This window comes from Nelumbo nucifera, chromosome 4, assembly GCF_055504915.1.
Source record: "Nelumbo nucifera cultivar China Antique chromosome 4, China Antique-T2T, whole genome shotgun sequence".
In the NCBI taxonomy this organism is placed as follows: Eukaryota; Viridiplantae; Streptophyta; class Magnoliopsida; order Proteales; family Nelumbonaceae; genus Nelumbo; species Nelumbo nucifera.
The window spans coordinates 38,291,350-38,361,261 of NC_142652.1; the positions used below are offsets into that span (position 1 = coordinate 38,291,350).

General features: G+C 36.0%; 2 protein-coding genes across 3 annotated transcripts; one reads left to right on the plus strand and one right to left on the minus strand.

Annotated features, from left to right (window-relative positions):
* The first annotated feature begins 21,594 nt into the window (after positions 1-21,594).
* LOC104607269 (putative xyloglucan endotransglucosylase/hydrolase protein 27) lies at positions 21,595-23,954 on the plus strand. Its single transcript, XM_088886549.1, has 5 exons — positions 21,595-21,727; positions 21,817-22,026; positions 22,173-22,273; positions 22,366-22,574; positions 23,088-23,954. The coding sequence occupies exons 2-5, from the start codon at positions 21,843-21,845 to the stop codon at positions 23,602-23,604; spliced, it is 1,011 nt and encodes a 336-aa protein (XP_088742675.1). The 5' UTR covers positions 21,595-21,727; positions 21,817-21,842; the 3' UTR covers positions 23,605-23,954.
* Positions 23,955-25,776: 1,822 nt separating this feature from the next.
* On the minus strand, positions 25,777-47,279 carry LOC104607268 (anthranilate synthase beta subunit 2, chloroplastic-like). 2 transcript variants are annotated; one of them, XM_010272873.3, is made up of 8 exons: positions 47,109-47,279; positions 46,821-46,987; positions 45,994-46,064; positions 45,785-45,822; positions 45,595-45,705; positions 45,277-45,376; positions 41,284-41,419; positions 25,777-25,988 (listed from the first exon to the last, which is right to left on the minus strand). In XM_010272873.3, the coding sequence occupies exons 1-8, from the start codon at positions 47,236-47,238 to the stop codon at positions 25,866-25,868; spliced, it is 876 nt and encodes a 291-aa protein (XP_010271175.1). In that variant the 5' UTR covers positions 47,239-47,279; the 3' UTR covers positions 25,777-25,865. The 2 variants fall into 2 exon arrangements, with proteins under 2 accessions (XP_010271175.1, XP_010271174.1); XM_010272872.3 differs by having other exon boundaries at positions 47,094-47,279.
* Between the last annotated feature and the right edge of the window lie 22,633 nt (positions 47,280-69,912).

Here is a 69,912-nt window from a genome sequence, read left to right on the forward strand (position 1 = left end):
TTGCCCGTCCAACCCACCATGTCATATAATTGGGACCCAGAAAGGTCACGTTTTCCTAGTTTTCGTGATCCAACAATCTGGTCTGGGGTCAAGTCTTAAAATACTGGTGCAAACAGACTGAATATAAATTCTCAGTTTATTTTTGCTTCAAATTTGACTTTGTCTCGTTTGTTTGTGAGAAGTAGGGTAGTCCCCATTTTATATAAAAGAAAATTGAAGGTAGGTGGAATGTTATTTCTTTAGGAGCTGAGGTGGGAAGCAAGACGCGGTTCCACTTTATATGAGAGAGAATTGAAGTAAGAAGAAAGCGATGTAAATTTTGCATTGCAAGTGAGTGCAAACGAGACAAACTCATGGTACCAAACAAACAAATGCAAAACTAAACCAAGTGCTAAATTTGTATCTGGTTAAGATTTGCACTGCAAACAAGCAGAACCCTAAGGCTTAGTTTGTAAACTAACTCATGAATTAATGCAAAATCCACAGGCTGTGTTTGGTTGCAATGCAAAAAATTTGCATTGATGCAAAACCATGGCATTACAAATGATTTGAATGTAAATTCCGACCTATTTTTGTTTCAAATTTTAGCTTATTTTGTTTGATTACGGTGCAAATGAAGTAAATTAAAACTATAACAAAATTAAACAAGAATTCATATTTTTTACATTTATACTAGTGCAAATAAAACTGCACTGCAACCAAGCACAGCAATAATGTTAAACTCCATGCTGCAAAATGATGATGATGATTTATGATTTTGATGTTAACAGTTTAGGTTCAGTTTGGAAGGAGCACAAATACAAATATATGGAGTGAAAAACCTTATATTTTATATTATTTTGTATGTATGTATGTATTTATATTGTATATATTTGTATTTGTACTCTTGAAAAGAGTGCAAACACAAATATATAAAATGCAAAACCTTTTATTTGTATGTATTTGCATAGTACCTATTTGTATTTGTACTTTTTCCTAAACTGCGCGTTAGGCTGCATTTGAATGCAGTATAAATAATTAAATACCGAACCAGAGGAATTCTGTACCATGTAGTTCTGCACTCATTGGTTTAAAAAAGTGGTGATTATCAATGAAAAGATTTACATCGATTTTATGAGAGATAAATATCCGATTATAATCTGATGTAAAACCCGACTTATTCGGTATTCACACCGCAAACAAACACATCCTTAGGAGCATCTCTAGTGTGCAAGCTAAAGTGTAAGTAATATCATCAGATAATAACCATGGTAAGTAGTTCTTCCGCGTTGATGACAGTTTTGTTTTCATGGACTCCGTGTCTTCTACAAACAAGATGTGCCTTAGGAGTAGGGAGTAGGGAGTAGGGAGTAGGGGCTACCAAACCCAATCAATGGTAAATACGTCAGTTGCTGGTTACATCAGATAACAGTATAAAAAGGAACAAGATTCTAGAATTTTACCCCCAAAAAACAGACAAGATTCTAGAATTTTATCCAAAAAAAACAAAATTTCAGAATGGGTTTTAATTTTCACGTAACCAGGTTGAAAAAAAAAAATCTATTTACAAGCCCATAAAATGACCAGATTGGCCAATACCACATAGGCCGTCAATGGTTTAAGTAGACCCAACCGAACCGAACCAAATTGACCCAGGATCTGTGTCTGTGTTACTTATCCCAAGTATGATTGGGTAGGTTCTGGCCTTTTGGGTTCCAACATTATGTGATACCCCAAAGTCTGATACTTAATCTTTTTTTCATGATAAACTTGTAATATTATCATGGCTACAAGGGCTAAGGGCAGACAAAAAAACATGGGTCGAAAGAATAAAAAATCATTTAAGCATTCATAATTTGATAAGGGATATTTGGTTGGGTTACATGATGATCATCATCATCATCATGATGACTTTTAGGCCATGTTTGAGAGTGCTTAATTTAAAAAAATAAGTGTTTATTGAATAAGTACTCAAAAACAAGTGTTTATTCAAATAAATACTTATTTGATTTGGCACCTAACTTTCAAGTGTTTATTTTTTAAAATAAGCATTTATTTTATATTGGGCATTTGGTAGTCTTTTTCTCTAATAAGCACTTAAATAAGCATTTGTGATTATTTTGTCCTTCATTTTCTTTTAAATTTTTAAAATATAACCCTCTTTTAAGAAATTACTTTTATGAAAGCATTTTTACAAAAACACTTTTATAAAAGTGCTTTCAGAAAAGTACTTACACAAAACACTGAAATTGGGCATTATCACTAATTTAAACCTATATATTAAGGTCAGGCCGGAATCAGATTATGTACCTAGAGGCTAAGCCTGGCCCCAGCCCAATATAATAGAAAAATCCGGGGTTCGGGGCCCAAGTCCATGCAAAAATGTGACTGGTTGATCCAAACACTAAATTGGGCCTGCCCAAATTGTACCTCTACTAATTATCACATGTGAGAACCCTTTCTTCTATTTCAAAACACCCTTATTTTCTCTTTTATGTTTTTGTACTCTTGTCAAAGAAGAGACGACAACAGTGGGAGAGAGTCTCTTTTTGTGTGCTGCAAGTTGGAAAGTAGAGCTGAGATGAGATGGCCCTCCAAAGCTACCTACATGCCTATTCAATCAAAAGGGGCTGTTTACAGTTGTGATTTCTCTTCTGTTTGACTAGAAGATGACAATAAATGAAAGTGTTCACACCAGACCAGAAGTTGGGGGAAGTGAAATCCCTCCCGTGATTGCTTTACCAATTCAATAGAAATTGTGACCCAGAAGGAACTCTCTCTCTCTCTCTCCTCCGAGTTGATTTATCAAAGCTTGTTTTTGCTGGAATTCAGAATTTTAGTGGTTCTTGATTTCAGCTCTCATCACTCACGGACTTCTCAAGCAGAAAATTAAAGTTGTCATATTCAGTATATATCCAACCAGAAAAATTAGAAAAATAAAATGGTCCACCAGAAAAAATTAATAAAAATGGTCCACCATTTGCCAAGTGGCAAATGCCAACCCAGCTTTTGGGCTGTACCCAGCATAAGTCCATGGATAACATTTTAGAGCTATAAAAAGATGGATTGGCTTAAAAAACTTCTTTTTGCCTTTTTTTATTTTATTATTTTTTGTATTACATATACAACATTACAGGGGAATGAGGGATGGGACAGAATAGGGTGCACGTGAGGTTTACTGACTTTACCATGGAGAGCTTGCAGTTACACGTAGAAGTGTCAATTGGACTGGATTTGGTCCAACCGGATCCAAGCCAATGTCAGTCCATTATAAATAGACCAGGTCCAATCCAATCTAATGAATGTTTTGGGCCAATTTGGACCGGTCTAATTCAATGTCTGTACCGTTCAATCTGTTCAAATTCATTTTGATTTAGATTGGTTTCAATCCAAACCTGGTTCATTGACACATATATTCTTATCTTATATCAATGGATCAGATATTGGCTTAATCCAACTCAATCCAATATAAATTTGTTACGGACGGACCAGGTCCAATCCAATTTAATAAATATTTTAGACCGGATTGGTCCAATCCAATATGTCTTATTGGTCCATCCAATCTGTGCAAATTGATTTTGGACTGGATGGGTCCAATCCAAAACCGGTCCATTAACACCCTTAATTACACGGATTTTGTTGCCGCGCCTCCATATTTGGAGGGACGCTGAATGACCATCTCAATTACTGGGTCATTGGCTAAAGCTTAAAATGCTTAGTGCAAAGTCATTTGTATTGATGCAAAGTATGGGAGTGCATATGACTTAAATGCAAATCTTGGTTTATTTCTGGTCCAGTTTTTGCTTTGACTTTATTCATCGTATTCCTGGTGAAGTAAAATAAAAAACAAGTTAAGATTCAACACAAAACTAAACCAAAAATTGCACTCTCTTCATCTGTGCGTTGGTTCCAAAGTGTTCGGAATTCAGGTCTTCCTACAAGAATTTCTTTATTTATTTTGGAACTTTCTTCATAGTATCATTCTTCTTGATGATGCTATTAAGAAAAGTGGTACTCTACTTGATTCTAAAATGTTGTTGCTGTGGTGATTATAGGGATGCAAACGAATTAGATTGGATTCAAATGAGGGTATATACGAAACTGGTATGATACTGTTTATGGCTGATCTGATCAGATCTGATAGGCAAGGATCTGAATTCAAATCTAATCGGGAAGTCAGATCTTCGGATCTGATTCGATCCGATTTGTTTTTTTTTAATTAATAAGATATTAAAAATAAATAAAATATACCAATTTAAATAAAAAATAGAAGTATTTTTTAATTATTTTCATCATATATATATATATATATGCATTTTTTATAAAAAAAATAAATAATATATTTATATAAATAAATAAATAAGGATCGGATAGGAGTGGTCCAAATTCAACCAAATGAGATTTCATGATCCGATCCATTTGCACCCCTAGGTGATCATAGTGTTGAAAGTTGTAATCATGTTTTTGCTAATGGGGCTCTAGCAAATAAATTGTGGGGCAATTATAGAATCTTAACATGTTATTAATAGAATTTATATGTGGTGAAAACTTGCTATAAGAGATTCTCAAATTCATCACCTTTACAAAAGTTTGCCTTACATTATGATATGCATGATTTGAAGAGAGAGATGCAGCCGTAAATTTGAAGGTAAAGGTGTCCCAGCTTCAACAATCATTAGAAAAAATAATAAATGGTTGGTAGAATTAATTTTGGTAGAGCAAATCCATCTTCCATTGGCAACTCCTTTATATTGGAAGTTTTTAACATCCATCCCCATTGAACAATTAAAGAGAACTACCATTCGTTGGGTCTATTGTTATTTCACTATTGAATTTCCTTGTAAGTTGAATGTTGAAGGGGTTTTTTGCCTAGGAAATCTAGGTAAAAGCGGAGGAGGTAATTTAATTGTGAGAAATAACATTGGAGTATGTTCCATTTGGGTTTCTACCATGGTTTTTGAACTATTATTGGCTTGGCTGGTTGGATCATTTGGACTAGGAACCATCCAGGCAACTGGTTTCATTTTACCCTAAATCCGGTCTTTGGCCTAAAACTGTTGAATCAGTCAATGATTTGTTGACCCAGGCAGTAAAACCATCAATGTGTTCAATGATTTTTATCCGTTTTTTATTTTAATTATATTTAATTTTTTTGTCAAAATGAATTATCCATTCGAACCAGATAATCGAATCGTCGACCCAAAAACCAGTGGTCACAACAATTTTGATTCTAGGTCATTTTTTAAAACATTGATTTCTACAACTATTATGGTAATGGCTATTCTATTGTTGTTAAATTCTTAGCTCTTTGTGATGGTCTCAAGCTTTGTATCAATCAAGAACAATGGCGGTTGAGGTGGAAACTGACAACAAATGTATAGTCGATATCTTTCTCGATAAAAACAATATTACATTGGAGTATCACTTTTATTTTGTGTGCGATTAAAGGAGGAGGTTCACTATGCATATTATATTCTCTCATGTTATTAGAGAAGGGAATAGATGCGCTAATTTCTTGGCCAATTAGGGCATTGATCAGAAAAAATTGCTCGTCTACAACTCGTCAAAAATGTTCTATGGACTTGTGAAGCTACTAAAGAAGATTATCAAAGACTTGTGGTTTTACGTATAGGCTGGTACTCTTTGCTCTTGGTTGAGAGGATGAGTTTGGCTTGGCAAGGGATGTCAATAGGTAGGGTTGGCATAAGTTTCACTCAAGCTGAACCCGACCCCCGCCATCTCAACAAGTCGAGATTGGCATGGAGCAACCTCAACTCAAACCCAACTAATGTTGACCCAACCCTAACACAACAGCCAACAGGTTTACCGCTTACCATTGATATCTTAGAAATAGAGGTACAATTTGTGAAAAACATGAATCTTGGGCAATTGCAAGGCAAAAATTACTTAAGTCTGAAGGGTTTGAAGAAATTTTGACCAACTAAAGTTGTATAAATTCCGCGATTTATACTTTTGAGAGTATGAAAGTACAAAGTAAAAATTATATTTCTGCTTTTGTACATTTACTTGAAATGTGTCTGAATGAAAATTTTTCGAAAGCATACTTTTTAAAGTAAAAAATAATACATGGTGTTCGAATACAATAAAATATTGCACACATGTTAATTTTATATGCATATGGCATTTATATATTTTAGGGATTATAGCAGATAAGGGCAACTTTTCGCCCTTAATATTAATAAAAGTAATATATTTAAAAAAATTTTAAAAATAGGTTAACTTTTTAAAAATAATATCATTTAAGGGCAAAAACACTATTCATCTTCTTCCTCTTGCAATCCATTCATCGGCGTTGCCGCCCTTTGCCCACCCTCCGAAAACGTTGCCAGAGGTGGGCGGAGGAAGAAGTGGTGGCGGCGGCACTGGTGGTCATTCCTTTGCCCAACGCCGCCACCTTCACCTCCACCTCCGGCAACGTTGCCGGAGGTGGTAGAGGTAGAGGCGGCAACAGCAGAGCTGGTGGCATTCCTCTACCCAACGCCGCCACCTCCGCCCACCAACACCGTCATCGCCTCTGCCTCCGCCCACCTTCGACAACATTGCCGAAGATGGAGGCAGAGGTGGGCAAAGGAATGACCATCAGCACCACCGCCTTTGCCTCCGCCCACCTCCGGCAATGTTGCCGGAGGCAAAGGCGGAGGTGACGGAGATAGGTGGAGGCATTGTCGGAGGCGGCGGCAGATGGCGATGCCAGTGAATGAATTGCAAGAGGAAGAAAATGAATAGTGTTTTTGCTCTTAGCTGATATTATTTTTAAAAAGTTAACCTATTTTTGAATTTTTTTTAAATATATTACTTTTATTGATAAGGGCCAAAAGTCGCCCTTATGTACTGTCATATGCTGTAACAAATAATTGAATAAATTTAGGGTGTGTTTGGTTTGTCGATAAGATCGGAATCAGAATCGGAATTACTTATTCCTAGCACCTGTTTGGTTCAATCAGGAATCGGAATCAGATTCTGATTGTTGTTGTTTGGTTCAACTAAAAGCTGGAACCGGAATGAGCCAAAATTTCCAATTCTGCCCCTGTTAAAAGAGCCTCAAAAGCAGCCCACTTATTATATATTTTCAACATATAAACATATTGACAACCTACTAACAAGTGCATATATGGAGAAAATAAAAAAAAAAATTAAAAAGAAAGACAATCAAACAAAAAAAATCATTCCCCACCATAAAAAATGAAAAGAAAAATACATAAACAAACAAAAATCTCTCGTACTAGTAGAAATATTAATAGAATCATCATATATATCCATGTGCATAAACACATTAGCAACCTTTGATGATATTATCTCTTATAGACCATTGAGATTTTATGTCATTCAATTCAGAGAACAGATTAATGTTTTTGTTACTAGATAAGCAATCAACTTTATTCAAAACACATTGTATGACTGTAAAGTAGAATGCATTTCTACTTGAGAAGAGAGCTCATTTTCCATTTAGTGGGTCTTCTCTAGTTTGCAGTCTGCACTCTTAAGTCTTAACCATCGGAATTGTATTATGTATGGTTCAAAGTGTTGTATATTCACTTTACAGGTGAGGGGATGAAATCATAAAGCATAGTCCTCCTTGGTTCAGCTATCCTGAACTGGACCCTTCAGCTTGAATATTGTTGGTTGGCACTTTCGGCTCTTTGCCTCTTTTGGTTGGGCTTGAATTTGAGTAATTTCAGATTTTTCAAAATTGATTAGACTCATCTGAAATCCAACATACTAAACCGGACCTTTAGGTTGTCTTTGGTGTAATAGAAAATTGAAGAAAAGGGAATCATAAAATACTTTTCCCCAATAACTTTCTGTTTCTCTATTATGTTCTATATCAAAACCAAATAGCCTTAGGTTTAACACCAAAGTTGGTCATCTTGGATCTTTGGATTAGGTAGGATTAACACCTAAACCAAGCTGGGAAAACATTGTGAAGAATTGACCTTGACCTATTGGTGTTTTCCCCACCTTTACTGAGCTAATTATCAAAGGCTAATTTGACTATCCCAAAGAAGCCCAACCAAATATTACTGTTATTTACAATGTTATAAGGATTAGACACTGGTTTGGTTTGGAATTCATCATCATGGGCTTGTTATGAAGTTGCACCCACATTGAATGTTCAGTATTGGTTTTGGTCCTCGATCACTAGAGTTTATTTCCTATGAATCTTAATAACGAGAAAATGATGCCTCACTAGTAGGGGTGGCAACGAACCAAGTTTTTCACAAGCTGCTCAAATTCGGCTTGTGAAAAGCTCGGCTCGGCTTGGTTTCAACCGAGCTCGAGTTTGAGCTCAAGCCTACTAGATCTCGGCTCGTGAGGCTCGTGAAATAGCTCGAACTCGAGCTCGAATTCGAGCCCGAACCTTATAAAATAGTCTCAAGCCAAGCTCAAGCCTCATACTATTCGGCTCGGCTCGGCTCGAATCCACCCCTACTCACTAGTCACCGGTTGTCAAAGTTATGGTGGAATTTGTTCTCTCCTATGAAAATGTTTTTTATGATAATATTGGTAAATTAAATAAGATGAATCTACTGTCCTTTTTAAGAGAGCACAAAAATGTCATAGAAGTACCTGGAAGCTCCCCTGTATCTAAAACATGGAAAACAGATTTCTGATTATGAAATGTACAGAGAAAAATTTTCCCCAATACCACAATAGGAAGAAGCACAGAACTGGACTAAAACTGTACACTTTGTGCATTATTTTGATAAAGTAGATTTTTGTGAACAAACCAGGTTTTATCTTCAAATTAAACATACCAAATAATCAGGAACTTCTGAAAATGTAAATAAATTAGGTGTAGAGAGAAACAAGCATGTAACTAGCTTGAAGCTAATATCAAAAAGTAAAATACACAAGGCTAATGGGTTAATTTATAAGCAGTAACAAATCAAACCAGACCCCAAGCTCCAACTTCAATTCACTCGAAATCTCGAATAGTGTCTGTTGGCCAGTATATCTTGCAAAGGCAGCACATAATTTCTATCCATGTCTAATACCATGACACACTAATGCTATTCCGGATATTTCTAGGATCATTAGAATCCTCAAATGGATATTCTCCAACCAACATGACATTAAGTATTATACCTTAGGACCAAACATGTGCAGTCGGAATGGCCTGCCATTCCAATTCCGATTCTAGGCTCCTATTATTCGAATCAAACAGATGCTAGGTATTACGTAACATCTATATCTGAATCGGATTCCAGGCTCTTATTACCTCGAATCGAACAGATCCTAAGTATTACATAGCATCCATATATGCTACCACATAGCACGTGTATCATTGATGCCATGTGGCTATATGGCACAGATATGTTACCACATTGTATTCACACATGATGCCATGTTACATGCACGTGTTATTAAGGCCGTGTTTGGTTGCAATGCAAATAAAGTTGCACTAATGCAAAGTCATGGCAGTGCTAATGATTTGAGTCTAAATTCTACCCATTTTTATTTCAAGTTTTAACTTATTTTGTTTGATTATAGTACAGTAAATTAAGACATAAAATCCAAAACAAAATTAAACAAAAATTTACATTTTTATGTATTTATATTAATACAAATAAAATTGTACTGCAACCAAACACAACCTAAATAAATTCTAGTACAATGTAATATCCATATATATAACCGCATAGTGAGACTTTAAATATCACACATGTAGTTGATTGCATACATCTTAACAAACATAAAGTAATTTAGGGATCGAAAAGTAAAAGTATGAAAAATACCAAATCATGCTTTTTGTACTTTTGTAAAAGTTTGTCCAAACAGCTTCCAACCGCTTAAACCAGCTAACAAGCGTGTTGCCTGGCTAATTTGTGCGGGCCAATCTACTCAGACCATGAATTGCAACAGCCATATTTATTATCTAAGCCCAATTCTCAGCAACTCAATTGAGACCGCTCAATTGGAAAGAGTATAAATGCAAACATGTACAGTATCAATACATATAAATATAAGGTTTTGTACTCTATATATTTACATTTGCATTCCTTCTAAACTGAGTCTAAGGCTCCGTTTGTTTGTAATTTAAACGTTGAATTGGGGTATTTATGTATTGCGATTCGTGTTTGTGAGCATTTATTTGATATGCAAGAAATTAATGATTATCAGATCAAAAATGTATTTTCTGACATTTTTGTACTTTGAAAAGAGAGTATTATTGTACCTATTTTTTGGATATAATTTTGTTTTATTTTGATAATCAACTTTTTAACCAAAGATAAGGCATTGGAGCATAAGGTAGTTAGAATATTTAATGATGGAGCCCACACTTAACACTGATTTCAAACAAATAAGATGAGTGCAAAAACAATTTAAAATCTGAACCATATTTACATTCATGAACCAAAACGAGGATAAATATGCATGTGCATTTGCATTTCAACCAAATACAACCTATAGTTCAAAATATCACAACACATTTGCAATACATAAATAAAGGTGATCGATATTTTAAATTCTAAGAATTAGATGATCTTATTTGTTTTAAATGTTAATAGATGATTTGATATATTCATTAACAAATTAGTAACAAAAAAGGATTAAAAAAATAGATTTAATGAAACTCTGTTTTCAAACTTTTTTTTTTGATCGACGAAATGATGTTTTCAGATTTGGATTAAATGTATAACTAGCGTTGTCAATGGGTTGATAGACCCAATGGATTCAAACCGATTGAACCAGTTCTAGTTCTAGGGTCTACTACCAACGGGTCGGTTTTAGTTTTTAATATATTGTCTTGATTATTATCGATTCAAAATCGGTTCTATCTAATTCGGAATTGATTTAGACCCGATTTACTATGTATGTTTATTAAATAAATTATATATGTTAAATAAATATATATTAATATACTAAATGTATAATATTTTTAATAGGTTCTGAGGCCCGATTGTCCTGGCAACCAATCAGTTTTGATTCTTGGTCTAAAATTAAAGGCCCTATAAAGTCCGGTTCAAATTTTTGTTGTCAGATTGGTTCAGGTTCTACCTAAACCCAACGCATACCCACCTATTGACAGCCCTATGTATAACCATTTTTGTCAATGGGTCAGTGACATGGGTCGATTAATTCCGTTGCACTCTGAGTTTTTGTCTTTTTGATGGTTTAACTGTTCGACCGGCTGATCTAAGTCTGATTAGCCCATTGTTAGTGAAAATGACCATTAATCCCTTAATTCAGGGCTCGTTTGGGGGAGGGTTTTGACCTTCAGCTTTGATTAAACTGCATTCAGTGAAGCATTTTGAAAAAGCTACTAAAACTAACAGCACCGAAAATTGACTTCCTGACCGAAGGAAAGCATATCGGGGCTTTCCAGTTTTATGGTAAACAGAACTTTTAAGCTTTCCGTGTGGGGCATATCATGGTTTTTAAAATCGATCCCGAGACCAAATCGGTCAGGGGTCTGGTTATGAGGTCGAATCGAATGGTTGGCCTATTCTGATAAAAAAAATCATTTTGATAAAAAATAAAAAATTTTAAAAAAATTAAAAAAAAAATGAAAACTGATCAAAACCGTTTGAACAATTAATCACCTAGGTCAGCAGTTTATTAACTAAAATCAATGATTTTTATGAAAAATTCGGTTTTGAGAATAACCAGAACTAATCACCTGACCAATTCCTAATTTTTTCGGTCTAACCATCCAATCCGATCCGGTTTTGGAAACCATGGGGGCATGCCATATCTTTCTTACAAAGCTATAAGCAGCTGAGTGAGAGCCCGCCAAAGTAGCACTGATTCAGCTTATGACCAACTCAATTGCAATTTGCAAAGCTACAAGGAGGCCAAATGACATAATAAGAAAAGAAGCCGTCTATTCCTCATCAAGATTTAGACTATTTTATTTAGATTTCAGAAAAGGGTGGTCCCCAGGTCCCTAGAAGGTTGGTTGATGAATCAGTTGGGAGTTTGCTAGTACAATGTACTGGGTTTCATCACATCATGACCTGAAGCTCCGAAAGTATGCCTAACTGACAAGCACTATATAACAGTTATGATGGTTTTCTTTTGTTAATTCCATAAAAGGCCATATGATGAGAAACACAATCAACCATATGATTACATAAATTAAAAATAAAATAAAATAAAAATAAATCAAATCCTGTGGGCTCCACTGTAGGGAAAAAGAGACAAGCACCTCTTAATGCTTTCACCAATGATAGCGAGCCCCCTTCTTTTTCTGTCTTCTTCCTTCAATTTCAACTCCTCAGACGGTCAGATCAACCCCAAATATTATTTGTTTTATTTGAAAAATAAATGGGAAATCAAATTATTTAGAAAAAAGAAAAATTATTAAAAAAATAAAGAGATTGTGTGGACTGGCATTGAAACATACTTGCAACGGTGTAATCATGAGCTGAGGTCAATACTCTGCACCAGCATTTTCCAATTCCCTCCACCCCAATTTTAATTTTCCTTTTTTATTTATTTTTTGTATTTTTATTTGGTTGCCTTCTGCGCACGGCTATCATCACATGTTTACGTGTGGTCCCCACACCCCACTATGCCACGAAGATTGGGTTTTCGGTGGGTGGGTTCCACCCACCTTGGTGACTCACCACCTGAGGTGTCCCTACACGCATCCACACGCCACAGCCCCTCTACAATATCTTCTCTTCCCCCTCATCCTCTCAAGCTTCAACTTTCTCCTCTCATGCTTCACCCCACATGGATCGGGCTAATTGGTGACCCGAAGTGCTCTATTTGGACGGGTTTGCCATGTATCTGGTCGGGTTAGGGTGATTGGACTATAGTAAGGCTGCAACTTAGGTCGGGTTGGCCCGAACTCAACCCTAACCCAATCCGAAAAAATTGGGTTGGGTTGGGTCGGGTTGATGTTCGAGTTAGGGTTAGGGTTGAAATTCATGAATTCGATTTTACTTCCAGTTGGATTAGGGTTGACCCCTTAGCCAATCCGATCCAACCCTAACCCAACCCGAAAAAAATTGGGTCGGGTGGGGGTTGGGTTGGGTTGATGTTCGGGTTAGGGTTATGATTGAAATTCATGAACCTGACTTTTTGGGTTGGGTTAGGGTTGACTCCTTAAGCCAACACGAACCAGACTCTATAGTACATGTCATATATAAATATATGTTATATGTAATATATAACATACATTGATTTGCTTTGTTTAGACGCATGATATTTGTATAGCCCCCACCACATAGTATCATGTATTTCTTTTAAAATAATCATTTCACTTAGTCCTAATCAGAAAGACTAAAACCTTAATAGTATTATTTTATGTTTTTTTTTTAATTTTATTCGTCATCTCCTCTATGTTGTTTGTCGCCTAAGAAAGATCTATCGTAAGCCATAACTCATAATAAACTATAGTTATTTCTAACACTTGTTTTTCTGAATTGTGTACCAAAAAAAAAAACATCAACAAACAAATACTAATGAAACATAGGATTAGTATATGTGGTGAAAGTTGAGTTAAGATCTAAAATCGATAAACTTATGAGGTTTTAAGGGATGGGATGAAGGTTGGGTTGGGTTAGGGTTGAAGGAATTTAGTTAGGGCTAGGGTTAGGGTTGGGTTGGTCGGGTTGGGTTAGGGTTAGGGTTAGGGTTGGAGTGTAGAACATAGGGTTGGCCTCAACCCGACCTAACCCAGCCCGACTTGCAGCCCTAGACTATAGTGTACGCAATTATCATATCGACATGTAATGAAGACTTCAAAGTGTTCCTTTTTTTTTTCTACTGAATCAATTTGTTTGCTACACACTTATTTGGTAACTTCAGTAAGTAACTTCAGGTTATATGTATATTTTATACTTTAAGCTGCATTTGGAAACGTTGCAAATAAGTGTGAATGCAAATATGTAGGGTGTAAAATGGTCCATATGAATTGTAAAGTTGGGTTAGTTTTGCATTGACAAATTTATCTTCTTACCAAACATACTTTTAACTATAATGGATGAAAATACAAATTCCAATGAAGCATATGCCTTTTTTTATTAATGTAGTTTTACATCTTATTATCAATGTAAATATGCATTGGTCTGTCATTTGTCAATGCATAATTGTAATGTTGCCAAACACAAGCAAAAGTGAACTAGAGTGCAAATTTACCCTAAACCAGGATTTACACTCTATTTGCATTGTTTCTAAACACAGCCTTAGTCACCATTACACATCATATCTATACTACTTTAAAAGGCACCAATAGTCAGTCTCACTAATATTTCTGGAATTTTTTAGGATAAAATTTGCCCTTCCATATTTAAATTTATTGATAAAAAATGAGGGCAAAAGGGTAATCAATTATTAATATTGAATGAGTTGAAAAGAGACAACTATAAGATATTCAATGCATTCAATTTCCTTTCATTAAATCCAACACTTAAGGCATTAATTTGCATTCAACTTCATTGAATCATATATTTAAGCCATCTTTATTTCTTCTCACCATTAAATTCTATTAATTAAATCCATACATAATAAATCAATAATTCCAATAACATAAAAATATATTTTTAAAATCTACCTGAAAAAAAATAGTGTTTTCAACTAAACAGTGGTAAGAAATTAAACCATTTTGGGTCAAATAGGTCAATCCATGTTGTCACAATTAAATAATAAAATTAAAAAATAGTTAAAATGCAAAAAATATAGAAATTAAAAAATTGGGAACATTTTTAACATCATATATTCGTCATATTAAAAAATAATAAGTATGATAAATAAGAAATGTTTTTATTAATGATGGAAATGGAATGTAAAATTTAAAACCAATTAGAAATAAAACTATTTTCCTATTATCTCCCATTAAATCTCATATTAAGGTATATTCGCTCATTAAATCCACAAAATTAATTTTTATATTATAAAAATAAATATTTTGAAAAAATAATTTGAAATGAACACTATTTTCTTCCCTCCCAATGGTGGGTAAACAATTCAACCATTTTCGGTCAAATGGGTTAATAAATAATATCATATTTAATAATAAAAAATAAATATATCATACAAAAAATAAAAAAAATTGGACATATCACTAATATTGCATATTCATTATACTAAATAAAATACATATGAAATGTAAAGTAATTTTATTAATGATGAAAATGGAATGCCAAAGTTAAAATCAACTTATAAATGAAGTGTTGTCATAGTTAAATAATAAAATTTTTATAAATAGAAATTATAAATAATAACAAAAACAGAAAAAATTTGGGCACATATCTAATGTTACATATTCATAAAAATAAATATTGGGTACATCTCTAATATTATATATTCATTATCAATGATGGAAATGTATATATAAAATTTAGTGTCAACCTAAAAATCAAATTATTTTCCTTTTTGGTTGTGGGTCAGTGGTTTGGGTCAAATGGATTAACCGATGATGCGATAGTTAAATAGTAAATCTTTAAAAAATAAAAAGTACAAGTAATCAAAAGAATATATAAAAAAATTATATATTAATTATGTCAAACAAAAATTAAGTATAATAAGTAAAAATTATTTATATAATGTAGATGATATATAATTAAAAACAAATCCAAAAGTAAAATTATTTTCTTATCCAAATGGTGGGTCAATGATACAACTTTTCAAAAAAACTCATGATGTCGTAATTGAATGATAAATATTTAAAAAAGATAGAACACAAACAATGAAAAAGTACAAAATTCTATTGCATTTGGGAACATTTATAATTCTATATATTCATCATAGTAAATAAAAATAATTATTAAAATAAAATTTATTTTTATTTATGGCAAAAATTAATGGAATACAAAATTTAATAATAATAAAATAATAATTGTTATTGTAATTTAAAATTTCCACATGCAATGCACGTACGCATTTATTACAAGCATTTGAGTTTATTTTTAATCATATTGTTACTTTTGTTAATTTTCTACTTTTATTTTATTTATGCTATATCTAAAATTCAAGTAATTAATATGAAAAATATTTCTCACGTGCAATGCATGTGCTTAATTACTAGTTAGTCAAAATGGTTGAAAAACACTGGTCCTGTCATTTTTCTCAAAAAATTCTTATCACATAATTGGATTCATTTAATGTTGCTTGAAATGGTTTGAAAATGCTCAATCAAACAAGAAAACATGAGGGAGAGAACAAAACGCCTACATGGCAATAACAATTTGGAGAAACAACTCTAGCACTAAACACCACCAAGTAGGTGTTTGGTATGTACCATTACCATTTATATTCATAAACGCACCACAAACACTGCCGAGTAGGTATTTGGTACTACCATGACCATTTAGTTTTATAAACACGCCACATCAATACTATGTAGAAGGGTTTTAAAAACCAACTTGGAAATGAAACTACTGTGGCGACCGGTTTTTGGGTCAATGGTTTGACCGTCTGGGTCAAACAATTCAGGCAATTTGGATTATTTGTTACTCTTTTAGACTTTTAGTCTTTTATGAGAAAAGAGAGACTATATGGTTGTCCGCTCAGAAAGAAAGAAAGAATAAAAGAAGGAAAGAAAGAAATGAAGGAGAGAAAGGAAAAAAAAAGATCCGATGCTCACCGGTGATGATGATGGAAATGACAACGGTAGTGACAACAAAAACGCAATGGCAACAGAAATGAGATATGAGGTCTAATAACTAAGATCTCAGATCTGGGATCTGATTTCTCTTCTTCTTCTTCTTCCTCTCTCTCTCTCTCTCTCTCTCTCTTTCTCTCTCTCTCTCTTGTCTTTGGGATCTAGCGAGATCTCTGATCTGAGATCATTCTTGTCTCAATTCCTTCCCTCTCTAATATTATTAAACTACAAATCGCTATTCAAGTTGACGGTTCGACTACCTGAGTTAGTGGTTTTCTGATAAGTCAATAATTTTTTACCAAAAACGAGTTAAGGGTGGAACGGAACCGATTTTCTGATGGTTTTCAGGCCAAATGGTCCAATCATTTGGGTCAATGATAGTTCGAAAACACTACTATATAGTTATAATACTTTAATCATATACTTCTCTTGTTTGGGTGAGGCATTTATAAAACTTTAAACATATTGGATTATGTGAAAGGTAATGTATTTTACTTCTTGGTCTATGTGGTGCCTAATGGCACCTAGCTATCTTAATAATAATGATAATAATGTGCACAAAACCCCATGCTACTTTTATGATTCCCCTATTATCAACGTTATCTAAATTGAAAGGAATACAACAGTGTAAATACACATAAAATAATATAAAATACAATGTTTTTCACTCTACATATTTGTATTCATACTCCTTCCAAACTGAGCATAAAAAAATGGCAATTGGGATCAGAAAAGTGGCAATCAATCAGTTGGGATTCATTAAAATTCACAGTCAAGAAAGTTGTGATTGGTCAAAGTTTTTAGGGGTTTTTATTGATTCCTTGGCCTCAAAATTTTATGATTTGTATAGTTGGAATCATGACAAGTGGGGGAAGCTATGACAATACAAGAGGTATTATAGCACTGTTCGACTTAGGTAGGCATAACATTGTAAGCACGTCAATTGAGCACTTGGAAAATTTTTTGACACCTGTCCCTTAAAATACCCCAGTCTACCATTGAAAAAGATTAATACTCACTTTTGACAATTGTCAAAATATTTATCAAGTACTCATTTAAAATGCTTATTTTATTGTGCCTATTATATCCAGTCCCATTATAGCATAAGCAAGATTCAACGTATTAAGATGATATGCCCGATATGAGGTGTATTTTATCATATCTTTAGATGCCCATACACCTAGAAATACACCTTTTTACAGTATTTTCACGAAACTCCTTTTTTTTATTAAATAATATACATATATATAATTATAAACTGAAAATTAATAAAATAAAAGATGTATCGATTAATACTTTGAACTATAATCATAAGTGAGGATTCGGAACAATATATATGAGGGGTTATATCATAAATTTTCAATTTTTTTATGATATCATGCTTTCCGGCATCATAGTTATTGTATTATTAAAAATAAAGTAATAAAAAACCCAACAACTTAGATGGGTCAATGGTCCAATTATCTAGGTTGACAGGCCATCGAGTCAAATGGATATTTTTTCGTAACATTTGTTGATTAGAAATTAACCAAACCGGGATTGTGATCAGATTACCGATTCGACCGACCGAGGTCAACACAACAACAGGCTGAAAACACAGACCACAGGGTGTCCAGGTTCAAATCAAGATGCTGCTTTTCCTAAATCCAAATTCAAAACACAGATGGAAGTGGAACCACCAAACAACCAAGGCTGTTTGATCGGATGGTCTTGATCCTGAACAGGTTAGCAAGACATATGACAACACTAATAGACGGTCAGGATCGTTCCACGAATTTGATTCTTGTCAAATCCACTCACGATTCTTTTTAACCATCAAAGAGAGTCCACAACCGAACGGTTACAGATTCATAAATTATGTTGACTAGTAAGAAACATTATAATATACAACAATGAGTTGGTAAGCACTACAGCACGTGGAAGTGAGAAGGCAGGACTCAGGAGGGCTAGACCTAATTGTCCCTATATACCGAGTTGTCGGGAATAAATATAGTATAAGAGGAGCTACGAGAATTTGCTATCAAACAAAAGTTAAGTGCTTGAAGAACCTTTGAACCACCACATCATTTAGAATATTTAACTATTAATTATCTTTTTTTTATTATTTAAAAAAAAAAGTGTCTCTTTCACAAGTCAAGATAGAAAGGGTACCCCCGGTCGGACCACGGTCCAACATATTCTGTTCGAAAGTACATTTTTAGGCATATTTCTTAGATTAATTAATTAAGTTTTTTAATAATTTTAAATCTATTTTTTTATTTAATGATGGATTCAGGTACAAAGGTGGAGACTGGAGAGATCCGGCAACAAGATGATTGATTTCATGTTGAATTTAAACCCTGTTTGGGGTCACGAGCTGTCAAGTCAAATTGACCCGGTTAATCGGACGGCTGTGTTTAGTGGCTCGAAAACCCTGTTTGTTGTTCTCGTGATTATACCAAAATTAATATGCAAATGTAGACCATGGGGTCTTCTTCTTCATCAAGGTTAGAAAATCCGGTCCGGACCGGGTAGAATGCATATGACCAGGATTGAGCTGTCAATGGATTGGGTTTTTCTGATGGAACCAAACCGATTGAACTGATTGTTTCGATTCCAATTCTATGTTTTATATCCCGATTTTAATTGGATTGGGTGTCGTTCTTGTTGTTCTTAACCAATTAAGAACTAAATCGGTCTTAATTTTTTTTGTATCTTTGTTATATTTTATGTCTAAAAGGATAAATTTCATAAACAATATATTGTCTTATCAATTATGTACCATAATTTTTATTAGGGTTATATTATAAAAAATAAAATTCAAAATTGTTATTACCATAGGTAATTATAGATCAAAATATAATTGGGTCAGACCCAATTATCCGGATTATTAATTGGTTCAGGACTGGTCCACACTGTCCTAAAATCAGATCGGACCCATGGAAAGCAGGAATAGGTAAAAGAGCAGATTGAATGATTGAAATCAGATGGTCGAACTGGTTGGACTAGATTTTAAAGAATGAGTTCTTACTGGTCCAACCGGGTTGGGATTCTTTAGTTCGGTACCGGGCCCTACTGGCTAATTGTGAAAGAACTTGTCATTTGGTGGATTGGGGGGCCAGGGACAGGGAGGCGGGAGGGGGCCAGAGCCACGTCTGAACGGATAGGCGCAAACCCGGCGCAGATAGCTGCAACGTCGCTGTCGATGACGTGGCAAAACCACAATGGGAGGCCACGTCGTAAAAAAAGCCGCATGGGACGAGATTGGACACGTGGGTGGGGATTATTTGGTGGACCCCACCAAATGAATAAGCTCGATTTCTTAGACGGCGGGCAAAGGCAGCATCCCAAAAGTACTCTGTTGCTGCTTTTTTTCCTTCTTTTGCTTAATTTTTTTTTTCAGCTTTCTTTAATTAATATAAATCTTTGGCTTTAGAGAGGGAAAGGCAACATCCTTTGTCACATCTCATGATAATCTGCCTCGTTGACGAGAATACCCACGTTCGTTGGAAAATATCCCCGATAAGTGTTGACGACACGAGATGGTCCAAATAGATCGCAAGATTCACAACCTTTTGGGTTTCAACTTTTCGGGGGCGTTATAGTCTTTTCCTGTTTCCATCACCAATTCCAACCCGACTAAATTAATCCTTCGGGATTATCTCCAAATTAAGAGGATTAATTAAACAAGAAGATTGATCATGGCTAATAATGGCCACCTCGATTATGGGCTCACACCATACCCTAATCAAGGATACAATTGGCAACCCGTGCCTTGATCTGCCACGTTCAATTGGTATCTCAGTTCATAGGACATCGAGCGATACCCAGCACACTTCGCACTCGATGCAGGTGATGCTACGCAGTTCAATGCAAAGAATCGCATCGGACGGTGGAGATTACCTGGGAGGCATAAGTTTAGGGATGTGCCACCATTTGTCTACGGGCGATGCGTGATGACCATGAAACTGACGTGGCGTAGGGAGCATCGTCCTCAATGTACCTAGAGATCAACTCATCAATGCACAAGGCCATGAGTGGACCCCTCACGCATACGTTAGACTATCCAACTAGCCTAGGCTAACCTACGCACATAGGAGGGGAGCTCACTAAAGAGCAGCAAAATTTTCCGAGCCCAATTCCCGAGAGAGGTAAGAAACGTTCTTTGTTTTAGGCGCGTGAGAGGTGGGGCCCATCCGTGGGGGGTCACGGATACAGAAGAAAAATGACGGACGTTAGAAGCGAGGGATTTCTCTGCTTTAATTCATGTCAACGGCATTGACTGCACAATTAACGCCGTTACCATCGCAGTAAAGACGAAAATCAGCCCCTTGAATTACGCTGTAAGCAAGTATATGACTCCTCTGCTGCTGCTGCTGCTGCTGTTTTCACTCTCTCTTGCTGTAGGCAACGGCTAGTTTTTGTTGACGTGGAGGGACACGCTGTCACATCTCCGCTGATAAATATTCCGAGACCCGACTGCGACACTCCTCCTCCTCGGCGATGAATTCCCGATTCTTTGGTCCTCGTGCAGAACTTGTCCACGTGCCCGCCACGTTTCACTACCATACGCGCCGCTTAATTAAAATACGGCCTTATCGTTTCTTTTCTCGTGGTCGAACCGGCCGCGTGCGCGTCGTCCATTTAATGTCCTAGCTCCTCCATGTTACTCACGAAAATGCCACTCCTTGTTCTGGAAGTTCGTTAATGCAGTTTAATTAAGCGTTGTTTGCAGGAGGTAATTTCGTAATTTTCGTAAGAAAGGATGGGCTTAAGATAAGGTTAAGCACTAAACCAAAATGGGCCGGCGCCTTGGGCGGTTGCCTTATCAGAAATGCAACGAAGCTGCCCCTCTTCTTTCTAAATATTAATTAAATATAAATTATTTATTGAAAATGAGTAAGAAACAAAGAGGTTAGTTAACGCTAATGCAGTGATTAGCAATAGATAATTAAGAGATAATTAATTTAATCAGTTTAAATTTGTCCATAAATGAAGTGCTAATCTCTCTCTCTCTCTCTTCAAAGGCTCCAACCCAATAAAATGACCTTCCCGTGTCTCTCTTTCTTCCTGTCTCTCTCTTGCTGCTTCTTTTCTTTCTTTCTTTGTCTCTCTGCCTTTTCGGCTTCCTCCATCGCCATTTATGTAGAGATTCGAGCTCCTCTTCCAGAAGAAAGGAGGAGAAAAAACACTGTATAATTATAAATACATAGAGAGAGAGAGAGATACAGAGTTTGTGAAAATATATACACAAGGATTCGTTTTTTTTTTTTTTTTTGAAGGGAAAGAAAGAGAAGGAAGGAAAACGATGATGGGTTCTTATTTTCTGGGTTGGTTGATGGTTTTCTCTGCTTTGGTTCTTGCTTCTGCTACTCCAAAGAATCTGCCGGTCCTGTCGTTCGATGAAGGTTATTCTCAGCTATTCGGGGAAGACAATCTGATGCTCCTTAGAGATGGTAAAACGGTTCATCTCTCTCTTGACGAAAGAACAGGTACTTCGCTTTCTTGCTCTGTTTTCTATCGTTCTTTCACTTTTCTTCTTTGCTTGGTTTGCTTTTCTTTTCTTTGTTTTCTCTTTTGTGGAGCTCTTTTGGGGGGTTTTGACAGAGTTCTTTTTTTTTTTCTTTGGAATACCCAGGTGCTGGATTTGTATCCCAGGACCTTTACCTGCATGGGTTCTTCAGCGCTTCGATCAAGCTTCCGGCTGATTACACCGCCGGAGTGGTTGTAGCCTTCTATGTGAGTGCTTCGATCAGAAAATCTAAGAAAATCAATCAAACCCAGAACTCCTTTTTTTTTTCATTTTCTTTTAATAATCTGGTCTTCTGCAGATGTCGAATGGGGATATATTCGAGAGGAACCACGATGAGATAGATTTTGAGTTCCTGGGGAATATTCGAGGGAAGGAATGGAGGATTCAAACGAATATATACGGCAATGGAAGCACGACCGTCGGGAGGGAAGAGAGATACAGTTTCTGGTTCGACCCTTCCGAAGACTTCCATCAGTACAGCATTCTCTGGACTGAGAATCACATCATGTAAAGATCAAACCACCTCACCCACTTGCGGATTCTCTTAGATTTTTCTATTTTTAAATAATCACTACTGCCATTGCAGCTTTTTAATCCTAATCGAATGGCTTATACCCGTTCTTTCCGTATCTTCTTTAATCTCTCTCGCATGGAGTCGATTCCTTTGGCTTTGGCTCTTTGATGACGTGATGTGCTTGTTAGCATAAGAAGAAAGATACTTTTTCTGGAAATCTTCACAGAGAGCTTCACTTTTGCTCCTCCATTTTTGCTCATCCCCTGTTCTATTCATAATTGATCATATTCAAGTTTCAAACTTTTCTCTCAAAAGACTCGATAATCTGTCTAAAAAAAATTCTTTTCTTACTCTGTTCATCTCTTTGTTTTTTCTGTATTAGGCTTGGCCGCAAAAGGAGCTTCTTTATTTGCTTCTTTTTGCTTAATTTTTCTACAACTTGAAAAGATTGCTGTTTTTGCTTAATTTCTCGGCTAATCCAACCATTTTTTTGTTGAATTCTGCAGATTTTACGTTGACGAAACTCCAATTAGAGAGATACAGAGGACTAAAGAAATGGGTGGAGATTTTCCCTCCAAACCGATGTCTCTGTATGCAACAATATGGGATGGGTCCAACTGGGCTACAAACGGGGGCAGGTACAAAGTAAATTACAAGTATGCCCCCTACATTGCCGAATTCTCCGATTTAGTCCTCCACGGCTGCGCAGTCGACCCAATTGAGCAGTCCCCGAAGTGCGACCAGGCTGTTCTCGATGCCCTCTTCGCCGGGCCGTTGCCGGTGGCCGGAATCACGTCGAAGCAGCGAGTCGAAATGGTGAACTTCAGGAAGAAGTACATGACATATTCGTACTGTTACGACCGCCTGCGGTACTCAATTCCGCCGTCGGAGTGCGTGATTGATTCACGGGAAGCCGAGAGGCTTAGAGGGTTCGACCCGGTGACGTTCGGCGGAGGGCGGCGCCACCGTGGGAAGCGGCATCATCGGAGCCGGATGAACGGGGATGAGGGCATCACAATATGAGTGGGAGGAGAGGGTGTAATGTAATTGATGTGATTCGATTTGGGCTCTTTTGTCAATTCCATTTGGTTGGGTCTGTGTTCTTTTGTGAATAGAGAGAGTGGAAGATTTATTTGAGAATTGAGGGTGGTGGGTAGGTCAATGGACTTTTCTTTCTTTTCTTTTATGTTGGTATATATATATTCATAGCTAGTCTCCAGCGATTTTCTATTCTGATAGTTTTGAATTTTGATTTCTGTTGTCTTCCTTCCTTACCCCCCCTGTTTATGGTGGATGATTTTTGTACTTCCCACCCCACCAGCTACTTAAATAATAAATAAATATATGAACTATGAAGGTGGGCATTTATTTTCTTTCTTGGCCATTGATGTTGCTGTTCTTTGCTTTGTTTTGTGTTTTGAGGAAATGGGGTGGGGCCACAAGGGCATTTTTGGAACTATGGGAGGGACAATATCAAGTAAGGGTTTGGAGCTTGGGACTTACAAATGAGTAGGGCATAGGTGGAGGGACCTAGGCCCTTGGATTGTAGTGGGGGGTATGTATGGATTTGATGGGGTTGCCAAATGCCAATCACTGGAGCTATTGAAGAGAAGAAAAATAAGAAATCCTGTGATGTGAACTTGTCGTTAATGAGAGGGAAAGGATGGTTTCCAAGAGTTGTTTTTGCTAGTGGGTGGCAGTTGGGAATCTCTTGGAAGTACTTGGGGGTGGAGGTTAGGTTTAATGGTTTCTGTTTTGTTTTGATTTGTCTTTGTTTTTGTTCTGTTTTGGTTTTTAAGATTTCTCTCTCAATTCCTTTCATTCATGGGGAGGAAAAGGAGAAGGAAAAAGCCAGTTAATACACACCCTTGTGAACGAGGACATCGTTTGGGGGTCCCACCCACATACTAGAATTTTGCAGTTTGTACAAACTATGAAAGACAGCTCTATCTCATCAGTGGGCCCTTTGTCTAACAGTGCAATAAAGTAAGGAAATTAAAATCAAACGTCGGTTGCTTTTGTATTTGGTCAAGATTCCACAAGTGTGATTTGAAAGCTCAAGGCAGGATGCGGCTTCAGATATAGTGGAATGGCAGAACAGGAGGATTCTTATGGATGTGGGTTTTGCATTTTCGAGCACTAACACAACAACCCAGGTGCTTTCACTCATCCTGTTATTTTGTCTGGGTTATTTCCACGTTCCACCCATTTGTTATGTAGGATTAGGTTAAAGCTTTATAGATACGATTCCCATCCAAAGGCTTGATTGCTTTGGAGGACAACCCTGACTATACACTACAGCTGCATAGTGTTAGCTTCAGGACTTACTTTTTCTTCACGTTTCTGCCTGCATGCATGTTCTTTTATGGCCGTATTTTTATTAAATCCCAACCGGTCCGCTGAGACATCAAGACCAGCAACAGGGGCCCTCATCACAGAGACTGTCTGAAGAAAAAGGCCAGATATTGCCTGAAAAAACAGGCCAACTTGTCTGAATGAGTAAAAGCCAACTCAAACACGGACAAATAAACCATTGTAGGCTTGTAGCCGTTGCCCCATCCCCAGAGTGTTTAGGGTTAGGGTCCTGGGTCCTGAACATGCTAGGGTGCTAAATTCCTGATCTTAAAGATTGGAGTCGGGGGGCAGAAATTCTGATAATGCAAAACCCGAACACAAGAAAACTGGGCAATAGGAGTTTTATGACATCCACATTTCTAACTGGATGGACTCGATTCATTTCTTTGGCCTTCTGGCTAGCTCCTATGGGTGTCATACTGGAAAAAAAGAGCAGTTTCTTTCTTTGCACTAGAAAACCAGTTCGTTGTTCAAAACAAGTATCATGGCCTAGGACTAGAGTATCCTCAGTCAAGTGAGGCCTAACACCAGTGACTATCTCAGTTCTCTACACCAGTCACTCTACCTAAGGTTACAAGGGCTCGGGGGTATCTGCTGGAGCTGGACCCAGGATTTGTTCATTTGAATACCATCTTGACATGATTCAAGAGGTGGTCCCTGGGGTCATAACAAAATGGGTCATGGTCTGCAGTATCAGACAATTCCTTCAAGCTCTGGTATACTAGCACATTTGTGTGGGGTTAATTTCCACAAGTTTTCAGAGGAGATGATAACGGCAATCAATTTCACTGCTTGAAAAAATTGAAAGAAAAATAGCAAAGAATGGAGCATAAGAACAGATTACTGGGTAAAAAATTAATCTTATTTCTTTCAAGAAAGATAATGTTTACAACAATTTCTTGTTGCTTCTACAGAATATTTTAGACCTGTTAAAAAGTTTTATACGCCTCATTGTCCAATTTGGCCTCCATTCTCTCGATCATTTTGATGAAATTGCGGACAATGGTTTTTCCTTCTTTAGTTATAATGCTTTCAGGATGGAATTGGACCCCCTGCAATTATCACAAATACTAGTCAACTCAGGTGAAAACAACAAAGTAAGATGAACTTATCAACAAATTGGACCCCCTGCATTTATCACAAATACTAGTCAATTCGGGACAAAACGACAATGTAATATGAATTTATCAACAAGGTGGTAAGGAAAGGGGTAAAAGCAAAGCTTTCAGAATAAAGCAGGAAGCTGATTAACAGCATCCAAAAGACTAGTAAGTGAAAAAGAATGACAATAAACGAAGCTTAATCCACGTGAATGTGCATAGATATGTTACTAGGATTTAGACTAATATGAGAGAACCAGATGCAGGAAAACCATTTCTGTTCCACAAACCTTTTTTATTCTGGGCTGTGGTCTAGAACCACATGTCCAAAAATCTAGCTTGGTATCAATGAAGGGGGGAATAAAGCCATCAAAAGATGTATCATTGACATGAACATTCCACCCCTTCATAGGTCACATGTGATCAGCACTGGCCCTGCATTTTGATTTCAAACAAGTATATTTATGAGACCTGGTCCACTATAGTTCGGATGTTTATGTCCTTTCATCCAGTTGGTCCTGTTAAATTCTGTAAAAACTTCCAAGATTGATTGATTTGTCCAGACTGCCTGACTACTTTCTTTGGTCCCACATGCCCAGGTGCAAAAACAAATCCCTAGAGACCACTCACGAATCACTACCATGTCAAAGCATGGGATAGAAAAGTTCAACCTTATTCTAATCTACAACAGGGAATTTCCACCCTTTCAAGGAAGCCTGAGTGAGGAAAGAGTGCTGCAGCCATATAGGCAAGGAGGCACCAAACCCTTCTTTAGTTCTTTATCTCCCTTTGCCTAGGGGGAGGGGGGACTTAAACGTGATACACCTGTATTTTAATGGTTTTTATTAGTAACATTCAAAATTTCGTTATAGTTCATGTCTATAATACCACGATTCCCCACTATCATTTATAATCCAGCCTACAAGCAAGTTCTAAAGTTTAGGACCTTAGCCAACCTCAAATCCTTGTTGAACTGCCAAAAGTTCTACATTTATGGAATCACCATTGACCATCCTCAATAGGGCCAGAAAACACTGCCAAGATATGTCCTCCATAGTTTCTAATGAGTCCACCCACTCCTGACTCACCTGGATTACCAACCAAGGCTGCACCCATCGAAATTCATCTTAATCAGATTGAGAGAAGGAAACCACAATATGGTCAATAATCTCCTAGGAGAGAGGATATACAACCATGTACCAATTATTGATGATATCATGATAAGTGTAAACAAGGTTCCAAATGTATCTTTGGGTGTGAAACCACGAGAGCAAGGCTTAAAGCAATTCTTTGTAATGAACAAGCTCAAGAAAAACGCTTTGACGATGATTGCAGAGTTTTTATCTGTGGAAGGAGTGGCTGGTACAAACGAGGCATTCCAAATGATGGACACTGGTAACAATGGCAAGATCAACCTTGAGTAACTGAGAGCTGATATGCAAAAGCTTGTCCAGCATATCAGTGAACCTCACCTTCAGATTTCTAATGGAAGCTGCTGACATAGATGGGGATGGAGCTTTGGACTATGGGGAGTTTGTTGTAGTTTCAGTTCACCTAAGAGAGTTGGGCAATGATGAAAACTTGCGGAAAGCCTTTCTTTGAACTGAAGAACTATGGGAAGCATTGGCTGATGAAGAGGGCTCCAACAATGAGGAAGTCATTAATGCCATTACCCATGACATTGACACAAACAAGATGGGCACATTAGTTAGGAGTTTGCCACAATGATGAAGGCCAGTACAGATTGGAGGAAAGCATCAGGCAGTATTCCAGAGAACAGTTCAATAGTCTCAGCTTAAAGTTGACAAAGGACAGGTCTTTGCAAGGAGCAAATGATGGTAATGATGGTAGATAGGGAAGCAGAACTAATTGTGCCCAAAAAAAAAAAAAAAAAACAGAAGCACAGAAATTTCTTTATTTTTGTGGACTCTACAAATCATTTCTTCATTTCATTTTGTTATTATCATCTTGAATGACGATTCTTTTCTTCTTACATAGTTCCAGGTTTTTTAGAGAGTTTGCTGGAGGAGAAAAATGGGTCATAGAAAATTTTAAGGCATGGGAAGGTTGTTATTATCATTGAAAATATGTCAATTTGGCTGATACACTCCCCTTTGATTAAAAATCATTGTCTGGATGCTGCTTATCTGCCACCCACCTGTCTTGTTGGCTTAAAGAGAGACCACATGAAATTGTTTGGTTAGTGTTCTTATGGTTTTATTAAATACTGCTTTTCTTGGCCTTGTATGTAGGCTTTATTAAATACACCCAGTCTAATATTCAACTTCGGAAAATAAACAAAGGGTAAAAGACTTAAACATACCCTGAATTTTCATAAATTGACTTAAACATACCCTGAGTTTTGTAAATAGACCTAAATATACCTTGTGGGCTGTCCCATTGAACTTAAACATACCCTCATTTCTTCTCCCCTTTCATGAACCCGTTTAATATTCTAAAATCCTATTTTACCATTTGAAATATTGACTGTTCCAAAACAATATTTCTTACTCTGTTTCCGACTTTCTGCAAGTGCAATTGCAACAGTTTTCAGATTAAAATAGGGGGCCTGTGGATGGATAACGTAGTAGAGAGGTTAAAATAGGGGGACTGGTGCTTGAGCATAACAGCAGAAAAAAGAGAGGGGGAGAGAAATAGGGAAGATAAGCAAGAAGAGGGAAGAGAAGAAGACGAAGACGAAGAGAGAAAAAAGAGGGGGAGATAATAAAGATGGAGGGAGAGAATGGGGAAGATGAGCCAGCTGAGATCTCTATATTTGAATGGTGATGTTTGGGAGAATAGGAAATGATGAACAGTATCTGGGTCTTTTTGGTTCTTTTTGAAAATTTAGAGTATGATTTAGGGTAAAAACGTCATTTTATAGCCAAAAGGTATATTTTAAGTCTATTTTAAAAACACAAGGTATGTTCAAATCTTTTACCCAAAAACAAAAAATAGTGTAAGGGGAGAAAGCATCCAATAACCCAATGAGCCACATTAACAGATTTTTTTTTTTTTTTGATAAAAGATTGAATTTTATTCAATAAGATATTACAATACAGCCTTCCCAAAGGAGGGGCACGAGCTGGCACCTCTCCACAATAGCAACAATGTACTACCGCAGACTAGTAACAAAAAATTTACAAAGCTGCCCAGAATAACTCTTCCCTTGATACCCCTTGTTTAGCTAACCCATCCGCTATGGTGTTAGCTGTTCTACCCACCCACTGAAAAATAACATTCATGTTCCTTGATAACCATTTAGCTTTCCTCATAATACCCCTGTAGCACCAGATCACTGAATCTGGATTTTTTAGCCAACCCCCAACAACTTTGGAGTCTCCTTCAATAATCAAATTTTGAACTCCTAACTGATCCACAACCTGAATGCCTTGTACTGCCGCTAGAAGCTCAGCTCTAACTGATCCGCAACCCTAACAGAAATGTTTTCTATAATAACTTATTATGTTTGTGTTTTCTCTCTGAATATTTTGGCATTCCTTTCTTACCACACACACCAAAGGATGGATGCTCTACTGCATCTTATAGCAACTTGCCCCTCATCTTAGATAGAGAGAGAAAAGAAGAGCTGAAAACGGTTTTGATGTCCCCAAGAGCATTTCACCTATAACCAAATAAAGAAATAAATACTCCGAAATGCTTGAAGTGAGTGAACGGGAAGATAGCAGGTGGTGCATGGTCTCACAACTTGCTGTAAAAAGAAAACTGTCATGATCCCGAATAGGATGTAACATAAATTTCGTCTTCTTCAAGGGAGACTAGAGACCTCCGATAAAAACCAAATGGTTTTAGGTAAAATTCTTTAATTCATATCCTCAAAACGATACTTACAAGAATATATATAGACTCCAATTAACTCTCAAATTACCATGACTTTCTGAACTAACTAACCCCCCCTACAAATAAGGCATTAAACACTAAACTCAGCCATGTACTAACACAAGCACCATAGACATGTTTCACATACAATTACAAAAAATCAAATTAATCCCTACACGTCACTAACAATGTGTCCCACTTAATTTGTCCTACTTCTACTCACCCGATTTTACTTACCCACTAACCACCTTCAAATCTTATCCCATTATCTAATATCTTGACACGTGGACTCCCCTTAATAGACATGTGACATTCCCAACCCCTTAAGATTGACCTTGTCCTCAAGGTCAAAGCTTTCGTTAGTGACCCTTATTTGTTCCTCAGATGAAGTCCTTCAATCTCTGAAAGTAGATGGCAGATCAACACTCTTTGGTCCATAGAACAATCACAACTGTTGGATGTTGCAAATTCCCAAAAGATATATTTTACCAAGGTAAGATTCTTAGTTGGTGCTTTCAAGCAGCGTAGGATAGCCCATGATGCATCTACAAGAGCAGCAGTGTGGGTCCTAATGGTGATTCCATGTGGTGGTAGCATATCTAGTCCATCCACAGAGAGAACAGGTGGCTTTGGATTCTCTCCACAAGTCATCCATTTGGCTTGCTTTGCATAAAAAACTAATTTGTTGTTATTTACCTTCATTGCAGCTTCCCCATGGTACATTTTCCTGCTTGGATGAAGAGCTGTATTTTGATCCATGTCCTTACACCCCTTTATCATGGACGCCAGTGAATCATCATCCACATCAATGATGGCTGATGAAATAACAAGGACTGACCACAAGCCAATGAAAGTAACCAAATATACAGAAGCCTCAGTATAGCCACCCCTTCTCAAAAATCCATTTCTGTACTTAAGGTGAAGCATATGACCTAACTTCTTGAAATCCTCTGGATTAGAATTAGGAGATGAAAAGGTAGCAATTATCTTTGTCCCTTCAGTTCCTGATACTCTAGTAATCTCCACAGAATGGGCATTAACAGTAACCATAAAAGCTGAACCTTTATCTCTGTTTTCTAGTGACATCAATGGTAGCATCTGCCTCCCTAGATTTTCTTCCATACCTATGGATGCAATTCTTGACCCATACTTCACACAAGTAAAAACCTCAGGACTTGAAACAACCAAGATACAACCTCTAAGCTGTAAATAAGCCATATATGGACTTGAGTTTATGATTCTCAATTCCCTGTATAACCCAAACGGGTCTGCAATTGCTTGGAATGGATAATTGTCACCACTGTATACTTCCCTTGGAGTCTTTTCATGTGACAAGAGATAGTGAAGCAATTTTATTCCATTCACCGTCTCAGGCATCCCTGATGTGTTCTTGTTTTCATCGCTAATAATTAGAAAGTCACGAGAGGCAGAGACTGAGATAGAACCTCATGAACAAACTATTTGCAATGGATGAATCTTCATAAGTTTTATACTGGGATTTCAATGGAGTTGTGGAGATCTTACCAATTTGTAACTGGTTCATAGATGTGACCACATCATTGACAGAGTAGGAATCCAAAAGTCTGAGTGATGAGATGTTAAGCGACAGGGGTGCCAAGTGGGAATCCAAAAGTTTGAGTGATGAGATGTTAAGCAACCTGGGTGCCAAGTTCGATGGTGGGGACATGGATATCAGCCCAATCTTCTGGAAGGAAGAATTCCAGTTTTGACAGAGTGGTGACCGGTCATACAACTCAAGCAACAGACGTCTTTGGACGTTGTCGGGGTGGCACTCGTAGCTACTCCAGTGTGTGAGGGAACTTCACCCCTCGTGAAGTATCACCAAAGAGGGTCCAAGGAGGGACATGGGCCATCGGATTTTCTTGGATTCCTTCTCCGATCAACTTCCTCGTAATTGTCTTTTTCCCAACGTACTCAGTGAGCCACCTGGTGCATTGAGGGTTCATAATATTAACATTCATGGAAGAACTCATTGCAGGAAGTGGATGAATAATGGATGATGCAACCGAAGGACCACACTGTACTGCTTGACTAGCTTTGACAATGGCATGGACCGATCTTCATCTAGGTTGCCAGAAGGCCCAGAATTGGTTGTCGAAACTTCAAGGACAGAACTAGAATAGGTGATGATTGCAGCTTTATCCTTCATTGTGTGTTCCTCACTGTCAACATCTTCGATGGCATGCTCTTTCTAATCATTGTAAGTGGCTTCTAGTCGATCGAAACGAGCCATGAAAGATTCGAACATTTGTGTAAGTCGTTCCATCATCTGCTCTTGGTCGGCTACCAATGATCAAACCTTTCGTTGCAGTTGAACTAATCAGTGTTCAAAACCGGAATCCATTGCCGGTTCTGATACCAAATGTTATGATCCCGAATAGGACGTAACGTAAATTTCGTCTACTTTGAGGGAGACGAGAGACCTCCAATAGAAACCAAATGGTTTTAGGTAAAATTCTTTAATTCATATCCTCAAAACGATACTTACAAGAATATACATAGACTCCAATTAACTTTCAAATTACCATGACTCTCTGAACTAACTAACCCCCCACAAATAAGGCATTAAACACTAAACTCAGCCATGTACTAACACAAGCACTATAGACATGTTTCACATACAATTACAAAAAGTCAAATTAATCCCTACACGTCACTAACAACGTGTCCCACTTAATTTGTCCTACTTCTACTCACCCGATTTTACTTACCCACTAACCACCTTCAAATCTTATCCCATCATCTAATATCTTGACACATGGACTCCCTTTAATAGACATGCGACAAAAACACATATCAGGTAAGAGATAAAGGCCTTCTTCGGAAATTCTCATAAGTGTTGATCTTCATGTGTATGGCTTCTCAGAAAAAGGCACCTAACTGTAGGACGCACCAGACCACACCAAACAACACTCACAGGAAAGGGTGATAGGGAAGAGGGGGAAGAAGGCAACGCCCTAAAGAGAGAAGAACAGGTAAAAGAGACAGATAAATTGATAGTCCAAACTCTACTGTAAGAACAGTTTTTACCGATACAACTGTTAATGCTACAATCTATGAAAAGAACCAACTGCTAGAAACTGTCAAACCCAATTTATGGAAGGAAGCTGCTCCAGGCTTAGGAAATTCAGAAAACCTGGTTGCTTTGCAGATTATGTTGAATGGTTACTGAGAAATTCAAGCAATACAATAGCTACTGAGAATCCCAGCTACTAGAGATAAAAAGGCAACAGTTACACTGAAATTTATTCCTATCAAGTTCTCCAATGCTATAAACTCACTCTAGCATGTCTTTTCCTTTCAAGAGCTAACAAAGTTCTGGGATTTGCATATCTTGAAGATCGAACTTTCCCCATGATTATACAACTTAACAAGGTAATAGTTCAATTTAATCACTAAAGCTAAAAGCAACATTGTGAGAGACAAGCATTAGGAAAACCCAAACCATCATTAATTAAGACCAGTGTTTCCCAACATAGATATAAATTCTTCAGCTTCACCCGTATAACAAAGGAAAATGTCAAAACTCAACATTAATTAGGGCTTTAACAGATAGACACCAGCACAAGAGAACACTTATCTTGGAATCTATGTCGAATTTATAGGCACATGATTCAAAAGGCCACACCTCTTAATTCATGAAGTAAACTAAGGAACCTCAAATGCTTTGGAATCTGATTCCAATATCAGAGTTCTAGGCTATTGGCACGATTCCATTTGCTTTTAAATAGGTATAGTCTGCCAATACTGATAGTATTAATTACATGATTTATTCTGAACAATTTTGCCCAAAATTAATTTGAACAACTTATATCTTTATCCAGATATATGTTTTAACTTTTTAAAAATTTTTCAATTTTTCTATTTCTGTTACTGAAATTATATTTTTTCCTTCCTGCTTAATTACTGAATTTTTCTTGCAAAATTGCATGTTCACCAGGTAAAAAGAAAGCCGAAAAGTATCCAACATATTTCAGAACAAAAAAAAAGGTGTTTTCCCTTGTTTCAGCTTCCAATCCTGAATTCCATCTTTCCCCCATTATATTACACTTTGTTAGGAGCATTTTTTAAGTATTTATATCCTAAAAAAATATTGTTCAAAATACCAGTGTTTTCGGATTTTTAAGAGGCATAAACCTCACAACGTATTCAGTGTAAGGTATTCCTAAAAAAACTCCCCCAAAGAAGATATGGTATTCCCACATTCTACCTAGAGCCTGCCTCTTTGTTTGGGAAGCTTGTCTAAAGAGAATAAACACATATGATATCATTCAAAAGAAAATTTGCGGTAGGCTTTTTATCTCCCCCATTCTTGCATCTTTTGCCTCGGGAATAAAAATCTGCAGATCACCTCCTGATCCATTGTCAGGAAACAAGGAAAATTTGGAACCATTTCTTAAATCTCATCAGAGTTAATTGGACAGCTCCAGAGTTTGCCTTAGATTTTCTCCAGCAGTGGCAGGGTGGAGGTTTCAGCAAGAGAGGACAAATTTAGGGTAAATCAGATAGGTACCCTGTACTTTGGGGGTAGTGACAGATAGGTACCCTGAACTTTCAATTGCAATGCTTGAGTACCCTGAAATCTCAAAAATAGACACCAGGGAATGCCATCATCGGAAAATTTGTATCTGTTATTTGTTGTCCATGTGAGAATGTCATCATGGAGAGACATTCGGTTACTTGAGAATGATCTCAGAAATACATGAAAAGGGTATTTTTGGCATTATGTAATGTTTAACTGATGGAATATTAATGGATGGACCCAAGTGTCTATTTTTGAAAGTTCAGGGTACTCGTGTTGCAATTGAAAGTTCAAGTACCTATCTGTCACTACCCCCAAAGTACAGGGTACCTATCTGTAATTTAACAAAAAATTTATTGGGCAGCAGTAGTTCATGCTTTATGTGGGGTGTTTGGGAAGAGATAAACAGTTGTATATTTTATAACAATGTCAGAGCAGTTGAAGCCCTGATTTCCCACATAACCCACCTTTGCAACATGTGAGCTGTAAACTCTGAGGTGTTTGAAGGATTCTCTGAAAGTGACCTGTAGAAAAATGTTATCCATTTCTTGTACTCCCCTAGATCCTTGACCATCCCCTGCCCAGGGTCCTGTTCAGCAGGAGGTAGTAAAATTAAATTTTGATGGCAGTGCACTAAGGAATCCTGGTCATGATGGTATTGGAGGAGCGATCAGGGGGAGAGATGGTAATATCTGTTGAGCTTACAGCAGCTCTATTAGGATTGCTAACTCTACAAAAGCTGAGGTGCTGGCGGTTCTTGCTAAGATTCTAATTGCTAGAGGCTTGGGTTTTATGATCATAACCATTGAAGGCGATTCTTCTAATGCAATCAAATGGTTAGGGGAAAGGATGGCAGTCCTTGGAAGCTGGCACATTACCTGAATGAGGCTAGAGATTTGATGGGTCCCATCGATGTAAACTTTGTTTGAATCCCTAGAGAATTGAATACAATAGCAGATAGTCTTGCATAACTCCAGGGTTAACAGGGAAAATCTATATAGTGACAGTAAATTACCCTTGTAAGTGAAGTGTGTTTCCTCTGTTTTCCCTTTTGTACATCTCATGTACATGACTTTCTCCAATGAAATTTCAGTTAACTTGTCTAAAAAATTTGGTATTAGTAAAAAACCCTCAGGCTCCTAAATAACCCAGAGGCAAGTTTCAAGATGGCCTTTGAATTATTTAGGGTTGCCATTGGGTGATAACCCAAAGAAAGAGAGTTTCTGGAATCTGGTGGTGGAAAGATTTGAAAAGAGACTTGTCCATTGGAAAAATAATTACCTTTCCCTTGGAGGGAGGATTACACCGATTAGGGATACTCTAGCCAACTTACCCATTTATTTCCTATCGGTGTTCAAAATCCCAACAAAGGTATCTAACAGATTGGAGAAGATGATGAGAGACTTTCTTTGGGAGCCGGGAGAGGAGAAGAGGGACCATAGGGTGAGCTGGGAGGTGGTAACTAGGAGCAAAAACCAAGGTGGATTGGGGCTTGGGAATATTAGGAAAAGGAATTTGGCCCTTTTGGGGAAATGGTTATGGAGGTTCCCACTAGAGAAGGAGAAATTACGAGCTGAAGTAGTGGTAAGCATCCATGGGCTGGAGCAAAATGGATAGGATGCTGGAATCCGAGCTAGGACTACAAGCACGTCACCTTGGAAAGCCATTCATGATCTGTTACCAATCTTCTCCCCTCTTATCAAGTATGATTTGAATTCAGTTAACTTCATAAAATTCTAGGGACAAACCTGGGCGGGGAATGCCCCTCTAAAGGACCAATTTCCTTCTTTGTATGCCCTATCTGATTTGAAAAATGAGCCAGTTTCTTCTTTCATTACCCCTTCCTCTTCCAATTCTGGGTTTGGGTGGAATTTGGGTTTGAGGAGGGCTGTGAGAGACTCAGACCTTGACAGTATTTTGAATCTCCTTGGACTTCTTGATAGTGTTTTTTTAGACCCTTCTAAGTTGGACACTAGAATTTGGACCCCCACCCCCACTAGCTCATTCTCTTGTGCCTCTTTCTTCAAAGTCTTAACCAGTCCACCAGCCCTGTAGCCCTCCCCTTCCCCGTTAAAGAGGTTTGGTGCAGACCAATTCCTCCTAGGGTTGGTAGTTTTTGCTGAGAAGCTTTTCTGGAAAGAATCAACATTGGTGATCTGCTCCAAAAGAAGAGACCCAAGACATGTTTATCCCCTCACAGGTGTGTTCTCTCATCTCTGTAAAGCTGATGGGGAGACTGGTTTTCACCTATTAGTGTCATGCCAGTTTGCAAAGTCTATTTGGGAGTGGGCTTTCTCCCTCTTTGGGTGTATTTGGAACCCTCCATCAAACTTGTAAAGTCTTTTTCCCCCTTTCTTTAGGTGGCGTATGAAAAGGGGTAAGACCATGTGGAGATGCTTGAGGGCTGTGGTATGCTGGTCTTTATGGGAAGAAAGAAACTCCAGGATCTTCTCTGAAGTAGAGAGAGGTGCTTAAGAACTGGGAGAAATGATCCATATAAGGATTGTACAATGGCTGAAATCCTCAGAGCTATTCACAGATTACACAGTGGATGACATGTTGAGGAAGTGGGGTGAGATTGCTAGTTGCTCTCAGACCAAAACAGTAATGAGTGTGTCTTGGACCTCTCCACCAGTTGGTTTCTTAAAACTAAACTTTGATGGGAGTAGTAAAGGGAATCCTAGACACTCGGGGATTGGGGGGTGTTTAGGGATGAGAATTGGATTGTTTCAGCCCTGTTCTCAGGCACAATTGGAGTGGATGACTCTGTCAAAGCCGAGATCTATGCAGTTATGGAAGGAGTCCAGAGAGCTAAGAAGATGAATATAAGAAAACTTATAATTGAAGGGGACTCAGAGGTGGTGGTAAGGTGGCTGAATAAAGACAACAGTGGGTTATGGAACTACAGCAATGAGAGGAGGAAATTTAGGTGGCTGGTTCAAGAGATGGAAGTCAAGATCAGTTGGGTGAAAAGATCAGCTAACTCTTTTGCTGATGGATTAGCTAAACAAGGGGTGGAGAGGGAGTCTATGCTTTGGGCTCAGGTGTAATTCTTTTTTTCCTTTCTTGGGGGCTCAAGCCTCAGCTGGAAGATAAGAAAGTTTATCTTCCCCTTTGTAATTATTTCTATGATTAATTAATGAAATGTGTTATTGATAAAAAAATAAATAACCCAGAGGCATATGGAGCATAGCCTCAAATGTGAAGCTTTTACAAGGCATACATTTATCTGCTTCTACACCATCATGGATCCTTGATTCCAGTGCCTTAAATACTAATGGATATTTCTTCGATTTTTCTAGTTGCTCCATGTGTTCTGGTAAAACTTGGGTAGCTGATGGATTGCCCTCTTTTATTGCTAAAAAGGGTGTGATTCTTGTCATCAGAATTTCTCTATGCATTGTATTGGCATGTTTCCGTATCTGACTAGTGAGTACTATCTTGTTATATATTAGTAGTATTACCAAACCATTGAATTGTAGCATTATTTTTTTCCTTGACATTATGTTCTTTAGGACCTGTACTTGAAGAAGGTAACTAAGGGTGGTTGTGAAACTGAAAGCTTGTATCTCTTGGAGACTTCAGCTAGATCTACAACAGTTCATCAGCCTAGTAAACTTAGCATCTCTTCTAGTCAAGGTTCAAAATTTTGAACTGATACACCATGTATCTGACAGATCGTATTGTATATCACCTGTGGTGCCTATTTTAAGGCTAATCCCAAAAATAACTGTTTTAAATGTTAAACAAGGTTAAACCTACCTCCTCCCTATTTTTGGAAAAGAAAAACTAAATAAACTGGGATGTATGTGGTACAAAATACTGATACACCCCTTCTGTCTTATTGGGGTATCTTTGAACCTTGTTTCTAGTAGTAATAAAGACCAACTAATATGTTGGGATTTTAGACTTGGTCAAGGTTTAAACCTACCTCCTCCCTATTTTTGGGAAAAAAAAAACTACAAAAACTGGATGTGTGTGGTACAAAATACTGATACACCCCTTCTGTCGTATTCGGGTATCTTTGAACCTTGTTTCTAGTAGTAATAAAGATCAACTAATATGTTGGGATTTTAGACTTGGTCATGTGTCTTTTTCATATTTAAAGCAATTGTTTCCTATTTTGTTTGAGTGTGGTCCTTTGATTTTTCAGTGTGAAATCTGTAAGTCTACTAAACATTCTCAAATCCCATATCGGCATATCCATTAAATAATAATAATAGTTCAATTCTATTTGTAATTGTTTATTCTAATGCTTGAGGCTCTATCTTTGCTTACTTGTTTGTAGGGGTGGAGACAAAAACCGAGCTTTTCAAGCTATTAAAGCTTGGCTTGTGAAAAGCTCGATTCCTGTTCGATCTAAACCTGAGCTTCAAGCCGAGTTCAAGCCCAATGAAGCTCAATTCGTGAAGCTTGTGAACCTAATTGAGCTTATATTATATATAATGTTTTTAATTTTTACATGTGGATATAGTTCTTTACATGTTTAATTTTTTATTTTATATGAAGCTTGGCTCACTGTCAAGCTCGAGCTGAGTCGAGGTCAAACATATCAGCTTTTGAGTCGAGCTGAATTTGAGCTTGTGTTTATAGCTTGACTCAAGCTTGATCTAGAACCTGAGCCTCACATTTTTCTTTCGGGCCGAGCTTGAATAACCAAATATTTGGCTCAGCTCAGCTTGAATAAACCCCTACTTGTTTGGATATCGCACTTTTATCACATTTGTTGATGATTATACTTGATGTATTTGGGTTTATTTGATGAAATTTAAGGTTGAAGTTTCTTCCCCACTTCAACCAAGGATGAAGTTTATAATATCTTTAGAAACCTTCACAAAATAGTAGGTGCATAGTCTGAGCAACCCTTGAAAATTTTTCATTTCGATAATGTGGAAGATATATGCATTCAATGCCTTAATTATATATTTCTGAGCATGGGATACAGCACCAAACCAGTTGTTATAGATAAAGTAAAGCCTCAATTGTCAAATGCAAAAACAATTCAACATGATTTGCTAAAGCACATCTCAGTAGTTCAGAGTACAAAATCAGATGTTAATCATATTCAATTTCATCCATTCACAGATAATCCTGCAAATGTTACCATTCAAAAAAATCGCAGTTGATTTTCAGTGTTCTCCATTTTAAAATTTGAGGGTGGACTTTCTTTCGACTGATGGAGAATTTTGCAGAACCTAGGGATGAAAAAGGGAAGAAACAATAACATTTTTGTCTAAGTTTGTGTAGATCCTATAGGCCTTTCATGGGTCTCATGATGGGCCAACTATCAAGTTTCAATAGGCTCAATACAAAATGAGCCAAATACATTGGGCATTAGCTACCTATCCAACCACCAAGAACAGCAATGGTCCCCATAGGCCTCACAAATAACTCTTTAAATTTAATATGAAAACCTACAAAAGTATTCTATAGATTTACTTTCTGAGTTTTGGTCATTGTAGAGATTTGCTTTCTAACTGAGTTTTGGTCATTATAGAGAGATTTTATTTGCTTGGACCATCGTTGGATAATGGCCTTTTTTATCTAGAGATTTTATTTGCTGTCAAGTTAGGAGATCTTAGGAAATAATTAGAGATCTTCAAAAGGTCCTACAATATATTTTTGTTTCTTTTTAGTTTTAGATGTCAATATTCTCCTTTTTTTTTTAGCTAAGGTAAGTAAACAGTACGAGAAGTGGTTCCTTTGGCCATTTTCTGGGCTATATGGAGTGAGAGGAACTTGCATATTTTTGAAAATAAGTGAAGGGGAAGAGATGGCGGCAAGGAAGATACAAGGAATGCTATACTCATGGTTAGGGGGATAAACATCTGAAAGAAGTCAATATTCTCTTGTAATATGTAAGGATCTCACTTCATTAATAAATTTTATGAGAAATTCTGCTTCTTTTGTTTGTTGCAAGGTCCAAACATTCTTGAAGGCATAGACTCCTTCAAATAGACCCTCTAGACACCAACTCCTACAGAAGCCTAGAGCCCTAGATGCTGGCTCCTTGGTCATTCTATCCTTGTTCTCCATTATTATTATACAAAAAAAAAAAAAAAAGATTTTGATTTGACATTTGACATTTGACATTTACAGTCCTACATGTTGCTGCTACCCACACAATAGAAATCATATGGCAGTGGCCACTGGTAGCACAGATCATACATATGGATATTGCATCAATGATAAACTATTTTTACTGAGATATGGCAAGGACATGGCATGGAGAAGATGTCAAATATGGAGTATAAATAAAATTTAAATATCAACATCACAGCATGGAATTTGGACCCATTTTCAAGTGGTGGTTTAACATGGGCTGGCATAGCAGATGGCAAAAGATGTAATGTAAAATCCTGAAGTGAACTATTACCAAAAACATCCCGAAGTGAAGATAGCTACTCTAGAAGTAGTTAATGCACCCGAATCCACCCCAAGCTTAATTACAAACCATATAATCAACAATATCCACTGTTCCTTCTCCCATTTGTACACCAACAATACACATTCAACTCTATAATATGTTAGAACTAATAATTCACTCAGGAGTTCATTTCATTACTAGAATGCATATCTGGCACAATACATCTTTGGAAACCTTAAAGAACTAATTGCACAAGCCCTGACCAACTGCTCCAACTTCAATATCAAAAGATTCATGATAAAAAAACAAGCAATTGTTACAGTATGAAATAATTAGTAAAACAACAAATAATAACTATTGACTAGGTACTGACTGGTGAAACATGAGACCATGAGCAACATGTAACGAGTTATGAGTTTTATATATAGCTTCCCAGGCTAAAATGTTACTGAAACAGAACCACACTGCAAATAGAAAAGAAAAAAGCAGTATCTTACCTGGAGACGCTTATATTTTTTATGACGGGCAGCCATTATCAACCCATCCTCTGTCCATGCTGTAACTTCAAGTTCATCACTAGGAAAACTTTCATTTTCAATAACAAGGCTATGATATCTACCAGCTGTAAAAGGGCTGCAACATCATTACACAAATGATCACTCATATTATCTATCAAGAAAAAAAAAATAACCATCCATAATGACAGCCAGTTTAGTCTAAAAGAAAGCACATATAGTTTTTTTTTATTTTTTGAAAATGTTTACAGAGAAAAACCGGTTAACATTACTAAGATAACGTACTCAACCAATCATATATGAAATATTTCACAAGAATTAATTATATAAGCCTAAAAAAACTTCTAAATAATTCATCAAATTAAAAATGAAACGGGTGAAGAAATCAGACACGAAAGCCTACATAACTAGACCATGGTTTTAAAAGGCATTGGCGTGCTGTGGAGCCAAATTGACTAAATTCAACCACCTTATATACCGTGAAGTCTGTGCCTCGATGCCTTACCTCAAATTGGTTAGGCACATGCCTCATCTAACCAACCTACCAAATAAATATATATGATGGTTTCCAAAATTTAAAGTAACTTTATTATTTACTTAGCAGTAAAATCAAACTATCGCTCAAGAATCCTTTCTAATATCTTTCTTAAACCACAAATATCCCTTTGTTTCTCTCTTATTTACCAAATAAAAGAGTCCTAATATGGTGCTCCACATCTCAATCTACTATACATGAGAACAGCACCAATAACACATGGTAGTGGGACTCCCCAATCTAAAAATTAAAATTAATAATTTAAATAAATAAAATTACTAATAAAATAAAAATTAAAGAAAATTCCCAATCTCATTTACAAGACATTCTACACTAAAAAAGAAATGTTATATAGTGAAGAATATTTTTTGAAGATATTTATAAATCAGTTTATAGCTTATATTAAAAAATAAACTAGAATATACATATATATACATATGAAGATTAAATAAACAGATTATTTCATTTAAATAGATAATGTTATAAATATAAAAAAAAAAGAAAAAATAAAATTAAGAAATAAATTTTATCTAAAAATGCAAAAAAATAAATTATAAATAAATTTAATTTGATGAATAAACTAAAATGCATGTAAATTAAGTAAATAGATTATTTCATTTAGATAGAAAAGATTATAAATGAAAACAAAATACAGAATAAAATTTACCTTTTCTTCAGAAAAAGGATGCATTATACTTTAACTTTCTAAAAAAAAATCAGAATAAAATTTCAAACCCATAGGGTTCATATTAAATAAAAATAAATATACATGCTATAAAAAGGAAATGTATAAATTGGCTATTAAAAAAGAAACTATACTAAAAAATATATAAAATTATAGGGTCTGTTTGGTTCCCTGGAATAGGTGCTTGGAATCGAAATCGGAATGGCCCATTCCAATTCCAACTGTTTGTTTGGTTGAAATGGGATTCCCCTCTATGGGGGAATGGCCATTCCAAGCTCCCCCCTTGGGAATGGGATTCCCATTCCAAAGTCTGTCAAGAAGTAAAGAACTCTCAACAAAACCCTCCTAAACCCTAATATTAATAAAATATTAGCAAAATAATAGATATTAATAAATTAATAATAAAATAATAAGTTATTAATAAATTAAGAATAAAAACAAAAATATTAATTATTAAATAATAACAATAATTAAGTACAATATTAATTAACTATAAACTTTATAATAATAAAACACTAATAATTAAATAATAAAATATTATTAAAGTAATAATAATAATGATAAAGTATTAGTAAAAAACTAATATAAAATTGAAAATCTTCAATTGATTCTGATTCCAACTCCAAATGAACCAAACAACAATTATTGGAATCCAATTCTGGTTCCTGTCTAAACCAAAAAGGCATTGAGAATAGGCGATTTCAATTCTGATTCCAATTCCAATTCCGTTCCTGATGGCGAACCAAACGGAAATAGTAAATAAATGCATACATACATGCAACCATACATATATATTGAAATTTTTGAGGCTTATGTTTCTCGTCTCTGAGACCTAACCACCTTGCCTCTGTCTTTAGCCTTTTAATACCTTGAACTAGACTACAAACATTATGAGAATATAGTTAATATATGCAGATCAACAATAAACTAGAGATGTTATATGGTGAATAAGAAGACGGAGATTCAAATTTCAAGGGTGAAAATAGAAAAGATGTGATAAGAACCAACATCATACAATAAAGAAACAGTTGGTTTACGACATCACAGTTTATGACTTGACTAAAATTTTGCAGCCCTTAAATTTAGAAATGCTCAAAGTGAAAAAAGAGAGCAACTCAACTATAACAACAGCAATACCAAAAAAACTAAAAAAAAAAACTATAGCAACAACAATAACAACATTTGACACATGTCCATGGACAATAAATTCATTATTAATAGCAGTAAGTTAAGCTTTCACCCCAAATAAGAGCAAAGCTCCTAGCATTTTTTCTATTGGTAAAGAAAGGCTCCTAGCCTAAACTAATATCTCCTGTTATCACTAGAATTTTGATGTCACAACTCAACTAATCCCTTCATTTGATAGATATCCCACCGTGAAACACTTTTGAATGTGCCTGAAAAATCCTTGGTGAGCATGAGAATGAGCCAACTGCATGAAATTTTAGGGATTTCTTCTTTCAAGGAAACTTACTCCCATGATAGAAAATGAGCATGTGAATGAGGTGATAGAAATTCCCTTTTTTGTAGGAAACAGTTGCTTTCGTTGAAGTTAAATTTAAACACAAATAAACTGTCAACCACCCAAGTACATGGGTGCTGACCCCATTGATACAATCTTGAGTTACAATACTGCCCAAAACAAATTCTCTCTAAAAGTCCTTTGCTTTGCATCTCCCTTGCTAGCCAATTTATTTCCCTCATGAACTGTCTACAGACCCAGACTCCCAGACTTGGTGACTGCATCCACCCAATACCCACATGAACTGTCTATAGACCCTTAATTTGATGAAGACCCATCTACTTAGCCAGCCTTAAACCTTGAAGAGCCAACACTTCTGCTCTCGGTGAATCTCCCTCTCCTATTGGCACAGAGAACATAGCTAGTCTGCCCTCTTCATCCCTTAGAACTCCACCTATACCAGAAGGTCCCGGGTTGCCTAAAGAGCTCCCATCAAAATTCAGCTTTACCCTTTGGAAAATAGAAGTCCATAAATCCTGAGTTCTAGCCTTGAAAGAAGTAGAAGATGCCACTACACTCCATCCTCTTAATATGTCATCTAAAGATCCTGTTGTTTCTTTCTTCCCAAATTGACCAGAGGACAGCTGCCCTTGTGGCTCTCCACATTATTTTACCCCTCTTCTTCAGTTGCCTAAAGAAACTTGAATCAAAAAGGCCCACCACATCCTAGGGACTGGGGAGGGTCCCACCTACAGCCAAAGAGAGAAGAGAACTAATTCCAAATATAAGACACAAAGGGACAAGATATTAACAAGTGTGTAGTCATCTCACCACATCCCAAGCAAAGGCTACAAACATGGGGTGAAAGGCACCATTGTGGCCTTCTTCTTTGAAGCAAATCCAAGGTGTTGACTTTTGGTGATAATTCCCTTATGAGAACAAGAAAAGGGTATCTATTTATTCTCTAAGAAACATGTATGGAGTTGCATGGCTTCACCACCGGTATGTCATAAGGATGTCACCTATCGACTTGAGAGGGAATAATCAGCATAGAAACCAGACAAACTAATCTAGCCTGCCTTCTCAAAATAAACTGTGCATTTTACCTTCTACGCTTAACTTTATAGAAAAACAGGTAGAACCAACAAGATTAAATTGATCAAGAAGGTACCCTGCAGTATCATCCAATTCTCAAAATAATAAATTGTACAAACTCTAGAAGTGCAGCCATAAGCAATACAACCATTTTATGAGAAAAAGCTCATAACCAGAAATGGTGAACAGAAGACCTACTTTGGTAATCCTGAAAACAATCCATCCTCCCCCTTTTCATCATAATACACAAGAGAACTTTTTCCATGCATAACACCAAAAGGAGAGCGAACAATCTTTCCTGTAAAAGAGTAAAGGTAGAATTAAAGCACGTGATTATTCATTCTATAAATAAAAATTTGTGACTTTTCCAAGATCAACAAATAAGTGCATCATAGGTTTTTGTAAATATTTGATGCAAAATCAGAGAAAGACAATATTTGTTCGCAATGGTTTTTTTTTTTATTTTGTGTTCGCAAAGGATTGAAAGCCATGAAAATAACAACTGGGCATACTCACCACCAAAAGCTTCTCCAATGCACTGCAACCCCATACAAACACCAAACAGAGGTATAACAGGTCCAAGTTCTAGAACAGTTTGTAATGATATACCTGAATCTTGAGGTGCACCTGTTAAAGGAGAATGCTCAACAAATCAGGAGTCTGCACCATGAAATAATCACATTCACATGATAACAAAATACCTCACCTGGCCCAGGAGATATAAGTACTCCTCTTGGATTTTTCCTACATATATGGAAAAACAATATTTTATATCAAGTAAGTGATTAAAAAAAAACTAATAACAGTCACTTTTTACAGTGAAAAAAGGTCAAACAGCCATAACGTGTGGTCATACAAAACCATACTTGTGAAATATTCACGGTCATCTTAGTAACTAGACAGAAAAATCCTTACCTTTTCAATTCCTCAACAGTGAGCTCATCATTCCGGTAGACCTCAAAGTTACAACCCAGCTCTCCCATATACTGTAGAACAAAAAAAGTGTAGAGAAATAATAATTATTAACGATTTTTCTTCAACGGATGCACATGATCAATGAACTAAACCTTCATAGGTAAACAATTTTGACTTTCTTAATAATAGAAAGCACAGTATGAATAATTATCAAAGGGATAAAAGTTTCTCTTTTGATTTAATCATCTAATCTAACACCTTAATAGTTGGACCAGATTAACACTTTATACAAAAGGCATGGATCCAGATACTCATTTTTAACCAGGAAAAAGGAATTGATCAATAAGGATACAAAGTTAAAGAGGGCATTATCATCATCATCTAAGCCTTGTCCCAACAATATTGGGTCGGCTACATAAATCCTGTCTCTCCGTTCCGTTCTTTTTAGTGATCTATGAGAACATGATAGAGAGAAAACAATAGTTGGTCCTAAAAGAAAATCTAGAATTTGAACAAAGCAGATTACAGAACTATAAATGTAGCTAAGGAAGTATTGACTCAACTCAAGAGAGAACCAATGCTGTCAAAAACACTCCAGCAATAAAAGCATTTCTTTTTGGCAAATGAAATGTTTCAAAATTAACAACCAGGACCAACGCAGAAATAATAGTAAATTAAAAATTAAATATAATATTTGCCCAAAAAAACATGTTCGAGAAAACCCATAACTTGGAACAGGAAACCAGCCGAATTAACAGAAAGTAAAACAAGGAAAAATATATCATGCAGAACAATAATCAAATGGAGGGAGAAAAGGGAAAGTAAACCTGGCAAAGATTGTAAGTGAAACTGTCGTAATTATCGATGACAACGATCGGATTGTCGGCCTTCTTAACACTAACCGAAAACCCAGAATTCTCCACTCCAGACAGAACTGTTGCCCTTGGGGTGAAGAGAGAATCCTTTGGAAACATGCAAGATCCATAACGGATTTCTGAACAAGCCAAGAGGCAGAGAAGAGAGACAGAAGACAAAAAGAGATTGAAATCATCAGAAGGCAATGAGAAAACAAGGTGTTGATAGAGGAAAATTCATCTTACTCGCAGGAGGAGTACCAGTTCTTCGATCAGGAAAGCGAGCGAATGCTAAGTGCGTAGAAGACGGTGAAGGCTTCTTCACTTGAGCAATAGCGCCCATGCATTGAGAGAAAATCGCAGTACCAGCGGAGGCAGCAGCTGAAGCCATGGCTTGAGATTCGGAGATTCTACTGACGCACTTCACTAGAATCGCTACGAACGCTGAAGGGGTAAAAGTAGGAATCGCAACTGGGCGGGGCGGGGCAGGGCCGGGTTTTGCCTGTTCCATACTCGAACCCGAATTCAAATTCCCCGCCCCGAACCCCGGCGGGGCTAAAAATCCTAATCCCATCCCCGACTTTGCCCCTCGCCCCGGTATACTCATTAATTTATTTTTTTATTTTTTCAAAATTTACCTAAAATTATTTTATATTGTGTAATTTGATAATTTTATATATGTTTTACGATATAGTCAGAACGGGGTGGACAAATACCGTCCCTACCCCAGAGTTTTGGGTTTTCCCCGAACCTACCCTGAAACCCGATCAGTGGTCACAAAAACCCGCTTGATCAGGGTGGGACGAGGCACCACGGGGACAGATCAATTTGTCATCTCTACCTCCCCTCTTATTTCTCTTAGGACTTAAGCCTCCTATATCCGTAACTTGTGTTTGCATATTTGATAATATATGAAAAGACTATTCTACCCTTAATTAATTTTCAAATGTTTAAAAGAGAACCACCTAAACTATAGCAATCAGTTAACTCAAATTAATGCGCTTAAACATTTTTAGATCTGAATTTGTAAGAGGTAGGCCAATGACTTAATGCCCTCAAACATTTTTCAGACCGCATTAAAAGACAAAAATGCCAATCCTCAATTTCCCTCACCCTCTCACGGCCTCTCAGCAGCGGCACTCTCAGCAGCGGTGTTCACTCTCTCTCTCTCTTTCTTTCTCTCTCTCTCTCTCTCTCTCTTCCTCTGTCTTCTCACCACCGCCACTGCAAGGAGTTGCAACGGCATTTGATTTCCCTCACCCTCACCCTCTCCCTCTCCCTTTCTCTCTCCCTTTGTCTTCCCGTCACTGTCGCAACAACTCTCAACAGCAGCATTCAGGTTCCCTCTCCCTCTCTCTCTCTCTCCCCCTGTCTTCCCACCACCGTCGCTACAACTCTCAACAACGGTGTTCAAATTTTATTCTTAATAATTTATTATTATTTTAATTCTTAATAATTTATTTTTAATTTATAAATTCATACATATTTTCATTTTTATTCTTATTTTAATAAATTATTTTTATAAATTTTATTTGTATTAATTATTAATTACTTGAACTTTTTAATTATTAAATAGTTTAATAGGTTTAACTTAATAATTTGATAATTATTAAATATTTTTTTCATTGCTTCATGGACTTTATTATGATTTTTGTTATTATTTTAACTTTTAATAATTTATTTTTAATTTATAAATTTATATATATATTCAATTTTATTCTTATTTTAATAATTTTTTATTTTTTATAATTTGTTCATATTTTTTCAATATTATTTTGAATTTAATAAATTATATTTTATGAAATAATACAAATTGAGCTCAAAATTACCAAGTAGTATGTTCTAGGAGTAAAATAGTAAAATTAAGGAATTTCAAATGCTGGAGGTTTGATCCAACACAAACAACCTTCTCTGTTCAGAGCATCTAAAAAGTCGAAAAGCATCTATGTCTCTTGTTAGATTTCAGACGCCATTAATATCTTTTTAACTTTTCATATTTCAGATTTATCAAATGCCACCTTAGTCTTATTCCACAAAGGGAAAAAGTACCAGTTATGCTAGAAGAAACCTTACTGCAATTGAGTTGCAGAGCTATAAAGCTATTGTAGGCTTCACCTCATCATTGTTTATCATGATGTTGTTGTTGTCTTCTACTTATTTGCTGCTTTACCAATATTAAAAGAGGTTGTTTTGGGTTAGAAGACTGAAGGACACTATAAATTTATTTCCTTAAGTTTTCTACTTGCATCTCTTCTTTATTGTCTTTTTTCTTTTTTTTTATTTTTTATTTTTTGAAGATTGTTATTTGTTCATAGTATGATTGACATGAATCACACACTTTCTGATTTTTGTGGATGAGCACCAATTGCTATCTCAGTTGAGTAAAATTGATTAAGAGGGCTCAGGGTAAAATTTGATTTAAAAAAAAAAAAATAGTGACATGTATGTCATATTTTAAAGGATCTTGATAGATTACTAATAGAAGGGGGGCCTTAGTCCAATGACATTAGTAAGTAAGGGATGTTTTAGTCTATTTTGAAAAAAGAGGGATGTTTTAGTCTTTTACCCGCGCTAATGTAATGTTTTGATCTTTGAAACTCGATCATCTAGATCGACCCGGCCTGATGGGTTCGTCCCAAGCTTCTTTAGTATATCCATACTATATTCTTAGATATGCTTATAACCAATGGGGCTTATGCATTTCTTTTTCCTAAGAAAACACACATGTTGTTGCCCCCTTAAATGTCCCTTTTGCATGCATATCGACACGCATTCAATAGTTTCCTCTCTGCCCTCCCATTTTATGTCTATCACTTTCGTTTTCTCTCCCTCTTTTTGGCAAAATAAAAGAAACCACTACAAACATCACGGGTACATTAGGAGCCCCCTTTTACAATGATCCATAAAACAAACATGAAGGGACGAAGGGGGATTAGTTTTGCTGATAAAAGTTTTTCTAAGCCTGGCCTGTCTTGCAAGATCATGGGTAGGCTTAACAACCAACCTATTTACATACAATAATTTGATATCATCAAAAAAAGATAGAATATCAAAGATGTGATCGTATAGAGTTACTTCCTAGGTGATGTTTTTATCAGTTCCTTTTAGCTTCAACAGAGAATCTTTGGCATCCAATAGCAGAAAAGCATTGTTGTAGCCCATACAAAAAAGCTTACAAAGACCTCTTATGATTGCCCAGAGTTCAGTTGGTGTTGATGATCCTGCCATGCAAGGTTGTCCTTCTACAAGGAGAAGAGGAGATCGGAGTGAGAACATAAAGAGTCCAGTTGAAGCACTATGTGTGATAGTGTCCCATGACCCATCCACCATAATGATTGGTTGCTCTAAGTGCAGGACATCTTGCAGGTCCAATTCATTATTTGGATAAGAAGGAGATGGCCGTAGGGACACAGATGTTTTGAAGTTATGATAGTTACTAGCTTTCCTTAATTTTATTAGTGGATTTGGTTTGTCATTATTGAAAATGATTTCATTTCTTACGTCCCATGGACTTTTGAATATTGCAAGGATTTTTGCAAGGTAATTATACTTTAGTGCTTTGTCCTTGATATGGTTATTATACTGCCACCACCAGTCCAACAAATTGCTTTGACCAAAGTTTAGAAAAGCCCCTGGCATGAGCCCGACTTAGCTTGCATCCAAACAGCCCGAGCTAGAGGGCATTCCAACAGAAGATGATTTTGAGTTTCAGGAGATGACTTGTAGAAAGTGCACCAGATATCTTGTTTTCTTCTGCAGCTCCAGATAGATGTTTTGGTTCAGACTGCATTATGTAGAAATTTCCACATGAAAATTTAGCATCTATGGGAGCAAGGAGTTGCCCATATTCTAGACCATTTAGTGGCACTGGTCTGGTCTGGGAGCAGGGACTGGATGAGGGCATAATAGGTAGAGTTCACTGAGGATTCCCCATTCTTAGAGCTTTTCCAAAGCAACTTGTCACTTTGTGGAGAAGACCTGAGGGGGATACTGAGAATGGCTTCTACACTACTGTCATCAAATAGTTGGTGTAGGTAATCAGTATTCCAGGAATGCCTGTCATTGATTAGTTCACATACCTTTATTTGTGAAGGCTCCCTGTCTACAGTCCTTCCAATGGGGGTGTTATTCTCCATTAGAGGAATCCAAGGGTCCAAGAAAGCTGAGATTTTTTTCCCATCCACTAATTTCCAGAAAGAAGTTTGATTTCAGCCCATTCTTTATCTTGATGATACATTTCCACCACCATGAGTCTGAAGCCTTAGCTTTCAAGTCAAAGAAACATTTACCCTTCACATACCTATCTTCTATTTGCTGAGCCCAAAAACTGCCACTGTGGTTAAGGAGTTTCCATACAGACTTTAGAAAGAGAGCTTTATTCAAAAGAGAGAATCTTCTTAGCCCTAGACCGCCAATGGCTTTGAGAGAGCAAATAATACTCCATTTTAAATTGTGTCCATTTGCCTTATTCTTCCATGCCACTAGAAATTCTTTTGAAGCATATCCAACTTCTTGTAGAGACCAACTGGTAGAGAGCTTGTTTACATAGTATACAGAGGGATACTTTGGGTAACTGCTTTGATAAGGGAAGTGCGGCTAGCTTGAGAAAGAGTTTTACCATAGGTTCATCCTATTTGACACGTTCTCTACAAGATGCTTGTGGGTGCTCATCTTACCACCTTCTCCATCTACCAGCCAGGTCCATAGGTATCTGGCACTGTAATAGATGATTTTCATTCCCAGGGATCTATCTGCTCAATATTTTTTGGTGAATTCTATGGGTGTTCTTGCTGAACCTGATTTAAAAAAGTTGATATGTTGACTTGAGATATCTTCAAACATCCGGAGGGTGGATTTGATGTTGAGGAAAGACTTTGAATCCACCTTACAGAAGATGAAGCAGTCATCGGCAAATAAGAGGTGAGTGATTGGGTTTGCATCCTTTGCAAGCTTAATTCCTTAAAGTCTTTTAGAGTTTTCCTCTATGTACAACAAAGCTAAGAGAGTTTGCATACCGATAATGAAGAGGTAGGGCGAGAGAGGATCTCCTTGCCTTAAACCTCTTTTAGTGGTGAAAAAATCATAAGAAGAGCCATTAAGCTTTATAGAAAAGGAAGAGGTAGAGATGCACTACCATATTAGATCACACCAACTTAGGAAAGCCCATTCTCTTCATGGATTCAATAATAAATCTCCAACCCATCCTATTACTAGGTAGGGTGATGAGGGTGACAAATATGGGTTGGTTCGATGTAAGTAAAGCACACATTTCGAATTGGAATGGACTCTACTTGGAGGTTTAGTTTCGGGACCATTTGTTGTCCATTTCAATGGGCTTTATCTAGGTGATTGGGCCTCTATTTTGGCTTGGTCTAGCTAAATGTGGATCTATTTTGTTTCATAGATTGGTATGGGTCTCTTGTTCTAGGCTTAGGCCTAAGTGGTTGACAGAGCTAGGAAATTTCTTTTGGAGGGGCCGAGTTAAACTATAAAAATGAAATAGGGAGTATAAGAATAGAAGATGTAGGGTTTGAAGAGAAATGGGACGGGAAGGGTTGGGAGTTGGAGGAGCATTAATTTTTTAAAAGAAAATTAAACAAAAGCTTTTTAATTTTGGGAGTTGGCGCATTATAGAGTGATCCTTAACATTTTAGTCCAAGGGGGGCCAAGGACCTAATTTACTACATTTTTTAACCCAAATTCCACTTACTAGCTATATAAATGATAATTTTAACAAAAAGTTTGGGGGGCCAAGGATCCCCCACCAATATACTTGGCTCCACCCCTCAGTGGTTCTCTATGTTATTGGATTTCAACTTTGTTGGCCTGTCATTTTGGTACTATATATGGTGTATTATTTTATTACGTTTTTGCTTTTTCTTCCTTGTTTTTCTATTGTTATATGAGAGTGATAATGTAACTTGGTTTTTTCTATATTATTTTTTGTCTTTTTTATAATGAGTTTTACTCATGTATTTTATACTTATTTAATGTCATGAAAGGCACTCATTTGTTATTTTTAGTTGTTTATGTTCTCATTTATTACCTTCTTCGTTTAGCTTTTCAAACTTTCAATTGATTACACATGGCTTATTCATTTCATTGGTTGCAATTTTTTTTTGTTTTTTGCAAACATCTCATTATTTGTATTTATTCTTAATCATTGTTGTTTTATCTTCATTGGTTCATTTGGTCATTTTTTAAAGTATTAGTCTTGAGCCCTTTTTTCTGCTAGTTCTTTTATTTTTACCTCTATTAGATACTTGTGTATTTTTTATAATGATAGTCTTGATCACCTTTTTTTTTTCTGTTAGTTCTTTTGTGTTCATACATTAGAGACTTATGTTTTTCAATCATGTTCTTAAGCTCCCTTATTTTTCTATTAGTTCTTTTGGTGCGAGTTGCTTTTATGGTTGTATTTTTTTTCTTTGCACTATTTGTGATATGATTAAGTGATGGAGCTAATGAGCCAAACAAAAAAGAAAAGAAAAACAAGCACAAATAACAAAAGCAAAAATGAATATGTTATTCTCAATGACAATATATTCTTTGCCTAATTTATGGACTTAACAATTTATTTTGTAGGCCATGTTATATACGAATCCCTATTTATATCATATTACCTATAGCTAATTTGTAGCCCATTATAAACCCATAACTATATTACCTATGACCAATGATTAACAAATCTCTCCATATTTTATGTATTTGTAGTTTTTTACTTGTATTGTGATATGGAAATATTGTTTCGAATTGCCTTTTGGATCAATGTTTGATTTAACTGGGTTGAACTATTCTAAAGTCAATCCCACCATGCAACAAGGCTTGCCCATCTAAATGTAATGAGCTCATGCTAAGTACATTTTGGTCGAGCAAGGCCCACTTTGAGCAGGTAATGAACTGACTTTGCACAAAAGAAAAAAAAAAGATGTTTTCTAAACCTCAATCAGTCTATATTGCCACACTTGTCTAGAAACTAAGGTTTGTTTGCAAGGAAATATTAACACTAAAAAATTTCAATGATCTTATTTTTGCTAATTAACCTATGTTAGCATTGGACCCAAGCCAGGCCATCTGAATGTTAGCTCATCTATTAGGGGCCAAATGTGCAATATATAGATCACATGAGCCTAGGTTGTTTAACTGTGCCCCTAATAGATTGTGGTCAAACTTTTGGTGGACTAGATATCAAGCTATTGTTAAAACCCAAATCATTGTAAGGTGGTATGGGAAATTCTTTTTTGATATAACATCTATTACTATTCACTATTGCAAGGGTGATCAATTTATGTTTTATTTTTTCTTTAGTTTTATATAGAATCAATGATGCAACTTAATATTTTGGATTTTCTTATTATATTTATTTTTTTGTGTATTAGTTTTTTATATTTTTTACCAAACGTTTAATGCCTTTACTTTTTTTTTAGTTTCTTTGTGTTCAGTACCTTTAATTTTTTATGGCAACATGTTGTATTTATTTATACAATGTTAATAACAATTCAAATCTCATGAATATTTCTATTGTTAAAATATGCACATCTTGATTATTTGCTTTATAGCTTAATTACCATAATCTAATATAAATATGATACATTTTCTATTCTATATTGCCCTTATATGTAAATGTTCGTATTGTTTACAAAGTACACACATAAACACTTTGCTCAAGTGTTTGAATTTATATTTTCATTCTCTATTCATCCATTCACATCTTAAATGGCACAAATTATTGGCAAAAGAATATATAAGGGTTATTCTTGTCTTGTTATAAACAAAGAATATGATATGCCTTTGAACTTTTCTCAAGCGAGTGCTTATTCTTAAGGCTTTTTTATCTCTATTTTAGATGTCCATTTTAGTAAACATATAGTTTATCTATAGGAAAGCAAAGCATTGCTAACTTAATCTGTCTTGTGTAGCAATCTAGATGTCATATACTATAAAAGAAAAGGTTATGCATTGCTAAAAGTGAATCTTCTATATGTCCTAATTAAATCATTAATAGTGGTTTCCTTACACATGATATTGTAATTCCTACAACTCTTCTTAACTCCTGTGTTAATGATGATGCCATAAATTTAGCACATTTAAATTACTCAGTTAAGACTACAATCATGAGGTAAAGAAGGTCAACCCAACAAGTTGCCTCTACTATTGACTCTATGTTATCCTATAGTAAGATAACGAATTTCCCATAGTTTTCTTATAATATATTCTTTTATTTTATTTATGAAGCCCACTTTCTTATGACTTACAATTTAAAATTCCTCTCACTAGGTACAATTACAAATTCCATAGACTTAAGATGAACCGATCATATCATTAGATTTGAAATATTGTGGCAATTAAGGTCACAAGTTCAACATACAATTTCAAATAGTAGTAAGTTTACAAGATTTATTAAACCTTTTGATGCCTAATTTTAGCCATTATTGGGGTCACTTATGTAAATAAACCTACTCATTTTTCAGGTAATGTCATCATGTCTCATAGGAGAAGGTCGTGGATTACCTTTAATGAGAGATGTGACTTTGATCCACCTATATCAATTTGTTCCAAGTGTAATATTAAGATATATGAATACAAAAACATGCTCTAAAACACCTTTCCATCCAAAAAATGCACAGAATTCTAGCTAAAACTATGAATGAGTTCACCATTAATACTGCACAAATACTTTCCTCCAAATTATTGGTCCCTTAAATTCCTTTTATAAACAATGGATGACATAAGGTCATGACCTATTGTTGAATCAATTATAAGGTTAAAACAGTCATGAAAGTTTGGGAGTTTCTTTGATCCATGGTTAAATAACTTCTATTTTGCAGAATGAATAAGGCTATTATAAAGGAATTATATTCAAATTGGATATAGTTGCATCCGCATCCAATTATTGTGTTGGATTTAGGATTGGATTCGGATTTAATTTGCTGCCATTTTATTTGTTTAAAATGACCAAAAATAAAAAAAATTATTTATTTTTAACTTATATATGTAAAACATGTATATAAATATAAAATATTAAACTTATCAATTATAAAATTTATATAATTATACATAGTATTAATATATATATATACATAATTATACTACATATATAACATAATAATAATTTTTATTGGACTCGAATTTTAATCAAATCAAGGGGTTAAATCCACATCCGATTCGATTATCAAGGTTTAAAATATCAATACAGGCTGATACGTTGGTAGGGGCATTTTAGCCTATATCGAAGTTTGCTCTCTTGCTTTTTTTCTTTAAAACCGGTTCAGAGGGATTAGTTTAAGGCTGGTCTACCCCCTAAACTAGGTCAGACCCCAACAAGATCCCTGTAGGGGCGTATCGTTAAGCCTATGATACGATACGCCAGATATAGGGTGTATCGTATCAAAATTTTGAACCTTGCCAATTATTAATCGTATGTAAGTTCTAACATCCAAATTCGAGATAATTGAATTTAGGGTTGAATCAAACGTTGGACTTTTGAAATCCATTGACAACCTTAAGAGTGAATCCTACTACAATCCGTGCAAAAAATCACTTATCACAATAGAAATTACTGTGTCACGATCATTGTGAATGCCAAGCAAATGAATAGGTTTACCAAGGTCATTGCTTTTCAATAACCCAAACTTCATTGTCATTCTCTCTTATGGAGAAGATGGCTAGTGTTTCCTCTTGTGTGTTTGAGAGAGGGAGAAAGAGATGCATGTGATATCACATGCGAATTTTCTTGCCACTTAACTAGCAGGGATGCTAACGGTTGAATTGAAATGTAGGAATTTGAAAGTACAGGGCCCTTCATTGTTGCAAGTGAAAGTTTAGGCCCTTGTTTGTCGCTACCTCTAAAGTACAAGGTAATTCTTTGTAAGTTCCCCAAATTGAACATTCTTGTTTGTAGCGAACTCTAATCTCCCTAACATGAAGTTTCTAAAATGTAATCAGATTTTGTCCTTTCAGCCCCTTGCAGCCATGCATTGGGAATATCTCCTCATGAATAAAAACATAAAAGTATAGAGATGTTCCCAATACACATCTACAAAAGGCTATGAGGACAGAATCGAAAAACTGATTCCATATAGAACATTGTTTGTATGTCTTTTCTTTTCTAGTAGGGGACCTCATCTTCACCCATTAGGATCTTGACATGATAAATGCAAGGAGACAATATTTTTTCCTCCCACTATCAAGAGAAAATTTCTTAGTAAGAGGTTCCTATAGATATGTGAATGGGGCTGATCTATTCAATATGACTGAATTAATCAAGCCAATATTACCTTGGTTCTGGTTCTATTGTTTATGTCTTGACTAATAATTGGCTTGAGACTGGTTCTTACTATTCCAAACATTATATAACTAATAATATATTAAGGTTTCCTGATTTCCTTGTAATTTTTGTTATATTTTATGTTTAAAAGAGTAATTGATATACATAGTATAAAAGATAATTTTGGTTAAAAATACTTATTTTATCAACATATAAGTAGATTAATTTTAAGTTATTCCATTTTTATTAAGGTTATATTATTGAAAAAGAAGTTCAAAGTTGTTACAATGATAGGTAATTAATTATGGCTATCAAGAGTAATCAGGTATAGTCAAGTTAGAACTGATTATTCTGATTAATATTTGGTCTAATTCTGAGTCTATTTTATAGAATGGATTAACAATCAGTTCAAGACTAGTCCACCCTATCTAGAACAATATCTAACCCATTGATAGCTCTAAGTTCTTTAAGGGTGCAAATTGGGTAGACTTGGATTGGCTTTTTTGTCAAAATTTGAATAAGCCCAACCCGAAGGCTCGAGCTTAGAGTCGTATAGAATGTCAACTCAGACCAACCTAAGTTGCACACTTGAACTCCTAAAGTTCCTATACACTCTAGAGCTTTTTTCTTTAATTTCTTTGTAATTAACCATAATTTGTATTCATGAAATATAATATTTTTCGTGTTCATGATTTGACTAATTTCATATCATGTAAGTGCCTTGGCTAATTAAGCTAATTAACACATGAATTAACTAACTCAGATCCCCAACTCACCATATTTGGTCAACTTTCCCAAGTTTTCAAAGTAGCACGAGAACATGATGAAAACAATGGTCCATTTGGTTGTAGAGAGGGAATGAGATGAAGGGATATGATGAGGAAGGAAAATTTATTTTTCCAATTTTATATTGTATATTTGATTGAAAATACCAAATAAGTGAGAAAATTCATATTCTAATATTTGATTGCTAGAATCGAAATCTAAATATAGAAATGCTCTGAAAATTTTGACATCATCTGAAGATCCAAAATAGAAATCAGATCCAACATAATTTCCCTTCTTTTAATAACTCCCGACATCCAAATGCAATTCCAAACATTTTTAAATGCTCTTGACTTAAAAACAAAGACCTAAATGCATATTCAAGCATACTATCAAAGAAATAGAAATAAACAATATATTAATATAATACCAATACATAAACAAAAAATTTAACTAACACACTAACAGAGAATTAGAATGGAACAATAAATGTACAATCTATAATGAGAGACCATTGTTGTGTGAAGTTTCCATATCTAGTCTTACCTTGGTTGGCAATGACATGAAGATGGTCGGAGCTCCAACCATTGGCAGCACTGAATTGTAATAGATGAAGATGAACAAAGAATGTCAACCTTTTTTTTTCACACTTAAGCGATGAGGTTTTCTTTTCCCAATGGGGGTCTCATTATTCACATCCTTATTTTTTTGAGAACTCATATCCTATTGTTTCTCATACCATTCTACCAAACAAATATGAGATTCAAGGAATCTAACCTAGATATTCCCTATTTTCACCTACAATCAAATGAACTGTAAGGGAATTAGAAATCCATACTCTCTAGTCCTTATACTTGACCCCGATCCCTATTGGGAGTAAAAATTAGCCTCCATCCCCGGTTCTCAATGGAGATCGGTTTCCTAGTGGGGGCCTAACTCTCCATATTCTTTTAATTAAAAACTTTCTTTTAAAAAATGAATCACTTCAAATAAAGACAAATTTTAAAATATAAATGATATTTTAAATATATTTTAATAAATGTTAATAATATAAATAACATTTAATATATACAATCAGAATTGGGGCGAGCCATCCCCGACTGGATCAACTTGGGGAGGTCGGGTACCTTATCCTTACAAGGATAGAAAATTCTTATTAGGGTTGTTCATGAGTCGATTTGGTTCAGTTTTACTCATTCACATCAGCTGAACTGAAACTCTTGGGTTAACCAATAAACCAACCAAAACAGATCGAAAAAAAAAGGAAAATCGTCTTAAAAGTTTGTTTACCTTTCGGTCAGTTTAGTTAGTTAACTAAAGAGACTGCATTCAATTTTCCAACTTTTTTAAACATCAGCCTGTTTTACTTTTGCATGTATGTTTTTACTTTTAAACGTTAAACGTGAAGCTACTTTTAAATATTAAACGTGTTTTACTTTTTAAAATTTGTTTGAACAATTTAATAGTGGAGTCCCATCAACTTTTGTCTCTTGTCTTTTGTCTTTTTTTCTTAACTTTTGTCTTTTGTATCTTGGACTTCAAGTCTTAGCTTATGGGAGAGGTTTCTCATTAAATAATACTGAAAATAACTGAACAAAAGTTGAAGAGAGAGTGACACAGTTAGAAAAATGACTCTACAGAAACTATTTTAATGATGCATCTAACGAAATAACCTTGAAAATCTAGAAGGGTCAAAAATAAAAATGTTATAGCCTCATAGGTTCTCATTGAAGCATGGATATCAGTTCGATTGTGGGTTTATATACATATAACTTGCAAATTGAATCAACCCATTAGTTTTTAATGCTTATTAAACCAAAACCGACCAATTACTTCTTAAAACCGACCATCTTGGGTCGAGTAAGCTTGGTTTGGTCAGTTTGAAAAAAATTATGAACAACCCTAATTCTTATCATGACGAGGACGTGATTCCCCGCAACAAAAAACTCTTCACACTCTGAAAGTATGAACATTCCACTATGCATTGGGAACATCTCCTCAATTTAAAATAAATGTAATAGGAGATATTCCCAATGCGTGAACAGATAGTTCACATCCCAGCATGCATTGATAGCAACTTCCATACTTGTTAGTAGGAGATGTTCCCAAAACACAAATGGGATTTGCTATGGGGCACGCATGAGGCATGCTCTACGGAACAATAATTACATGCGAAATCCAAGTGTGCGAGGAATAAGAACGATGGTTTTTTCACATATTCTCACGATTCCCATTTCCCATAGTTTCAATTCATACTTCATTTGACCGAAACATGTGATAAATACATAACTAATGTCTTATCCTTTTAAGTTGACATGTGACAATTAGTAATTGTGACATAGAATTCGTCACAGTCATGTATAAGATTGTAAATGGTTAATTCAGTCTGGCCTAGACTGGTCTATGGTCATATGGCATGACATATTGACATGCACATGACATGGCCTCTTTTGTACCACTAGAGCTGTAAATTGGGTCCTGCTGCCCATGGCTCGGTACAGCTTGACACAACGGAACATTAGACGTGCCAGGCACCATATGATGGGATGGGTCGTGCTGGGCTTGGGTTTCCAGGCCCATGGGTTGACATGGCATGGCATGACCGAGCGGGTCATGCTGCTTGCGGCCCGCATACCGACTTGACCTAGCATGCAACCCAACCTATATATATTATATATATAATTATATAATATATAATATATTAATATATAAAATTTTATTTTCAATTTTATTATACTATTTCATTTTATTAGTACATATATAAACAATTGTATACATCAAAATTCATATAAAATACAATTTTAAGTTTTTAAAATTTTTGTCTATTTTGTTAATTTATTTTAATTTTTAAAATTTTCAATTTCTTTTTACAAATATACTTGCCCTGTCTGTGACCCAACCTGGCCTAAGGCTCAGCCCATGGCACAGTATGGGCCTGCTTGGGCTCAAACCATGGGCCCTGTTGGGCCAACCCTTTGAAGTATCCCAGAGGAGGGAAGCATGGCCCAACCTGACCCACCAAAAGCATGGGCTGCCCATGGGCTGTGTTGTGTCGGCATAGCACAACCCGATTTACACCTCTATGTACCACTTGTGTGCTTTCTATGCCATTTGTAAGCCCTTTGACTAAGCCTAGGCCCATGATTAAGGGCCTTTGGACCTATATTAGGGCTTTTTAACTCCTAATTCCCTATCTTAGGCTTGGCCGGTTGCTTTCCAAGTAGCTTAAGAGCAAATAAGACGAGCAAAGCTAACAAATGAGCAAGCACTTTGGAAAATTTGTTACATCTGTCCTTTACAATATCCTCGGCCTACCCATAAAATGATATAAACTAAATTCCAAAACAGATGTCAGAATATTTATTTGAGTGCTTAGTGAATGTGTTCACTATTGAGATTGTTTGGATGCAAGGGTATTCTAGTCTTTTTGTTGTTTTGTATTTGGGTGTTCTTTTGTATTTAGGCACCTATATGAGGGCTTTCTTATAATTTCTTTCAATAGTATAAAATTCCAAGTTTGAGAGAGTGAACAATAACTCTCTCTTCTCCATTCAAACCTTTCTTTCTTCTTTCTTCTTTCTTCTTTTCTTTCTCAATAAAACCTAGATATTGTAACTTGGTATCAGAGCAACTAGAAGGTCGTGGGAGTGTCTTTATCTACTTGTTTTTGCTCAGAGGGTGAGCTATTGGTGTCAGATCACTGCCAGATCACATCAGCAGTCCATACAAGTGGTGGTGGCAATCTCTAAAAATTGTATGGTTGGATTCACCCTGATTTTATATGAACTTTGGTATATGTCTCGTTGTACTTTGATGCTTCTATGATTTTTTGTGGATTTTTCAAGTGAAAATTTGTAAAAATTCTAGATCTGGTTTAGAGGATTGTTTCTCTTGTTTGATGGGTTTTTATTCTACAAAACCTGGTTCTTCTAGGTTATTTTGTATTTTGGGAATGACAGGAAGTGGTCACGTATTTTTCTGAACCATAAAAAATTTTTGGGAGTTTTTCTTCTCCCCCTATTTTGTTGCCAACCATCTTTTTGGCCCCTTTTCTAGCCTTTAACCGAGTTTGACCCTTCCTTGTAAGTTTGTTTGTATTTCGGTTAGGCGTTGGGTGCTTCTTGGTTTCTGAAATAGTTGTTTGTAGGGGTGGCCACGAGTCAAGCTTCTCATGAGCTATTCGAGTTTGACTCGTGAAAAGCTCGGCTCGGCTCGATTTAAACCGAGCTTCGAGTAGAGCTCAAGCCTGATATATGGGCTCGTTTGCTAATTGAGCCAAACTCAAGCTCAATGAAGCTCAACTCGTGACCCTAGTATAATAAATAAATAAATAATTTTTTATAACATACATACATACATACATACATACATACATACATACATACATACATACATACATACATACATACATACATACATACATACATACATACATACATACATACATACATACATACATACATACATACATACATACATACACATACATACATACATACATACATACATACATACATACATACATACATACATACATACATATACATATATAATAAATAATTTTTATAATTCTTAATTTTTGTATGTAAAATAAAAATATTTTATTGTATAATTTTTATTTTTTAGAAAAAAATATGGTTTGTAGTCAAGCTCGAACTTGCGAGCTTTGAACCGAGCCAAGCTTGAGCTCAAATCTCTAGCTTGAATCGAGCTTAAGCTCAAGCCTAACATAGTTTCAGTGCCGAGCTTGAATAGCCAAGTATTCGGCTCAGCTTGGCTCAAATCCGCTCCTAGTTGTTTGTGAGGCATGGAATCACCAAAAGATGTACAGATGGGTTCTACTGTGTTTCCTAGAAATGTTGATGTTTCTAGTGGTATGATAACCACCGCAAAACTTTATGGGACCAACTTTTTAGAGTGGTCCCAATAAGCTAAACTTACTATCACAAGGAGAGGTAAGTTGGGATTCATTATAGGTAAGGAGGTGAAGCCAAAAATTGAAGACACTAAGTTTGTGAAGTGGGAATAGGATAATTCACTGGTAACGTCTTGGATGGTTTGTTCAATGAAACCTTACATTACTCGTAACTACATGTTCCTCTCGATTGCTAACGATATTTGGGACAGGGCTGTCGCCACTTACTCATAGGTTAACAATACTGCTAGAGTATATCAACTTAGGAGAGATGCTTGTAGTATGCGTCAGTGGGAGAGAACAATGGCTATGTATTTCTCCTCTCTACAATCTCTTTGGGAAGAAATGAACCATTTGAAAACTTTTGAGTGGAAGAATCCTATAGATGTTGAGTAATACAAGAAGTACATTGAGGAGAACAGGGTCTTTGACTTTTTGGCTGGCTTAAATCTAGAGTTTGATTTCACTAGGCAACATATTCAGAGTACAGGCATTGTCTCTTTTGTTGTTGCTTACTCTCTTGTGCAAGGGGAAGAAAGCAGAAGGGCAGCCATGATGCAACCCTCTGTGATTGAACACCCTTCTGCCTTTATGTTCTCTAAGCCTAGGCCTTGTGGTAGTAAGCATCCTACTACTGAGAAATCTGATGATGTCATTTGTGAATAGTGCAAGAAGCCGAGGCATACTAAGGAAAGATGTTGGAAACTCAATCATCACTTGAAACCAAACAAGTTTAGAACTGGAAAGAAAAACAATGCTCATTTGGCCACAGTTGGTAACGAGGGTCAGTCTTCTATGTGACCGTTCTACCTCTTGACTCCTTTGACATGATCGATAAACTTCGAAGTCTTCTATTGCACTTGGAAAAGAGTGGGGCATCCTCATCTGGTTCTAGTAATCCATCCAACGCATATGCTAACACAAGTACTACACTTGCTTGTTCCACCTCCAACCCATGGATTGTTGACTCTAGGGCTAGTGCCCATATGACTGATATGCGTTCACACTTTACTTCATATAAACTAACCCCTGGGAAGGGCAAGGTTACTGTTGTAGATGGATCTCAGATCCTATCTCGGGTCAGGGAGAAGTCAAAATTACCCATAACATTTCCCTTGGATTTGTTCTTCACGTTCTTTAATTGCACAAAAACTTATTATCTGTCACTTCTCTTACCAAGTCCCATAATTGTCCTATAACCTTTTTTTCTTACCCATTGTGTTTTTCAAGATCTAAGCACGAGAAAGAAGATTGGAAGTGGGCATGAAATCAATGGAATCTACCTTTTTGATGAAGCTTTAGAATATGGATTGTTGAGCCAGGATGAGTCATGTTCTAATAAGACATTGAGTCTTTTGCAATTATGGCATTATCCTCTTGGTCATATGTCTTTTAAGTCTATAAAACTTTTGTTTCCAAATTTGTTCAATTCAATGTCCAATTTGAATCTTTAATGTGAAGTTTGTCATTTATCCAAACAATGTAAAACCACATATTTTACGAGTAATAGAAGAAGTAATATTGCTTTCCATTTGATTCACACTGATGTTTGGGGCCCATATACCATTTCATGCATGGGTGGGTATAGATACTTCATTCTCTTCTTGATGACTACACTCAATATACAGGGCTCTACTTGATGAAACAAAATGACGAAGTTCCTATGATTGTTCAAAATTTCTTGAATATGGTGGAAACATAGTTTGAGAAAAGAATTAAAATAATAAGATCTGACAATGCAAAGGAATACTTTGAAAACCACCTTCGTATGTTTCTTGAAGAACGGGGCTCTATTCACCAAACCTCACGTAGTCATACTCCACAACAAAATGGGATTGCTGAGAGGAAGAACATACATGTGGTTGAAGTTGCTCATGGGTTACTATTCCAGACTCATGTTCTTACTTGTCTATGGGGAGATGCTGTCGAAATTGCTGTGTATCTTATTAATCGGCTACTATCAAGGGTGCTAAATCTTGAGGCCCCTCACCAGCTTCTTCTTCCTGATGAACCCACCTTCAATTAACCTTTCGAGGTCTTTGGATGTGTCTATTTTGTTCATGATATGAATCCTTCGAGACATAAGTTTGATCCTAAGTCTATTAAATGTGTCTTCCTTGGTTACTCTCCTATTCAAAAAGGTTATAGATGTTTTGATCCTCAATCTGGTTGGAGGTATGTTTCAAAGGATGTTACCTTCCTTGAGCCCTCATCCTTTTTTCAGTTATCTCGTCTACCTCTTCAGGGGGAGATTCCCAATAAAGATCGGACTCCATTCTGCCTTCTTGTTCCTTCTTCTGTGTCTACTAGTTCTTCTTCTTCCTCTCATCCTTGTAATGAGGGCTTTCCTTCCCCTCCTCCTACACTTCCTATGTATCGGCCTCGATCCTAGTAGCAATTCTTCATTAGCTACAGTAAGAGGGTGGGTCCTAAAGTTGAATGCCCACCACAATCTAATCTCTTGGACTCAGGTAATCTTGAATCTCCTAGTACTTCTATTGTTGACCTTGATCTTGATCTCTCTATTGCCCTTCGGAAGGGAAAGAGAACATGTATCAAGTATCCCATTACTAATTATGTGGTGTATAATCTCTCACCTTCCTACTATGCCTATATTTCTGCCATCTCCTCTATTTCTATTTTTTTCAATGTTACAAAAGAAATGTAGTTTCCTTACTGGAAGGAAGCTATGAACCAAGAGATGTAGGCCTTGCTAAATAATCAGACTTGGAAGATTATGCATCATCGCAAGGATAAGGTTCCTATTACTATTAAGCACAGAATTGATGGTTCAATTGAAAGGTATAAAGCTCGCCTTGTAGCCAAAGGATATACCTAAACAAGTGGCAATGACTATCTAGAAACCTTTGCTCCTGTTGATAAGATGAATTCTATTCGTATGGTTATGTCACTTGTTGCCCATTTCTCCTGACCTTTCTATTAGATGGATGTGAAGAATGCATTTCTTAATGTGGATCTACAAGAAGTGTATATGGACTTACCTCCTGGGGTAAGCTTCCCTAATAGTGAAGAGAAAGTTTGTCGTCTGAAGAAATCTTTATTTGGCCTCAAGCAATCCCCAAGAGGCTGGTTTGGAAAATTTAGAAATGTTGTTTTGAAGATTGGATTCTCTCAGTCTCAAGCTGATCACACCTTGTTCATAAGGAAGGTTGGTGGACAATTGACTATGTTGATAGTATATGCTGATGGCATTGTTATGACTGGGGATGATATCTTAGGTATCTCTTAGTTAAAGTCTTTTTCTTGCTTCAGAATTTGAGATTAAGGATCTCGGTGATTTCAAGGACTTTCTTGGAATTGAATTTCCAAGATCCAAGAAGGGAATCCTCCTTTCTCAAAGAAAATATGTTATTGATTTGCTACATGAAGTTGGGAAATTAGGATGCAAACCTATAGAAACTTCAATTGATCCTACTCACAAGTTTAGTATTACTGAAGGAGATGTTTTTCTAGACAAAGGGGTCTGTCAGAGAGTGGTTGGACGCCTTTTTTATCTCTATTTGACTAGACCTAATATATCATATGTAGCCGAGGTGGTCAGTCAATATATGCATGAGCCCAGAACCTCCCACATGAAGGCTGCTAATAGAATTCTAGCCTATTTGAAGGGATGTCCTAGTAAATGGATGTTTTACTCCAACCATGGGCATATAAAGGTTAAGGCCTACATAGATGCAGATTAGGTAGGGTCTGTTGATGATAGAAGATCTACATCCAGTTACTGTGCCTTAGTTGGAGGTAATTTTGTTTCATGGAGAAGCAAGAAACAATTGTTGCTCGATTTAGTGTTGGCAAAGAGTATAGGGCAATGACCCATGGAGTGTAAGAATTATTTTGGTTGAAAATCTTATTAACCGAGATAGGCATCCAAGTTGATACTCCAATGAGACTCTATTGCGACAATCAAACATCCATAAACATTGCCCACAATCTTATCCAACATGAATGTATAAAACACATCAAAGTGGATAGACATTTTATTAGAGAGAGGATAGCAAGTGGAGAGATTTGCCTATCCTTTGTAAGGTAAAAAAACCAACTAGCTGATTGTCTCATTAAAGGCCTTCATCATCCAAAGTTTGCCAAGAAGTTAGACAAGTTGGGCTTGATTGATATATATGCTTAGCTTGAGGGGGAGTATTGAGATTGTTTAGATGCAAGGGTATTTTTGTCTTTTTGTTTTTTTGTATTTGAGTGTTCTTTTGTATTTAGGCACCTATATGAGGGGTTTCTTGTCATTTCTTTCAATAGTATAAAATTCCAACTTTGAGAGAGTGAACAGTAACCCTCTCTTCTCCATTTGAACCTTTCTCTCTTCTTTTCTTTTCTTTTCTTCTCTTCTCCTTTTCTTCTTCTTGTTTTCTTCCTCAATAAAACCTAGATATTGTAACTCTCACAATGGTGTATTTACTCTTGGGCAGGCTCGGGTTAAGAAATTGTTAGGGTTGTCAATAGGTCAGGTCTGGGTTGGGTCTATGTAGAATCAGTCCTGAACCAATTATTAATCAGGACAAAATCATAGACCTAGAACTTTCCCAGTTAATAATTGGGTTTATCGGGTCTAGACCCAATAGAACTGATTATACTGAAAACTATATTTTTTATTTAAACAATAATTTAAAATTTGATAACCTTATAAAATTGATGAAAATTACTAAATCATTTGTATGTTATTAAATTAAACATTTTTAACTAAACTAATATTATCTTATACATTATCTATCAAATATACCATTTTAAATTTAAAATATGATAATTATAAGAAAATTAAGAAATTATTATATATATAATAAAATAATTGGTTCTAGGTCTGAATCAATTGAGGATGGAAAAGAACTGGAATTGACCCAATTATTAATTAGGACAAAATCATGGAACTAGAACCATTATAATCAGTTTTGTCTGTTTGGGTCCATCGGGTAGACCTGGCCCATTGACAACCCTATAAATTGTTAAAATTAACAAGCCAGGCCTGAAAACCTGGACATGATACAACAATGTTAATTCTTCAAATTGGGTACCCGACTTTCATCCCTACTTCTTATGAGTGATCATTCTATAACTCAATGGTGACCTACTTCTTGCTCGGAGAGGTCCCTCTTTGATTTATTTTTTGGAGCTATTGCTCAATATGGTCGCAGCTATTAAGGGGTAGATCAGATATGGACCTAGTCGTTAGCATTTTCTTGCATTAAATGATTCTTCTCAGACTTGAACCCATGTTTTCGCAACTATTAGCCCAGGTTAGTCTTGTTATCTACTTCCATGTTTGTGTAGAACTAGGGTTATAAAATTGATTGGATCAAATCGAATATGAGGTAGGCACAAATTTGATTCGTTTATGTTTGGATTTGAATTAAACTGCTGGAATTCTACCTGTTTTGAATCAAATTCGGATATTGAGTAGTATTAATAAATTAAACCAAAACTGATCAGAATAACTTTGATATTGTATTGATAAAATGAACTAAAAATATTTGTATATCATGAACAAAACATATCGAGAATAAATTTTTATGGAACCTTAACTAATGACTCCTTATTTTATCTATTAGGCCTGTTTGGGAGTGCTTAAAAATAAGTGCTTATTTGGGCCATTAAGTACTTATTGCTATTTGGGAAATAAGCATGAAATAAGGGCTTATTTTTTAAGCCCAAATTTCAATCTTTTTTTAAGTGCTTATACAATAAGCACTTATTCGACTTTTTCTTTCAAATTTATCCCTAGTTGAATTTTAAAATACCACTTATAAAATTATCCCTAGTTGAATTTTATAAAAGTATTTTTATGAAAGCACATTATAAAAACACTTTTACAAAAGTACTTTTATGAAAGCACTTTTACAAAAGCACTTTTACGAAAGCACTTTTATGAAAGCACTTTTGCAAAAACACTTTTGTGAAAGCACTTTTATGAAAGTAGTTTTGTAAAAGTACTTTCAGAAAAATGTTTTTATAAAAGTAATTTAATATAAGTGCTTTCCAAGGGTATATTTTGCAAAATTTGAAAGAAAGTGAAGGTCAAAATAGTCACAAATGCTTATTAGAGAAAAAGACTACCAAACGTATAATATAAAATAAGTGCTTATTTTAAAAATTGAAAAATTGGATGCCAAATACAAATAAGTACTTATTCGAATAAACACTTATTTTTAACTTAAATACTCCCAAACATGGCCTTAATAAAGTTGGTTTGAATGTTAAATAATATAAGCATATGCATTTAAGTCAAATCAAATTGGACTATATGGGATTGAAATGGGAGGGATCCAGATTCGAATCCAATTATAAATGCATCGAATAATTCAGATCATCCTTAAGTGGATCAAATTCAAATTCGGATAAGCATATACCATTTGCAGCCCTCTAGCAAACCCTTATCCCATCATTGGGAGAAAGCTCAAGAGTTTCCACTAACCAATGAACATCTTTTTTGATATGAGTGAAAATCTATAAATTTGAATTCATCAATGTTAGATCTATTGCTAAAATCTTGAAAAAAATAGAGAGAGAGAGAGAGTAATTGATTTTGGAGATGTGCTTGGCAGGAAATGCTGGACCATATGTGAGGACCACTGTTAGGGTTTGATGCCCTTCATTTTATTAGAGAACCCAGACACAGAGGTACTATTTACAATCCCAAACCAAGGCATAATTTGGAGAGTTTAGGGGAGAGAGAGAGAACCGTGTGATATTTATTAGGACTCTAGCACAATTCTTATCTATCTGTATTTCTCTGAGAGTGGAAAGCAGGACAGAGGGTCTGGCAACAATTGGACCAGTAGCTTAGTGCTGAGATGCAGGAACTGGATCGAGATCGAGAACAGAATCCAGAGCAGAAAGGTTGTCTAAATTATCACGGGCATGCGTTATTGAATGAAGAATTCTTTGTTGTTTATTCAAGGGGAGAATGATAAACGTGTTATCATAAAAGGAGAAACGACCAAACAAGTCTCAAACCAAAATTGGGCCAACTTAACAGATCTGACAAATAGAGCATTGATTTGTCAGACTGGGTATGGACAGCCTTATCATATAAAGTGTAAGGGATATTGGGCTCCCTGAGCCCAACTCAGCCATTGGGCCCGCTGGCTGGA

Bases quoted from the DNA above. Each gene is read 5' to 3' on its own strand.
- LOC104607268 (XM_010272872.3), bottom strand. From the start codon at position 47,238: ATGGCTTCAGCTGCTGCCTCCGCTGGTACTGCGATTTTCTCTCAATGC. The intron at 45,823-45,993 runs GTAAGGATTTTT...CCATATATGTAG, and splicing joins ACTGTTGAGGAATTGAAAAG to GAAAAATCCAAGAGGAGTAC. The intron at 45,377-45,594 runs GTGAGTATGCCC...ACTCTTTTACAG, and splicing joins CATTGGAGAAGCTTTTGGTG to GAAAGATTGTTCGCTCTCCT.
- LOC104607269 (XM_088886549.1), top strand. From the start codon at position 21,843: ATGATGGGTTCTTATTTTCTGGGTTGGTTGATGGTTTTCTCTGCTTTG. The intron at 22,274-22,365 runs GTGAGTGCTTCG...GGTCTTCTGCAG, and splicing joins GAGTGGTTGTAGCCTTCTAT to ATGTCGAATGGGGATATATT. The intron at 22,575-23,087 runs GTAAAGATCAAA...TGAATTCTGCAG, and splicing joins TGGACTGAGAATCACATCAT to ATTTTACGTTGACGAAACTC.